At 32.8% G+C, this 62,440-nt stretch overlaps 3 protein-coding genes and 1 long non-coding RNA gene across 5 annotated transcripts; 3 read left to right on the top strand and 1 right to left on the bottom strand.

Annotated features, from left to right (window-relative positions):
- The first annotated feature begins 1,873 nt into the window (after positions 1 to 1,873).
- Positions 1,874 to 16,218, top strand: LOC139490112 (NXPE family member 4-like). 2 transcript variants are annotated; one of them, XM_071276967.1, is made up of 6 exons: positions 1,874 to 1,923; positions 3,116 to 3,211; positions 7,933 to 8,014; positions 10,223 to 10,891; positions 12,285 to 12,334; positions 15,360 to 16,218. In XM_071276967.1, exons 4-6 carry the CDS (start codon positions 10,599 to 10,601, stop codon positions 16,148 to 16,150), a joined length of 1,134 nt encoding a protein of 377 aa, XP_071133068.1. In that variant the 5' UTR covers positions 1,874 to 1,923; positions 3,116 to 3,211; positions 7,933 to 8,014; positions 10,223 to 10,598; the 3' UTR covers positions 16,151 to 16,218. The 2 variants fall into 2 exon arrangements, with proteins under 2 accessions (XP_071133068.1, XP_071133075.1); XM_071276974.1 differs by lacking the exon at positions 7,933 to 8,014.
- Positions 16,219 to 26,012: 9,794 nt separating this feature from the next.
- On the top strand, positions 26,013 to 28,153 carry LOC139520000 (zinc finger MYM-type protein 2-like). Its single transcript, XM_071312342.1, has 2 exons — positions 26,013 to 26,903; positions 27,453 to 28,153. The coding sequence occupies exons 1-2, from the start codon at positions 26,207 to 26,209 to the stop codon at positions 28,121 to 28,123; spliced, it is 1,368 nt and encodes a 455-aa protein (XP_071168443.1). The 5' UTR covers positions 26,013 to 26,206; the 3' UTR covers positions 28,124 to 28,153.
- An 8,573-nt stretch (positions 28,154 to 36,726) lies between these two features.
- On the top strand, positions 36,727 to 44,891 carry LOC139519995 (uncharacterized). Its single transcript, XR_011663785.1, has 3 exons — positions 36,727 to 36,792; positions 41,548 to 41,693; positions 44,350 to 44,891. It is a non-coding gene; the product is annotated as an uncharacterized lncRNA (long non-coding RNA).
- A 6,144-nt stretch (positions 44,892 to 51,035) lies between these two features.
- On the bottom strand, positions 51,036 to 56,615 carry LOC139490529 (NXPE family member 4-like). Its single transcript, XM_071277333.1, has 4 exons — positions 56,524 to 56,615; positions 54,829 to 55,446; positions 53,574 to 53,623; positions 51,036 to 51,843 (listed from the first exon to the last, which is right to left on the bottom strand). The coding sequence occupies exons 2-4, from the start codon at positions 55,365 to 55,367 to the stop codon at positions 51,053 to 51,055; spliced, it is 1,380 nt and encodes a 459-aa protein (XP_071133434.1). The 5' UTR covers positions 55,368 to 55,446; positions 56,524 to 56,615; the 3' UTR covers positions 51,036 to 51,052.
- Positions 56,616 to 62,440: the final 5,825 nt, after the last annotated feature.

Here is a 62,440-nt window from a genome sequence, read left to right as displayed (position 1 = left end):
ATTATATTTTGTTTTCATTTTATTTATTTATTATTATTATTTATTTTTGATTCATATTTTTTTTTAATTTTTAATTAATATTTTTTTAATTATTTTAATTATACGTATATTTTTTTTGACGTTTATTACTTTTAATTTAATTTTGATTCAATTTAATTTAATTTGGTCTGTTCTATAATTATTTGTTTTACTATGTTATTATTTTTTTCTCTCTCATTTATATGTATCGCGTAAGAGTTTCGTATGCACACATGTAATACAGTGATTTTTTTGTAAAGATTTTTTTTACTTATAAATTAGTTATTACATGTAAGTGAAATCAGAAACATGCTATTGCATCTTCTTACAGTACTTTCGTGTATTTGACACATTTTGAAGTCTCGCAGGTTCATACAACACTCGTTAACAGCTATGCATAGACACTTATAACGCATTAACTTGACATATCAACGATATAAGGATAAGGCTTAGAAATGGGGAAATGCGAGGCTCTGCCGAGCTCTTTCCCCGTTTCGGACCGAATCCGTATATCGTTGATATGTCAAGTCAATGCACTATTATTGTCTTTATACTGCAATTTAAAAAAAACATTTTCAATTGTTGTTAAATGTGTTAATTTTATCATTTGATTTAATTATTGGGAAACTTCTCCCTTTTATAAAAAGGCCTCATATCATGCAGGCGGAGAAATAAGCAACACGATGAAATGTACATTACCTGTTGAAATTCGCAATCGATGGTGAACGAAGGAGTATAGGTCCGGTAAGGGCCGATTTTGGCCTCAAATTTCAGGTTCATCTAACGAAAGATTTTGCACACTTTTTAAACACTTAAGTGTCCATTTCAATTGATTCAATTAGTTTATGTAAAAGATTTTAACGGATTTAGTCATTAAAAACGCCCCGATTCAAGCTTAAATATGAAAAATCAATCAAATATGCCAAAAAAACGTCACTTTTCAGATGGTTTTTGTCAAAAATGAAAGTGGCCGTATCCGTGTTCATTCTCAACCTTTATATATGTTATGTATTATCATCAAATACAACTTACATTTCAATATAATGAATGCGGCCACTTTCATTTAAGACGGAAACCGTCTAAAATTTAACTAAATTGCTAAAATTGTGAAGATTTCAGTAATTTAGCATGACTTAATGATGCTAGTACCCGATATATGTGCATTGTATTGTAAAAAAACAACCCATATTTATGTAACCGAAGCATTCTACTTTCCAGTAAATAGCTTAAAGATTACATTTTCACAATTTTGTAAAACTGCTATATTTTGGGGCCTACTCCTTTGTTTGAAAATGAACTAAATTATGAACAATAAGCATAAAACATAATGATTTATAGTTTGCAGACCAAAAATATTAACAAGTGAAATATGTTTTTTTTTTTTAATATAAATTGCAAAAGAAATAAGTTTAAGTCGTTGTATACATTGAAAACAAGAACAGGTTGAATAGGTCGTATGAATAATTAATAATAATGTCGGCAATTTCTACTTAAATATTCATGAGGAAAAGTGATATCATGTCAGTGACTGTATATGACATAGAAATATACGGTCAACGGATTTTGACTACTCAAATAGAACGAGTGCAGTATAAACAAACGTAGTCCGGCACTGGGCGGAGCTTTAAAGCGATATCTGTATAGCATACAGACGTATGGTAACTCAATTGTAGGATACATATAAGTTTTTTGTCTTTTATTTGAAAGAGATGCGGTAATGAATAAGTAATAACATAGCTTACAAGCCGATAACAATTCAGGTGTTCCGTAAAAAATCGGGACTGATATTGGTTTCTCGTGGTGATACAGCTAGCATACGATACGGATTTTGCCATTTGTTATTCTATAAATATATATATTTCATTTTTTTCAGTTTGAAATGCAGATGGAAAAGAACAAAGGGAGGTAAGCTAAACAATATTTCCTAAATAATATTAATACTTGCATGTCACCCATTATGAAGTTCTAGAGGGATCTCTGAATTCTGTCAGACCATTGCCTCTTAAATTAATTTTTGTCCATTATTCTCTTACCTTTGTATTTTAAAGCAACCCATTCGTCTCTTTTCATTATATTTTCCCCATTATTTTTTATCGTGTGAAACTTATCCAAACTTTCATTTATATACTAGCCTCGTTTATATCCAAACAGTCATGCTAATGAACGCAAAAGTAAAGACTAAATGGATTACAACTGAGTCTATAGATATAAGAAGACGTGGTATGAGTGCCAATGACACAACTCACCATCCAAGTCAGTCACAATTTGTAAAAGTAAACCATTATAGCTCAAAGTAGACTCTGGGTCTTAACCCCGGAGTCTTGGTTCATACAGAACAGCAAGCTATAAAGGGCCAATAAGATGTCTCAATTGTTTTTGCGTGATACACGTACAAAGTAAAATTGATTGTCAAAATAATCCTAAACAAGGCACCATGCTTGAATCTTGATCTGATAGGTCTCATATGTTGTCAATGCTCGAATTGTTTCCTTTTGCAAAACATCTGAAATTGGAATAAAAACCGGAAAATGATTTTAATATTAAATGTCAAATAGTTTTTTTAAGTTAATAAAATAGTGACGGCAAAAAAGAATTGAATTGATTTCTTAGACTCAACACAGGATGTTACCGTAGCTGTACGTGTCGTATTGAATGTTTTTACCGAGGAAAAACACATGCATTTGCAGTTCTAACATACCATTTAACCTTATATTTAAAACTGTTTGTTTCCTTACACTTCCACGCGAATGTTCAAAGCGCGATATTGAAAAATTGAGAAATCGGGATATAGGGAAATCGAGAAATCGGGAAATCGAGAAGGCGAAATCGAGAAATCAAGAAAGCATAAATGCGAAAACGCAAAGGCGTAAACGGGAAAGAATTTTTCGATTTCGCTCTCTCGATTTCTTGATTTCCAAATTTTTAGATTTCTCGATTTAGCGTTTGCAAAGTGAAAGGAGAAAATCGCGAAAAGGTGAAATGGCCGCATCCGGTCACCATAAGTTATAATAGATATGCACAATGAACATAATTTTGAGTCTGACTGTCATTTGCGATTTCAAATCGTCTGTGATAAGATCAAGTTAATGTTTTTCAGGTTCAATACGACGTTCAAATTAAATAAGAAACTTGTATTTTGGTCATTGATTTTTGCTGTCCCAATCCTTCAACTTACAACGACAAAATTGTTCGGGTACGTATAATAATATTTGAACTCTAAAATATATTAAATTTCATTTGTCCTGTCAAGTGGCCCTTTGAAGATAATTCGCGACTGCTAGCTATAGTCAAGTAATATCATACAAATACATGTAGATATAATGCTATACATATATTCAAATTCAAAAACATGTATTTTACCTATCTTCCCATAACTTTTTTCGACAATGATATTGCATTTAACCCCACTTAACCTTTACTATATGATCAATATTTTCTTTCACATGAACTTTTCAAAATATGATTTTACTGTGAAATTTGTATACTTTTTCCATATAAAAATGTTCAACTGACCATTGTATACACACTATATCGGTACGGTTACCAAAATCACTGTGTCTAAACCACACCGGCAAAATTTGTTCGGACTCGATGGTATCTAACATCCGGCACAATGACGGAACATTAATAGACAGAAGAAAGCTAGGTTTCTCCTTATTTTCTTATTTTTTTTATGATATCGAAGAATATATATACATATACAACTATTTTCTATTGTGAGATGCAATATTTTCTACAACCGTTCTATATTAACGGAGAAATAAGTCAAAATGCATGTCAAAATGACGAATTGAGTGAACCTTGCCTCGAAATTGTTTAATTTCTCGTTAAATTGTTCACATTGTACGGAAAGAAAGGTACGGGAAGATAGATATTGACACGGAGATTGCAAATTTAGTTATTATGAGCATCTCCATAATTGTATCTCTGTGTATGGAACGAAAGTAATGGGTCATGTCAAAATGGAACTGGCCGGTTTCGTCAATGTATACAACCCGGTTTCGTCATAGATTTCAAAATGCATAACCCGGTTTGGTCAAATAAAAAAAATCATAACCGCATTACATTATAATTGATTATTTAACTTCAGCGTTCAAAAGGAGTTTTGTGGGTCGTTGGAAAACAAGTTCGTTCACCGGACAACGGCTTATTATTTATATCAGTCTCAGATTCAAATAAATAATAAGCAAACACTTGAATTCCTACTCTTATAGAACACAAATATTTTAATTTACTTTGCATTCCGAAATTTTTTAACAGCATATTGAGATTAAAGCTCTCTAAATATGCGTTTTCTATATGAGTTATGGGAAAATATGTTGAACATGTTTAAACTTGAAATTAAAGTTTACGGTCTTAAAAATCGAAACACACAATTGATATGTGATTTTCTCGCACAAAAGGATGGACACCTTTATAAGTAATCTAATCATTCTATGTATGTAATCTTTTCTACAATCGTTAAAAATAAATCTTCTTAAGGATAAACGTTGATGATAAGACAACTGTATATGCATGCATAATCGACATAGAAAATGAATGTAGGATTACAACTACCATGCATTAAAATAATTTTTTTTTTATCCCTTATTGTAACTATACTGCTATGTCCAAATTAGTATCATAGTCTCAGGTCATCGACAAAATTCAATAATAATTATTTTGTTAACATTACTAAAAAAAAAACGAGTCTGTACTGTCGCCGTTGTGTTATGATGATCGTACACTGACGTTGGTCAATATATTTTGACAATATATACGGACAGACGGATTCAGTTTATTTCAAAGTGGACGTAATTCGCACAACTTTTACATACCGCTGAGCGTAGCGAGTCGAACAATATTTTGATTATTTTTTGCTTTACAAAATCGTTAAATACGGGAATCAATATAGTTTTGGCAACCAAAGGTGGGGTCGGGGCGTGCAACCTATACGTCATCTAGATTCGCCACTTATCTTATAAAGTGTATACCGAATTAAAATATTGTAAGAAATGAGAAAACAGGGACACCCGGGAAATCGGATTATGCGAGTTGGTTTATGTTTATTATAATGAATGCCGAATATCAAGTTCTTTTTATCGATTTCTATACATTTTTTTCAAATATGTATAAAAGTTATATAGCAAAAATGATAAGGCAGACAACTATACAAATAAATCGACTTGGCCGATATCCTATTAAAACTTATTGACCTTTAATACGAGTTTTTTTTCATTTCTTTGCGTTTTTACACGCCCGTCCCAATTTTGACAGGACGTATTATTGTATACACCCGTCTGTCCGTCCGTCCTTCCATCCGTTCGTTCCTCCATCTATCAGTCATTCGGTCCGTCCGTCTGTCCGTCTATCTATCCGTCTGTCCAGCATAAACATGTTTTACCGTAACTTCAGGACAGCTTATCTTAATAAAAAAAAAAAACCAGATTATTTAAAAATGTCTATCAACATGAAACGTTCATACAAATTCCAAGCGACAACAACCCGACCATAGAGCAGAAAACAGCCTAAGGCCACAATGGGTCTTCAATGAAGCGAGAAACTCCCGCATCCGATGGCGTCCTTTAGCTGGCCCCTTAATAAATATTTATACTAGTTCAGTGATAGTGGACTTCATAGTAAACTGCGAATACATGTATATTTATTATATTTAAGGGATAATTTTAACTATGATACAAGTTTTGGCACACATCGCGCATTTACTATACAGGCTCTGTCATCGGACGAGTTAAGTTTTTTTCATCATTTTTATTATTTGTACTTTTGTTGTACTGTTTGTGTCAGCGACAACACTTTGACTCAGTCCATTTCCGAATCACACGCTTGTAATTCCATGGTTGTCTTTGGTTGCTTTATACCATATGCGTTTTGAACATAAAATAGGCAGGTAGTTTTCTTGTTTGAATTGTTTTACATTTATAATTTAGGGCCCTGTTATAGCTTGCTTTCATGCAGTTTGTGTGTTTTTCTCATTGTTTAAGGCATACGCTGACCTAAACTTGATTAATTCAACATAGATCTATGTGTTGTGTCTAAAAGAAAGTTGTCTCATTGTCAATGTTTATGGGATAAGTGGTTACCGTCACTTCTTCTTAAGAAGACCTAGATATAAATGACGGTCATGTTTTGCAAACCAACTTTTATTCACATTGAAAATACAAAACTGTCAGATATTGTTTTCGAAAGTTATCTTGAAGTTTCAATTGAATTTGAACTGTACAAACAATGAACTTGAACTGTAAAAATAATGTGAAAAACATGCCTATGAAAATAAATGTGCCTACCAGAAACGGGGAGAAAGTTACAAATCTCACTGCTATGTTATGAATGCTTAAGTGTAAAAACTCTCTTTAGTGCGCAAGTAACACAGTATATAGTAGCAGAAAATCTGGCAGGACTGCATGCATGATTAATTTGTGCAGAACAGTATAGACTATAGTCGGTTTGGGACTGTTCGTCAATGATTGAATGCATACATGTATTAATAATTGATAGTAAATATTGTAAACTAAGTGTATATAATATAGTATAGTAAATTAAAATTATGGCACAATCAAACTGACACATCCTTTTATTTTTCATCTTTACATACTAATATTATAAACAAAGAAAATATAATAATGTTACAAAATAATTAGATACCAGTGTTTGCTATTCAGTATTTATATTCCATTTAAAATTAGTTTGAAGTTAAGTGAAATAAGGGATACGCCTTTCATTAGGAAAATGTGTATTATCATAATTAACTATGTCCAAAAGTGCCCGTTTAAAATAGATTTTAACACGCCAAGTTTACTTTACAATAAGTATATATTTAAATTCTCGAAAGACAATGTTTAGATCCGTGCCAAAGTTTCTTTTCATAAATTGTTTGTTAAAAAAAAAACAAAAAAAACCGGGTGATATATATAGACGAAACCGGGTGATTGTGTAGTAACAACATTGACGAAACCGGTTTATTTTAATTTGACATGACCCTTTTCTTTCGTTCCATACACAGAAATACAATTATTGAGATGCTCATAATAACTAAATTTGCAATCTCCGTGTCAATATCTATCTTCCCGTACCTTTCTTTCCGTACAATGTGAACAATTTAACGAGAAATTAAACAATTTCGAGGCAAGGTTCACTCAATTCGTCATTTTGACATGCATTTTGACTTATTTCTCCGTTAATATAGAACGGTTGTAGAAAATATTGCATCTCACAATAGAAAATAGTTGTATATGTATATATATTCTTCGATATCATAAAAAAAATAAGAAAATAAGGAGAAACCTAGCTTTCTTCTGTCTATTAATGTTCCGTCATTGTGCCGGATGTTAGATACCATCGAGTCCGAACAAATTTTGCCGGTGTGGTTTAGACACAGTGAAAATGTATTAAGTGAAAAAGTGCTAATTTCCTTCCCTATTGTTAATTTTACTTATTTGGGACGATGATGTTCCTTTGTTAATATATCACCTATCTGTGTCTATAATTTACGTTTAAGATTTCAATGAGCGTATTACTAATTTATTAAGTCAGCGATTTTTTTTTAAAAAAACAATTACTTAAAACCTTAACTAATGCCTCGATAGAAACACATATTTCATCAATTGATTTGCAAGTTTGGTTGTATCTATAGGAACTTATTTCAAACGGAATAGCACATTGTAGTTCTAACGGTCTTGGTAAACTTATGAAATACCAATACGACATTGTAACTAGATCGTTGAATACATTGTTTTATTGGTATACATTTTGATTTTGTTATCAGTAAATTAAAACCATACTAAATAGCATTCAATTTGGTATATACAAGTGCACGTTCACGGTACTACCATCTGTCAACATATCTCCGAATATTTACATAACATATCTAAAACGAAGCCGATTTTGTGCCTATTTAGTTTTTTTTTTTAATTTCAGAAGAAACGATTAAAAATGTGAAAAGGGTCAACATTTCCACATGACTGGGAGAAACTATTTGTATATTGAGGACAAACACAAAGTAATATTAAATGCAGATGCTATGTTTTACAAAGCTCCCGGGGGGAAATTGCACACGCAGCATACCCCGTACAGAATCATAAATGGGTTTTTGTCGCATTTTAGCCCGAAGAGCGTGACACTGAAGAGAACGTGTCACGTAGTCTTGTCATTTTAGCGATACCTTTTTTTACATTGTCACAAAACGGGAGTTTTGGTTATCCCTTAAACGAGGTTCAAGCATGTTTTTCTTAAAAATGTCCTGTACCAAGTCGGGAATATGGCAGTTGATACCAAATAGTTCGTTTCTTTTTATTTTGGCGTTTGTTGTTGTTACACTTTAGTGTTCCTGTTGTTCCTTTGCTTCCTTCCTATATAATGTGCTTCCCTCGGTTTTAATTTTTAACCCGATTTTGTTTTTTCCCCAATCGATTTATGACTTTTGAAGACAGGTATACTACTGTTGCCTTTATTTCTTTATCTACCAACGGAAGCCAACTTATTAGATATATGTTCATTTTCCTATTGGACATGCCTGTTTATCTTACCTACTATACATTTCTAGGAATATGATTGGTAAAAAGCGTCCGCGTGGAGACCGTGCATATTCCATATTAGGTTAGTAGGGAGGCGGGGCTTATTTCAATACACGGTTAGTAGTGGAGTTACGAACTTGGCACTATTTGATTATCTAAATGCATTGAAAGTTCTGTTTAATATTGTTATATCAAGGATAAATTGTTATTGTTGACATTCGTTTTTTTTTATTGTGCAGACCAATGGAAGTAGGTTCTTAAAATTGAACACTTTACTATAGAAATAAGATGTGTTATGATTGCAAATGAGACAGCTCTAGACTAAATTCAACAAATAAAGATAGTCGGTAAAATTAATTCGTTACATAGTGTGCTAGTGTTACTGTGACGTAATACGGTATATATGGGATCAGTAAATTCCATATGGGGTGAGAGCGAAATACCGTAATAGGTCACACTATGTTACTAATAGTATTTATTCATCACGAATATGTGCAGCCGAACCGACGATCATTTTTATCATGGGTTTATTGTCGGATGGAATACCTACTGCTACAATTTTTTATAAATAAAGGGTAGCCTAGCGAAATCTGGCAAGATTTGCTGATTGATTAAAAAGTGAGAGAAGAGGTTTGATAACTATTTGACAAATGATACTTTGATCTTTGAAATAGTTAAATGTATTTGTTACTCTCTCTCTCTCTCTCTCTCTCTCTCTATATATATATATATATATAGGGTTGGTCGAAGGTCGACAGAGTCGCTCGGGAAAGATTTTGGATAAGAAAGTTACGGACAGTTTCCCCAGAGGGCATAAATGAAAAAACATAGAACGAGTCCTTCATTTTCCTGTGACCACCTGTTTCAAACAACGCCGGATTTAGTACTGGCTTTACAGTTCGAAATTATTTTTAAAAATAACAGTTTAAATTACAGGTTTCCATTGATTCGGGATGATGTATAAGTACGTTGCCACGTTCAATTATTTTACCTCATTATATAAAACTTATTATTTTTTCAATCATTATTAGACTGCTATTCGTTTGGGAGGCTTAAATATGTAGTTTCTGTTGTAATTGCCCTACCGTTGTCTAATTTATACCATCCTGGATCGGTTAGGACATTTTTGATCTTTTTGTTTGAGGACTGCCCTCAATGCAGTTATAACATCTCAACTGTCACAACCTTTGGAAATCTAGAGTTGTGCCAGTTCACAACGAAAATAACTACTTTCATTTGGCACATCTTAGTAATCTTTGCGCCGTGTTTGGAAAATTTAAAATTGTATCAGCGTCTGTGGTGTTCGCTTGAATTGTATAAATTCAAGATTTAGAAAAAGTATCTCAGTTTGAATATATTGACATGATTCATTTGACATCGTGCTATTATTGAAGAAGGATATCTGTTATCCGAAATATCTAATATTTGTATATTTTATAGTTATTTAATGGTGATGTTGTACCCTTTTTGACTTGTTATATATATATATATATATATTAAGTCTGAAAATTACACCAAACAGTGTTAGAGTTAGATTTTATACTGACAAATTTTTGTCCGTCCCTCAGCGGGATTCGAACTCACACCTTTGATACACTACAGCACCAATCGCTTAGCCTCATGTCCAGCGCTCTAGACCACTCGACCACATCCGCTATATATATATATATATACAATTCGGTTGATTGTTGTAGGTGTCAGATTTTGTGCTTTGGATCCAAAAGAGAAATCTCAACGTTTACAGCAACTGACTTCAAGTATTATAAAAGATACATGAAGTATAAAAGCCTAGATTTCGGAAAATCTCTGGTCTATTTGCCGAAATCTACAGTGGAAATAATATACAATAAATCAGCTTCGTTTACTACTGGTGATATTGTAACACTCAGAATAATCCTCCATAATAAAAATGGTGACGTTTTAACTGATGGCGGTGATTTTATAAATATTTGGATGTCTGAGAAAGGGAAAGGTGCAAGTTCAGCGGGATATGTAGTAGATCATGGTAATGGTACGTACATTGGAGTGATAAAGGCATAATGGAGAGGATCTCCAAACATCAAAATTGCTATGTCATTTCAAAAAGAATCTATTGGACTATTTGTAAACTATCTATACAAGTATGGAATGTTGAGGACGTTAAAAGGAGTTTTTAGGAATGCTCGTGGAGAGACTGGTAAAGGTATCTGCGGGATTCACACATTGACAAAACATGGCATCTGTGACTTTACATCAATTAATTATGGAATGAGATGGTTTTGTTCATTGCCAGATAAACCTGGGTTTACTTGTTCTGACTGGTATGCCCCAATTGGAAATATGACGGTACCTACATTTACAAAATCACAGAAGCAGTTCTTGAGGTAATACATTTTTATATTCAAGGAATTTCGGCATTTGAGGGAATATTTTCATTCAATGGAATATTTTCTTTTATTTTCATTACACTTACATATTGTATCTTTTATGCTTTAACGTTTTTAATTTCACAAGTACCACTTGAAAAAGAACCAGCGAAAGAGTGCTACGACAGTACAGTTATTGAGCAGCGATAGCTTCTATTTGAAGAGGAGAAAAAAAAAATATCTGTTTAAATTATGAACCTATTAGTCAAGATTTCAATAGTTAACCTTAGTAATTATCTAAGAACTTCGTAAAGATATTCTATATGTTTGAAGAGACAAACAGGAAGTTAGCCAACCATGATATAAAAAAATGATTTTCTGCAGATTGCATTGAGTATTTAGCTTAATGTAATATCTTTGGTTAGCTTGCTTGCTAGCTGAACCACGAAGTCATTATTAGGTTATGTAAACTACCCTCCTTTAAGAGTAGACTAGTACGACAGATAACCAATCTATCTGTCTGTAGGGCTAGGCTACTTCGAAAGGAGGGTAGTGTACCTAACCTTATAATGACTTCATCGTTCAGCTGGCAAGCAAGCTAACCAAAGATATTACATTAAGCTACACACTCAATGCAATCGGCTGTAAAAAGTATCTCACATTGCTTCTATTTTATTTGTTCTGCTTGAATGAACGGCATAGGATCTTGAGGGAACGATATAACTTTCTTGTGGGAACGACATAGAATCTTGAGGGAACGCCATAGTATCTTGAGGGACTGACATATTCTTATTCTTTCATGGCCGCAATGGCGCATTCTGCCACCGTAGAATAGGTTTTTCTATAATGAGAAGAAAATAAATGTATGATCCTATACATATAAACCTGTCGATATTCATACTGTGACGTTGCATAGTCTTTCTTAAATAAGTCATGACGTCCTTATGATTGATATTTTAGTCTCAGAAGCATAAAACATTATTACTTTTTTAACTGTTTCATTGGCTCACAAAACAGATTTCAAAGAAAGAATGTCTGTACTAAATTATAATCCTGGTACCTTTGATAACTATTTGCATTTCAATATGTGTGACGTCATGTGAAGTTGTAAGAGCTTGACATACAAAGGGTCTTAAAGAATGCATTTGCAAATTAAGAGGAATAATCTTTGTGCATGTATATGAGCTATGCAAATTCATAAACAATCTGTACAATCTAAACTATTTTTTACCACACATTTCTTGTTCTTTTATTGTAAAATATATTTAAGAGATGCATTATATGTGTGTGATTCGATTGAAAATAAGTATTCATATACGACCTTTGTGATTTGCTTTTAAGTGACGGTTCGACATACATTTTTATATGATCGTTTGTAAACATAGTATAAAAAAAATGTTTATACTTGCAGTTCTACTAGATATAAAATCATAAAGGAAATTAAAGTTGATGTACTTGGTGGTAAGTTATTAAAGTAACCTGGTAACAGGTAATATCTCTTGCACAATTTATTGTTATTTAAGGTAACTGGGGTGTCTTCCTCCATTTTGAATTTTGAAGTAGCATAAAACAATAGGTTTAGATCTTTAATGAAATGTGCAAATTTTAAGAGTAATGTGTAATTCGTGTGTAAGACTTTTCATGTTACAATGTAGTATAGAAAATTTGTGTTTTGTCATATTTATGGCTGTATTTTCTATAAAAAACACATATTTTTGGTTGATTTTTTTTCAACTTTGCCACATACAGGGATATAACTCAGATAGTAGAAGAGATACATGTAACTCGGATAAAGTAATTTTTATAATATAGTGTTGGGAATTTACCAACCTTAATCTCTGGCAAGAAAGCAAATACGGTGACCCAATCTTTTCTTTCTTTCATCTGAAGACGTGTTATATGAGCTATCTTCTCACATTTTGTCTTTAAAGTCTATGGCGTAGTTTTCTTTTTATAAAAAAAAACATTGGATTTTCCATGCGTAATCTATACAAACTATTGCACAACCTGTAGCATGAAAAAAAAACTGTTGACATATACTTTTTATTATATTTTGAAAAAACATGATAAAACTACGCTCTTACAATTTTAAATTATTAAAAACATTCTATATATTTAAATTAAGACCTTAAGTTAATTGTAGATTACAAGTGCTCTAATTATAAGATACTTATGTAGGATTGTCATAGTTGTGTTGTTTATTTTTTATGCCCCTATCTTCAATGTCTATTCATTTGAATTCCCAATCATTTTGTTTCGAGCATATCTAGTGGCAGAAAAGAAGATACCGAAGTGACAATCCCTATTCGTAAGTCGAAAAAAAAAATTATAATACCATAGCAAATATAGACAGGTCATCAGTACAAAACTGAAATCATAATTTCATTCTAACCATTCGTGATCTAACTAATGAACTGAATCAAGTATTTTCTCTGAAATCCGTATCTAACATTTATCAAACACTGAGGTTATAACAGTTCATCCTAGATGTTTTATTACACGAACTGGTACAAATAAAAAAAAATCATATGATTACGACACCGTTATCATGGTTATGCCTAAATACTAGTTATATATATATTTGGACATAAAAAAAAAAGTCGTACAACAAGCTGAGTGTGAAAATTTCCAAAAAGTGTTTCGTATTAGACCTACAAAATATAAGGTACGGAGAAGTTCATTGGCAGTCATCAATAAGCTACCGACCATCCTGGTGGACAGTTCACCTTGCCTCATAGATCCATAAGTAATAAATAAGGTATTATCACATAATTATAAGTGATAATTTATTTTCAGAAGTAAACCTAATAAAATTAGAAGCTGATTTAAATTGAATTCGTTTTTAATCAATTATTATCTTTATGAGAAATATAACAAATTACCGACCCTGTTACTGACACCAATGACAATAAAAAGTAAAATCACAAAAATACTGAACTCCGAGGAAAATTCAATCGGAAAAACCCTAATCACATGTCAAAATCAAATTACAAAACAAATCAAACGAATGGACAACAACAATTCCTTACTTGGTACAGGCATAAATTGCTTATTTACTTAAGGAAATACTTTAGAGCATGTTTGTCAATCTTATCCTTTGAGGGCAGTTTCAATGTTTTCTATTAAGAAGATGTGGTATGAGTGCCAATGAGACAACTTTTGATCCAAGTCACATGTTGTAAAAAAGTAAACCACTTTAGACCAAAGTATTGCTTTCAACACGGAACCCTTGCTCACATAGAACATCAAGCTATAAAGAGCCCCCAAATGACTAGTGTAAAACCCTTCAAACAGGTATAATCTATATAAAAAACGAGAAACGAGAAACACTTGAGCCACATCAACAAACTAAAAGCACTGAACAATAGGTTCCTGACATAGGACAGGTGCAAGGAAATGCAGCGGGTTAAAACGTTTTAACAGGCGCCAACATTCACCCTAACCTTAATGTAACATCGTAACATAGAAAGACGGACTATTAAACATCAAATGAAATGTTTCAACTCAATCAAAAGACATATCAACAAAAACGAGTAAACATACACTGAACAAATAAATTTGATCTATGACACAATAAAAACACAATATTAATAAAAACAAAGGGGGATATAAAACAGTGTTAGAAAGACAACTATAATTACCTTGGTCAACATGACGTTTAATAAAAAAAAAAGTTCACAGGTAAATATAATAATTTTGTTGAAAACAGAACATGGATTACGGAAATATGTTTTTACTAAAATAAATAAATTTTTGTTCATAGTTCGAGAACAGAAGTGTATGTATAATGTTTTGAAATAATCACCATTTCGGTGTAAAATTTATGTCGGATGTATAATTAAATTGACCAATTTGGCTGCCAACACTAGATTCAACCACCAACTATAACTTTTTTTTAAATGAGATTTTCGGAGGAACCTTGACCTTTAATCTGTCGAATTCAAAAGGAATCTTCTACTGCACTATATTTTCAAAAAGGGCATTCGAGTAACCATTTCAAAACTGCTTTCCCCTAAAAAATATTTTCGGAACAGTTTCATGACTTTGACCTTAACATCAATAGAATATTTTACTTTACTAAATATTCAATCTGTATAAGTTTTATTTCAATGAAGTAAATTACACTCAGGTTATCATCCTGATATCTTTTTCCTGTTTCCAGTGACCATGTCCTTCGATCTATTGACCCAAACATTGATTGATTTTTCTTTCGATATCTGTTTAAGTCTCAATACAATCGAACAAGGTAAACTCAAGGTATCAATTAGAAAATAATATTTTGGACACACGGACGATAGTGACGAATAGAAGGACAAACAAGTTTTCATGGCGCTTTAAAAAGAATGTTCATACGCAAAAATTAAATCTAATGTATAATTCTTAAAATAATTTATTATATTCATGTCAAGCTTTTAATATGTCTGTTTAATATGAAGATAGTTGCATGTTTGGGGACACTTGTGTATAATTGTTTTTCTTTTTGCAGATAAAACCATAGGTCATCCAGAGCACTCGTGTAGTCTAATAAATTTTGCAGTCACATGGAACATTTCGTCCCCAGTTGGATATTTTTATAATAAAACGTGGAATAATCTCCTATGTCAAAAAAAAGTTGAACCTAGTTATAACAGGTATTTAGCCTGTCTAAGAAATCGGGAGATTTACATGGTTGGAGATTCTACAGTGAGAGAATGGCTTTTACCAATTGCTGATATTTTAAATCTTGCACTCTCGGTTAAACGGACATCAGATGCTCTAAAAGGTTATCATCAACCAATTAAAGCGTTTAGTAAAAATAAGAGAGACAACATTACTGTTACATGGGCTGCGCATGAGTTCCATTTTTTCACCTATTCACGGAATGCGACAATACATCATTTCAAACCTGCAAGCTATCATCTTAACGTAATACGTTCTAAAAATCCGATCGTAGTGCTGCATTTGTATATACATATAGGTTATGCTCCATTGTCAGTTTATGAAGAACATGTAATGAACGCCAAAGACGCTATAAATAAATTCTTGGATCGTGTGCCTGGCGCAAAAATATTCATTAAAGGTCCACATTACTTCGAACATAATAATGAAGGTGTTCCGTATGATTTTGTGAGATTTTTGCAGGATAAAATGATATTCAAAATTTTCGACAATATCAAACATAAGGTTGTGTATTTAAACGAATGGGATATCACAGTTTCTTCAGAAAATAAAGATATGCATCCATCTTACGATTTAAGAAAACCAATGATACATGAACTACTGTCATATATTTGTTAATATTTTCAACTAACAGACTATCCTCCTATATGTTATTAGATAACTTATTATAATAAAACTGTTTTATTCTATGTATATATACGTCAAATTGTTTATATTCTTTTACTGTGTAGGATAAAGGCTGATTTGACAGCAATTAAATACAGAACGTGTCATAAATTCACTGCACTACTTAATAGAAAGAAAAACAAGTTGCTTTCTTTAAAAAAAGAAATGTAATCATGAACCCAAATGCCTGTTTTATACGAAAGGTCAGATAATGGTTAAATGAAGATCTGTGCTTACAGTACCTTTTTTGTTGATTAAATGAAAGTAACAGTTGTATACCGCTGTTCAATTGCTATATTAATCAATTAATCAAACATTAGACAGTAAAGTACTTATAACAAACTAAAACCAAGTAAATCATTCTATAGGATATAGAAACTGACATGGATTGTCAATGTAACTGCTGTTATATATGGGGCAAAATATTCTTGTTAAAATAATTCCATTTCCATCTCCGTCCCTCTCTTTGGTCCGGAAGATATCATTCTTGATATGAGTCACCTACACAGAAGAGCATTATTTATAGTGGTTTCCTCTTGGCACCTTTCGGCGCAACTATTATCCATGTGCGAAAAAAGAGAGAGGAACGTTCACTGCATATTATATATCCTTCAAAACAACAACTGATAATACTTTTTTCCGGATTTTCTGTTTATAATTGATACATGTACCTTTGTATAAAATGATTGCAAAAATGTATATTGGTCCAGATTATTTATTTTGCTTGTGTGATAAGACTATTATAAAATGGGAGCTGGAATATTTATTTCTAAAAACTCCCAGACACCACCTTAGAAGCAAATGAATGTCCACTAACATATTATGTGATTTTGTTAAAAATATATGATAAACAGATTAATACATAAATTAATCTTATGATGTAACATTTGGTCAAATTATACATCATTATGTTAAAACAGTAATCGAATGTTAGATTATTACAGATCAATACACAGGAGTGGTAACATTAGTCCAGAACATATGTTCAGTATATTTATAATTTTATATGTGATAAGACAAGATTTTTTATATCTAAAATCTGACAGGCTTCCACCTCAGATTCGCATGCTGTATCACTACTAGACCAATACCAACCCTTGGGACCTTTGGTCCTCAGGACTGATATTGGTGTCTCATGGGTGGTGATACAGCATGCGATACCGATTGATATTTGTTTCTCGTGGTGATACAGAATGCGATACGGATTTTGCCATTTATTATTTCAGTTTGAAATGCAGATGGAAAAGAACAAAGGAAGGTAAAGCCCCAGTCCCACCAGACCACGATCGCACCACGCTCACCGCGATCTAAAATAAATTTAGATCGTGGGGAGGTCGTGGTATGAGCGGCATGAAAATGTAAATTTTCGTTGCGTTCACGATGCTACTACGTCCTCTCTACGCTTCTTCAAAGATCCCGCTACGATTCTACCACGTTCTCACCGCGCTTATTCTGCGACCTCACTACGCTTATCAAGATCTTTCTACGCTCTTCACGTTCTCACTACGACCATACCACGAGTTATCCGATTGCAACACGATCTTACTGCGATTATAACACGTTCTTACCACGATTATACTACGTTCATAGCGCGATCTTACTACGTTTTCAGCAATAACGTCAACATCGTGTTCCATATCAATACAGTTCAATTCCTTCTATTTCTGATTAAATCGTAGATTTCTCGGAAACAATACAGTCATGTCACCAAAATCTACCAGGACACGTGGGCATGGTGGTAGGAGTTGATGTAGAGGCAGAGGTAGCAAAGCAGAGATGTCGGACCGACCAATCCAACCTAAATTACAACCTATTGCTGGTCCATAAAGCTCAATGACGATATTTTAGTGAACGATAGCAGAGATGACATAGATGTATCAATATATATAGGAAGATGTGGTATTAGTGCCAATGAGACAACTCTCCATTCAAGTAACAATTTATAAAAGTAAACCATTATAGGCCAATGTACGGCCTTCAACACGGAGCCTTGGCTCACATCAATCAACACGTTATAACGGAGACAAAACATTACTAGTGTTAAACCATTTAAACGGGAAAACCAACGGTCTAATCTATATAAAAACGAGAAGCATGGTTGAGCCGTTAGAGCAAATGGATAATTACATTCAAACAAACAAAATCTAGAGAGCTTTTTTATATATTTTATGTGAAAATGACAATTAGTATGATGGTCGTAGTGTGAACGTAGTCAGGTCGTAAGAAGAGCGTGATGAGGACGGCAAGGGCGTGCTAGAATCGTACTATGGTCGTGAACAGCGTGGTATAGTCGTAGTGGAAGCGTAGTTGGGTCGCAGTGAGTACGTGATGGTCGTAGTGAGGTCGTGATAACGTCGCTGTGCGATCGTAGCGCAGTCTCTCCGAATAGAATCACGCTTTCGCTACGCCCTCGCTACGATTGTACAGCAACCTTCGTGATCTTACTACGATCTTAGTGCACTCTCACTACGCTTCTACTACAACCTGATTTCGCCACGACCGCACCACGATTGTTTTGAACATGTTCAAAGTTGGCCACGCTCTTCACGATCTTGAAGACCTCACCACGACAGTGATACGACCTTACTGCGATCTACACGATCGCACTACGATCATCAAAATTTGCTTTTTTTCACAGATCGTAGTGCGATCGAAGCCTAGTGGGACTGGGGTATAAGTTAAAAAAATCTTTGCTAATACCCTAGTCCCACTAGGCCACGATCGCACTACGATCTGTGAAAAAAATGCAAATTTTGATGATCGCGGTACGATCGTGTAGGTCGCAGTAAGGTCGTACCACGGTCGTGGTGAGGTCTTCAAGATCGTGAAGAGCGTGGCCAACTTTGAACATGTTCAAAACAATCGTGGTGCGGTCGTGGCGAAATTAGGTCGTAGTAAAAGCGTAGTGAGAGCGCACTAAGATCGTAGTAAGATCGCAAAGGTCGCTGTACAATCGTAGCGAGAGCGTAGCGAAAGCGTGATTCTATTCGGAGAGATTGCGCTACGATCTCACAGCGACGTTATCACGACCTTACTACGACCATCACGTCCTCACCGCGACCCAACTACGCTTCCACTACGACTTTACCACGCTGTTCACGACCATAGAACGATTCTAGCACGCCCTTGCCGTCCTCATTACGCTCTTCTCACGACCTGACTACGTTCACACTACGACCATCATTATTATTGTCATTTTCACATAAAATACATGTATATAAAAAAACTCCCTAGATTTTGTTTGTCTAAATGTATTTATCCATTTGCTCTAACGGCTCAACCATGCTTCTCGTTTTTATGTAGATTAGACCGTTGGTTTTTCACGTTTAAATGGTTTAACATTAGTATTTTTTCGGCCATTTATAGCGTGCTGTTCGGTGTGAGCCAAGGCTTCGTATTGAAGGCCGTACCTTGTCCTATAATGGTTTACTTTTATAGATTTTTACGTTGATGGAGATTTGTCTCATTGGCACTCATACCACATCTTCCTATATATATTGACACATCTGTGTCATCTCTGCTATCGTTCACTAAAATATCGTCATTTGAGCTTTATGGATCAGCAATAGGTTGTAATTTAGGTTGATTGGTCGTTCCGACATCTCTTGATGACAAGATTATACTACTTATATGTATAGTATCAGTTTAATTGAAGTCTGGAGCTGGAATGTCAGTTAACTGCTAGTAGTCTGTTGTTATTTATGTATTATTGTCATTTTGTTTATTTTCTTTAGTCACATCTTCTGACATCAGACTCGGACTTCTCTTTAACTGAATTTTAATGTGCGTATTATTATGCGTTTACTTTTCTTCATTGGCTAGAGGTATAGGGGAGGGTTGTGATCTCACAAACATGCTTAACCCCACTATTTTTGCGCCTGTCCCAAGTCAGGAGCCTCTGGCCTTTGTAAGTCTTGTACTATTTTTAATTTTAGTTTCTTGTGTACTATTTGGAGTTTAGTATGGCGTTCATACTTTGCTCCCTCTGCCTCTACATCAACCCCTACCACCACGCCCACGTGTTTTAGTAGATTTTGGTGGCATGACTGTGTTGTTTCCGAGAAATCTTCGTTTTAATCAGAAATAGAAGGAATGGAACTATATTGATATGAAACACGATATTGACGGTATTGCTGAGAACGTAGTAAGATCGCGGTATGAACGTAGTATAATCGTGGTAAGAACGTGCTATAATCGCAGTAAGATCGTGTTGCAATCGGATAACTCGTGGTATGGTCGTGGTGAGAACGTGAAGAGCGTAGAAAGATCTTTATAAACGTAGTGAGGTCGCAGAATAAGCGCGGTGAGAACGTGGTTTAATCGTAGCGGGATCGTTGTAGAAGCGTAATCAGGACGTAGTAGCATTGTGAACGCAACGAAAATTAACATTTCCATGCCGCTCATACCGCGACCTCACCATGATCTAAATTTATTTTAGATCGCGGTGAGCGTGGTGCGATCGTGGTCTAGTGGGATTGGGGCTTACATAATATTAATACTTAGATGTCACATATAATGAAGTTCTAGAGGGCTTTCTTAATTCTGTATGTACAACTTGTTAGGCCATTACCTCTTTAATTAATGTTTGCCCATTATTCTTTTACCTTTATATTCTTAAAACAACCCATTTGTCACTATTCCTCATATTTTTACCATTATTCAAAATTGTGTAAAACTCATCCAAACCTTCATTTATATACTATAGTAGCATTGTTTATCTCCAAACAGTCGTTCTCATGGACGCAAAAGGAAACCCTATTCAAAAGAGAAAAACAACGGTCTAATAAAAAAAAATGAGCAATACTTATGAACCACATCAACAAACGACAACTACTGAACATCATATTCCTGACGTAGTATAGGTGCAAACAAATGCAGCGGATTTAACCGTAATAGGTACCAACCATCACCTTTATCTGAAACAATTGCGTACCATCACAACAGAGAATATTGAAAAATACATGTATTAGTATTTGAATAATATGTATATATATAGCATTGTACATGTAGCTACATATATTCCTATGATAACAATTGACTTGCCGTCGCAAACTAGCACCAAAAGGGAACATGACGGGAAGAATGAATATATTTTAGAATTCAACAATTATTTTACGTACCCGAACAATTTTGTCGTTGTAAGGTGAAGTATTGGGACAGCAAAAATGAGTGACCAAAACACAAGTTTCTTATTTAATTTAAATGTCGCACTGAACCTGCAAAATATTGTTTTCATCTTCATTAACTTTATCTGATCAGAGACGATTTGTAATCGAAAATGACAGTTTCGACTCAAAATGATGATCTCCAAAAGGGGCATAAACCCAAACCCTCCTAGCAAGTTACTTTGCCTCTAAAAAGTTACAAGTTACTTTGTCTGGAAAAAAATTACAAGTCACTTTGGCTCAATCTGAAAACAAGTTTGCCCCCCCCCCCCCCCCCCAAAAAAAAAAAATCCAAGGCCCACGCACCCGAAAATCAATTGCTTGCTGCCCTAACTATTCTAGATATATGTATACAATGATGACGGGTCATAGGAAGGTACATATTTAATCCTACATATAGATCTGGGTCTGAACAAATTATCAAACAAACTCCCTATATACAGTATGCATTGACAGAAAAACAGTATCTCAAGAACGACAAAGTATCTCCCTATATTCAGTATGCATTGACAGAAAAACAGTATCTCAAGAACGACAAAGTATCTCCCTATATACAGTATGCATTGACAGAAAAACAGTATCTCAAGAACGACAAAGTATCTCCCTATATACAGTATGCATTGACAGCAAAACAGTATCTCAAGAACGACAAAGTATCTCCCAATATACAGTATGCATTGACAGAAAAACAGTATCTCAAGAACGACAAAGTATCTTCCTATATACAGTATGCATTGACAGAAAAACAGTATCTCAAGAACGAAAAAGTATCTCCCTATATACAGTATGCATTGACAGAAAAACAGTTTCTCAAGAACGACAAAGTATCTCCCTATATACAGTATGCATTGACAGAAAAACAGTATCTAAAGAACGACAAAGTATCTCCATATATGCAGTATGCATTGACATGGAAACACTCTCTTATAAAAGACAATATGAGGTCCCTGCATACAATATGTATTGACATGGAAACACTCTCTTATAAAAGACAATTGGAAGTCCCTGCATACAATATGTATTGACATGGAAACACTCTTATAAAAGACAATGTGAAGTCCCTGCATACAATATGTATTGACATGAAAACACTCTCTTACAAAAGACAATATGAGGTCCCTGCATACAATATGCATTGCCATGGAAACACTCTTATAAAAGACAAAGTGAAGTCCCTGCATACAATATGTATTGACATGGAAATACTCTCTTATAAAAGACAATGTAAAGTCCCTGCATACAATATGTATTGACATGGAAACACTCTCTTATAAAAGACAATGTGAAGTCCCTGCATACAATATGTATTGACATGGAAACACTCTTATAAAAGACAATGTGAAGTCCCTGCATACAATATGTATTGACATGGAAACACTCTCTTATAAAAGACAATGTGAAGCCCTGCATACAATATGTATTGACATGAAAACACTCTCTTATAAGAGATAATGTAAAGTCCCTGCATACAATATGTATTGACATGGAAACACTCTCTTATAAAAGACAACGTGAGGTCCCTGCATACAATATGCATTGACATCGAAACACTCTCTTATAAAAGACAATGTGAAGTCCCTGCATACAATATGTATTAAAATGGAAACACTCTTTCATAAAAGACAATGTGAAGTCCCTGCATACAATATGTATTGACATGGAAACACTCTCTTATAAAAGACAATGTGAAGTCCCTGCATACAATATGTATTGACATGGAAACACTCTCTTATAAAAGACAATGTAAAGTCCCTGCATACAATATGTATTGACATGAAAACACTCTCTTATAAAGACAATGTGAAGTCCCTGCATACAATATGTATTGACATGGAAACACTCTTATAAAAGACAATGTGAAGTCCCTGCATACAATATGTATTGACATGGAAACACTCTCTTATAAAAGACAATGTGAAGCCCTGCATACAATATGTATTGACATGAAAACACTCTCTTATAAGAGATAATGTAAAGTCCCTGCATACAATATGTATTGACATGGAAATACTCTATTATAAAAGACAATGAGAAGTCCCTGTATTCAATCTGTATTGACATGGAAATACTCTCTTATAAAAGACAATGTGAAGTCCCTGCATACAATATGTATTGACATGGAAACACTCTTATAAAAGACAATGTGAAGTCCCTGCATACAATATGTATTGACATGGAAACACTCTCTTATAAAAGACAATGTGAAGTCCCTGCATACCATATGTATTGACATGAAAACACTCTTATAAAAGACAACGTGAAGTCCCTGCATACAATATGTATTGACATGGAAACACTCTCTTATAAAAGACAATGTGAAGTCCCTGCATACAATATGTATTGACATGGAAACACTCTCTTATAAAAGACAATGTGAAGTCCCTGCATACAATATGTATTGACATGGAAACACTCTCTTATAAAAGACAATGTGAAGTCCCTGCATACAATATGTATTGACATGGAAACACTCTCTTATAAAAGACTATGTGAAGTCCCTGCATACAATATGTATTGACATGAAAACACTCTCTTATAAAAGACAATGTGAGGTCCCTGCATACAATATGTATTGACATGGAAACACTCTCTTATAAAAGACAATGTGAAGTCCCTGCATACAATATGTATTGACATGGAAACACTCTCTTATAAAAGACAATGTGAAGTCCCTGCATACAATATGTATTGACATGGAAACACTCTCTTATAAAAGACAATGTGAGGTCCCTGCATACAATATGTATTGACATGGAAACACTCTCTTATAAAAGACAATGTGAAGTCCCTGCATACAATATGTATTGACATGGAAACTCTCTCTTATAAAAGACAAAGTATTTCCCTATAAATAGTATGCATTAACAGAGAAACAGCTCTCTTACTGCTATTCAACTTCGTACTTTATTTGGCTCTTTTAACTTTTTGGATTCGAGCGTCACTGATGAGTTTTTTGTAGACGAAACGCGCGTCTGGCGTATATACAAAATTTAGTCCTGGTATCTATGATGAGTTTATTTATAAAAGACAATGTGAGCTCTCTGCATACAATATGTATTGACAGGCAAACAGTATATGCTACTTTTCAAAATTTAAGTAAATTGAAGGTGAAAACGGATATTTGTTTTATTCTAAATTTTCGATTTTTTAAGTTTAGCATTAATTTAAAAATTAATAATTGTGTGAAGAAGATACATTTAAAAAACTTCTCCCTCTGATGGTACTTTCTAATTAAAACGTCAAACGATGGGCCCGCCGGAATGTTAATTCTGAGGAATGGTAAGTTGACCATTGTAAAGTTGTTATCGTCACGTTTGTCAGAAATCCGTGTGCTAGTTTGACATAGTCCATCTATGTCTGTATTAAGATAAAGATCCAAATATGAAGCAAGCCTTCTAGTTTTGTTGATTATTTGAATGTTTACTTTAAGCTACCTATAAAACCATTTTTTATCCACCAATTTCTTTGGAACGCCTGTACCAAGTTATGATTATGACAATTGTTTCGTTCTACTAGTTGATATAATAGAGTGTTCGATTCGATCAGGTTTAATGGATTTTCCTTTATTTTTTTTCGGAGTTCGGTATTTTTGTTAATTGTTTTAAAAAAGATTTCGAATTTTATTTTTACTATTTTTAATACCAGATTTTATAAGCGTTTGGTATTGCTTAAAGTTATCACTTCTGTTATCGTACTATGAACAACAAATTTATTTATTTTGTAAATATATTTCCGTTCTCCATTTACACGTTTACCTCACAATAACATTATTTTCATTTACCTGTGTACATTATTCTATTTGGCGGCATTTTGTTCAAGGTTATGGCTGTTTATTCTGAAATTGGTAACCATCTAACCCCTTTAAATGATTGGTTTTGTATTTACATTGTGTCAGAGATCAAATTGTGACTTTCTCTGTTGTGATGGTACGCAATTGTTTCAGATAAAGGTGATGGTTGGTACCTATTACGGTTAAATCCGCTGCATTTGTTTGCACCTGTACTACGTCAGGAATATGATGTTCAGAAGTTGTCGTTTGTTGATGTGGTTCATAAGTATTGCTAGTTTTTTTATGGATTAGACCGTTGGTTTTCTCGTTTGAATGGGTTTTCCTTTTGTGTCCATGAGAACGACTATTTGGAGATAAACAATGCTACTATATCATATAAATGAAGGTTTGGATGAGTTTTAAACAATTTTGAATAATTGTAAAAATATGAGGAATAGAGACAAATGGGTTGGTTTTTTTACATAAATAAAGCCGTTAGTTTTCTCGTTTGAATTGTTTTACATTGTCTTATCGGGGCCTATTATAGCTGACTATGCGGTATGGGCTTTGCTCATTGTTGAAGGCCGTACGGTGACCTATAGTTGTTAATGTCTGTGTCATTTTGGTCTTTTGTGGATAGTTGTCTCATTGGCAATCACACCACATCTTCTTTTTTATATGTTTTAAGAATATAAAGGTAAAAGAATAATGGACATACATTAATTAAAGAGGTAATGGCCTAACAAGTTGTAAATACAGAATTAAGAAAGCCCTCTAGAACCTCATTATATGTGACATCTAAGTATTATTATTATACTTCAAGAGTTTTTTTCCTATATAAAATACATGAAATAGTTGTGCTATTTCCTTCTAAAGACAATTTGCCAGTTAATAGTTTCAAAGACTATTTACCCGGTGAATAGTTTCGTAAGTAGATTTCCCGAACTTTTTTAACTTTCTTTTCATTGGTCAAAAATGACGTCATTTATCATTCGTGATTCTCTGAGTTTTTCCCATAGTCATGTAAAACACTGAAATATCGAAAACAGGAAGACGACATCAGACGATCAAAACATGGCAGAAACAAGCAGATTTGCATCTTTAGAACCTGATGATCTTAGTAAAATATTGAATGACAGAGATTCGAAAAATACTAAAAACGTAATAGGAGTATCAAAAAGGATAATAGGAGATTATTTGCTAGAAAAAGACGGTTTATATAAAACTATACAAGACTTAGACCAGGCCAACACAGAAGACGTCGTCAAAACACTCCGACAATTTTATGTTGAGGTCAGAAAAACAGATGGTACATTATATGCTAAAAAATCTTTGATTACATTAAGATTTGGCTTACAAAAACATTTCGCTGAAACAAGAAAACAAGACATAATCAACAATGAAGAGTATAAAGCTGCAAATGATATGTTCAAAGCTATGATGGTGGCGATGAAAAAAGAAGGGAAGGCCAATGTCAATCACAAAGAGCCTATTTGTCCTGAAGACTTACAGAAATTATATAAACATGAACAATTTTCCCTTAAGACTCCCGAGGCATTACAGAAGAGAGTGTTTTTTGAGTATTTGTATTACTTCTGTAATAGAGGCAGAGAGAATATAAGAGATGTACAAAGGGACGATTTCGAGTTAAAAAGAGATGCAAAAGGGCTGCGGTATGTCAGAGTTAAAGTTGTACGGCAAACCAAAAATCATAGAGGGGATGACTTTACAGATGTTGATGATAAAGACGGCAGGATGTATGAAATTCCAGGTAAATTATTTGTTGTTATAAATGTAATAGATAAATAGGTTAAATACATGATGCTGAAACCATGTTTAAGAAGTTTACGTTGAATACATTCTATAATGAGTCTTGCACATATGAAGTTCACATACGCGTCGCCAGTAAAACTGCATTTGCGACCGTTAAATTGGCAATTGACAGTGACACAACTACAGTACTGTTATTCCTTAATTTTACCATTGTTCACTTGACTCACTGATGAGACACATTATTTACAAGCACATGTACATGTATCTTTTTCAATGAGTTACACCAGTTGACCAGAGGTCAATCAACTTAACTAACATCCTCAAACATTGGTTTTTACTGTGATTAATAATGTAACATCAGCATTGTGAGATAGGAAATTATGGGAAATTGTAAGTTGTTTATTTCTTAAAACTGTAATTAAAAAAAATCAAAACTCTCTCAAAAATTGCAGGAACAATGTATAAAAAATCTTATAAACACACCAAAAAAAGAATTTTTCTGGTAAACTTCAATTATGTATTAAAAGTGTCTATCCTTTTTTTTCAGGAAGTGCTAATTGCCCTGTTATATCTTTCACCAAATATTTTAGTAAGCTGCATCCAGACAGGACAGAGTTTTGGCAGCGTCCAAAGCGTGCATCCAAAACTACAGAATCCGCCGATATATGGTATGACAATAGTCCAGTAGGAAAAAATACTCTTGGAAATCTAATGGCTAAAATAAGTGAAGAGTGTGATTTGTCTCGTAGGTACACAAATCATTGCATACGCAGTACATGCATAACTGTCTTGGACGAAGGGGGTATTGAAACTCGACACATTATGGGACTTAGCGGCCACAAATCGGAATCAGCAGTAAAGTCCTACTGCAAGCGTCTGAGCAGTACTAAAAAACATGAAATGTCAAACATTCTAAGTGAAACTATTCAAAGTGCAACAAGTTTAAATGGTGAATTATCAGAAAAGAGCGTTAAAACTCAGGATACAACAACAGCAATATGTGATAATAGCGTTGACTTACTTTCTAATGATATTGAATTTGATCAAATACTACAGGACATTTCAAGCTATGAGTCAAATCAGACAAACATTCAAAATATTATTCCTCCTTCATGTAGTTCAACAGTAGGTGTCAATAATAACTTCCGTTTCCCATTGTCTGGGTTTTCAATTCAAAACATTAACAATTCCAATATACATTTTCATTTTGAGAAGTGAGTAAATTCAGTTAGTCAGTAACTTTAGTGAGTCAATTAATGTTATTATTCGATATGTTTCTTGTTATATTTTGTTGAAAATACAGTCATTATTAAATCATACAATGCTGTTTACTATTTTATTTAAGATACCATATGAATCAGGAGACTAAATTGGTAAATATTGTCATGAATGGTCCTGGAATACTACTGTGGTTGTACTTGTACAATGTGCAAATAGTATGGTATAGATCTTCTAATTTACATTTGACAGAAGGTGTTTGAAGATTTCTTTGAAAGTTGTGTTGTTCAGTATAATAAAACACCTAATGACTGGGTGTGCGGGTAATAGCAAGTTTGTTGTCCCTTCGCATACCAACTATTGCCCTCGGCTTCGCCTCGAGCAATAGTTGGTATCTCAGGGACAACAAACTTGCTATTACCCTCACACCCAGTCAATAGGTGTATAATATTATTTAGCAAAGATTTTTTTAACTAACCTTCCTTTGTTCTTTTTCATCTGCATTTCAAACTGAAATAATAAATGGCAAAAGCCGTATCGCATGCTGTATCACCACGAGAAACAAATATCAATCGGTATCGCATGCTGTATCACCACCCATGAGACACCAATATCAGCCCTGAGGACCAAAGGTCCCGAGGGTTGGTATTGGTCTAGTGGTGATACAGCATGCGAATCTGAGGTGGAAGCCTGTCAGATTTTAGATATAAAAAATCTTGTCTTATCACATATACAATTATAAATATACTAAACATATGTTCTGGACTAATGTTACCACTCCTGTGTATTGATCTGTAATAATTTAACATTCGATTACTGTTTTAAGTTATGTATTAATCTGTTTATCATATATTTTTAACAAAATCACATAATATGTTAGTGGACATTCATTTGATTCTAAGGTTGTGTCTGGGAGTTTTTAGAAATAAATATTCCAGTTCCCATTTTATAATAGTCTTATCACACAAGCAAAATAAATAATCTGGCCCAATATACATTTTTGTAATCATTTTATACAACGGTACATGTATCAATTATAAACAGAATATCCGGAAAAAAGTATTATCAGTTGTTGTTTTGAGGGATATATAATATGCAGTGAACGTTCCTCTCTCTTTTTTCGCACATGGGTAATAGTTGCGCCGAAAGGTGCCAAGAGGAAACCACTATAAATAATGCTCCTCTGCGTAGGTGACTCTTATCAAGAATGATATCTTTCGGACCAAAGAGAGGGACGGAGATGGAAATGGAATTATTTTAACAAGAATATTTTGCCCCATATTTAACAGCAGTTACATTGACAATCAATGTCAGTTTCTATATCCTATAGAATGATTTACTTGGTTTAAGTTTGTTATAAGTACTTTACTGTCTTATGTTTTCTTAATCGATTAATAGCAATCGAACAGCGGTATACAACTGTTCCTTTCGTTTAATCAACAAAAAAAGGTACTGTAAGCACAGAATTTTATATAACCATTATTTGACATTTCGTATAAAACAGGCATTTGGGTTCACGATTACATTTCTTTTTTTTTAAGAAAGCAACTTAATTGTTTTTCTTTTTATTAAGTAGTGCAGTGAATTTATGAGACGTTCTTTATTTAATTGCTGTCAAATCAGCCTTTATCCTACACAGTAAAAGAATATAAACAATTTGACATAAATACATAAAATAAAACAAACACGAAAAGATGGCGCCCATGAAGGTTTGATGTGAATTTGTTGCACAGAGTTTTGTGTTTTTATGCATTAAGAGATATTCTTTACATCTTTTCAGTTACATCGATGTTACTACTAATTGATTGGAATTAATGTATTAAAAAAAACAGAACAATAATTATAAAGATTGCAGTTAAAATTACGAGTTATAAAATTGACGACCGAGTGAGTAGTAATTAGCCAATGTTTACCTTACATATAGATGTACACATAAGTAAACTTTCAACCGTTTAAATCGCGTAATGAAATATGTCTCAATTCAACAAAACAAATAACCAGTTTCATTTCTACTGTTAAAGTCGATAAACTGTCAGCCAAAAACACAAATAATGTCGAGGAATCAGCATTTTTAGAGAAAACAGGAGATAAACATAATATCACAAATCCAGCCAAGCGTCTCCACTCTTGCCTCTCCAGTTCCTCGGACCATAGAATTCACTGGGGTAAAGCTGATGACCGTAACTGCATTCACGGTCATCCCAAAATGTCGGATGAAACATTAGCTAGGTCAGTATCTGTATTGTCTGTTAAAGTGTTTCTAGATCATTTTCTTTACAAATCATACATTTCAACGATGTAAATGTATAAAAGATTCACACGGAAATCACTAATTACTACCGAGAAATGTGCATGAAACAGGAATTTCGATTTGAAAAAATCGCTCCGATGACCGTAAATCACAATCGAGATGACCGTAACAGAATCAAAGATTCATAACAAGGGTGACCATAATTGGTTTTAAGATGCCCGTAATTTGTAAATGATGACCGTAACTTTTAAAGGATGACCGTCATTTCTAAGAAATATCCGTATTTATATAACTACCTTTTTGTATCCAATGAAGTTAATCGTGGTATAAACGTGTTAATATGAGAGTATTATCCTATAAGTAGAAGAAAATAAGACGTGCTTCAAATGCATAGTTCACCATATGTATCTTTTTTACAGTAGAGGGTTGAATTTTTAAAATGAATTTGCAACAAGACATGCACATGAACAAGTGGGGAAACCATGCAACAAAAGCGCGATAAAATGATACCTTACAAGTATAATAAAAAAAAATGCGGTGCACAGCCTCCAACTACAAGACAAAAGAGTTTTTTTTTTATTTCTGGGATTCCTTTTAATGGCGTTTAATAAATACACATTTTTAAAAATGCCAATGCATGTACACCCATTGATATTATATCGTCTTCCATTTTGTCGTGCAAATAAAATAACAAAAAATATTTTGAAAATATCATACGACTAAACTAGTGATGGTGAGCTCCAGCAAAGTAGATCCTTAAAATAGTCTTGTAGGAATAGCGTATCACAAGGAGGAACGTTGTCAATTTGTATATATATATATACAGAAATGTTATTCATACAGTTAGGATTCTACTTCGTCAAAATTATCTCTCCATTACGCCAGGCAGTTCATTTTCACAATCGTAGAAATAGAAGCCATTGTAGGGATGACGCGCTGCCAATTTTGCTCTTGAAAACCGATACATTTATCCACATAGCACCATTACGATCCTTATATGTCAGTTGTATTTAAAAGACAAATGTATCTACTAGCTAATGAGCATCAATTAATGATCTTGTCTGTATTGATTCAACTTAAAACTATTGTCTAATCGGATGTCAGGTGGAATTTTCAAAATTCTTAAGCATTTAAAAAAAATATGGTAAAAATATTTCGTGGAATATATAAAAAAGAAGATGTGGTATGATTGCCAATGAGACAGCTATCCACAAAAGAAGGAAGGGCAGGCAGACTAACAATTTTCAGTGGTTGAAGATTATAAACCCTAGATATCACACACAAACATTTTTTTCTCTCGAAGATATGCATTTTCATCATCCAAATTAAAAGACTGTCGTCAAGTACTTTTAGAAAAATAAATAGCTATTCGAACACACCTACTCTGTTTTTGTGATTCATTAGATAGATATTTCACTTGACCCATATATTTCATCTTTTCGTACTGTCCTTTTTTTAACGTTATAAAATCAACCTGTAGCTTTGATATATAAAAAAATATAGAATCTGAAGCGAGATGCTATATCAAATACTCTGACTTGCTTTCTACGTTTTAAAGACAAAATATACACCGCCCTAACATAAAAAGGTGCACTCGATTTTCTCTTTTCGATACAATCGTTACCTATTTTTTGGGATTTTTTTCTTGATTCACCTAATGGAAGGGCAGACACGAAAATTTCTGAACTAGTAGATTGATATGTTTTTCGTCCGTGGTAAAACAAAAACAAATCGGAGGTTATGCATTTTCTACATCCAACTTATAGTACCCATGTTGTCGACTTGATATCTTATTGTTCTGCATTACTATGTAATAGATAAATTGAAAACTTATGCAAATGGTGTTTTTAAAATTAAACACTTCGTAATTGAGAAGAAAATTGTCGTTTTATTTGTTTCTAATATCTGTTAAAAATTTTGTTACTATAGTAAACATTACAGTAAACATTTATCGCCTTCTCTAACAAAGAGGTACGATTCTTTTGTTCTATTTCAACTGGGTTTCCGCCTGCATATATTAAGACATATTAAGATTTTAATCTGCTTCCTCTGAAACCATACACAATGGCTCGATTACCGAATATTCATAGGTATTATTAAGGTTTTTATGTTCCATTTATGAACATTATGTTTTTCTGGTCTGTGTGTGCGTTCGTCTGTTCGTTTGTCCGTTTGTCTAGCTTCAGGTTAAATCAACTTAAAACTTAGTACACATTTTTCCTATGGTATGATATTTTTAATTCTAATACCAAATTAAAGTTTTATCCCATTTTCACGGTCCACTAAACATAGAAAATGACAGTGTAGAATAGGCATCCGTGTAATAGGGACAAATTCATGTTTCTTCAAATTTTCGTCGTATTGCTGTCAATTTGTATTAAAATTTTAACGTCGTAATAAATACATATTTCATTGTTTACGAGAAATATGCAATTTACTATCATTGTCATGAACCCAAAATACGGCCAATAGTTTAAAAAAAAGAAATTTATGAAATATATGTATATCCGCTAACCGAGCCCTATTGAGATCGACAAACTCAACAAAAGCTTTGAATACAAGTACGGATATTTCATAGAATTGACGGTCGACTCGTCCTTTATAAATTACAGTCAGCCTTTACAAATTACGGTCATCCTTTACAAGTTACGGTCATCTTTTTACCAATCACGGTCATCCTAGTTATATGTTACGGTCATCTTGAAAATATTTTGATTATGATTTACGGTCATCTTAATAAATTTTTTCAAATTGAATTTCACAATTCATGCACATTTCTCGGTAGTAATTAGTGATTTCCGAGTGATTCTTTTATACATTTACGTCGTCTCAATGTTTGATTTGTAAAGAAAATGATCTAGAAACACTTTAACAGACAATACAGAAACTGACCTAATTTTTCATCCGACATCTTGGGATGACCGTGAATGCAGTTACGGTCATCAGCTTTACCCCAGTGAGTATTTGTATAGAAAACGAACTTGATGAAATCAAGCAGTCCCTGAAAAATGTCCCGATTTTCACAGAGATATTTAAACAATTATCCAAAAACCTGAAAAAACAAATTAAAAAAGAGATAATGACGGAAGTCAAGTCATAAGCCGATAAATTAAAAACCAATTACGATTCCAAAATATCTCATCTATATGATAAATTAAACACTATTGAGTTTGAAAATGGAAATCTGCTGGAAAAAAATGCTAGTCTGCATTCTGATCTTACAAAAATGAGGGATGTCGTTGATGAAAACAAGAGGAAAGCAACTGAAGGTGTTCGGCTTGGTAACTGGAACGAACAATACTCACGTAAGAAAAATGTGAAAATATACCAATTGCCAGAAAATCGAAATGAAGACCTACCACATTCTCTTCTTAACGAACTAAAGAACAAAGTCAAATTAGATATCAACCCGTCAGAAATTGTTGCAATGCATAGAATACCAGGGAAAGAAGGGAGTCCAAGGCCAATTCTCATAAAATTTCTTAGAATGGATACCAAAATTACACTTCAGCGTAAAAACAAGAATATAAACGAAGCACTCAAAGTTAGAATTTGTGATGATATTACAAAACTCAACCAGGGTCTCCTAAATAGACTGTACCAACATGACAATATTATAAGCTCGTGGTATTTTGATGGTCATGTATATGGATCAGACGAGGAAGGAACTAGACATCGGTTCGAAATATTTGACGACATAGCCCAAAAACTGAAAAAATAAAATGTGTGTAAATCACTTTGAACAATAACATGCTTTCAATATTTGTTTCAAATATGTATTTTTATATAATTGCTGTTCATTTATCATTATCTTTTGTTTATAACACAAATGTCAACCTTGGGTTGACATTCTGTCTCTTTGTCTCTCATACCACTCTCAACTATCTTTATTTCTAGTCCGAGATTACTCTGACGTCCAACGGCTGTTTTGCCAGACAAGCTGGGGCCGTGGGACGTCAGAGCTCGTCCCATATCAAAAAGTGGATAATTGCCCTTCCAAAATAGATGCGCTGCTTCGTCGCTTCTTGTGCCGACTAACGGCCTTGGAATTATATAAATCGGGTATCAATTTGTTCATTTTTCATTTATCTCTTCATTCATGTAAGTTTCACCTACCTGCCACCCTTTATTTTCTCATATTTTGACAGTTTTCACAGTGACCCATCGATTCCGACATGGTTTATTTTATTTTCAAATGGACTTCAAGTTACGAGAGATTTCACGACCTCGAGACTCAAATATGCAAATATTTATACTTTTTTTTCACCTCCTTTATAGGAGATCGATAGCTAACATTTAGTAGTCAACCACAATTTTTCACCTCCTTTACAGGAGATCGATATTAAGCATTTTGTGCCTACCGCAAGAACAATCGGAAGCTCTCGGACATTTACACAACTTGCATCGTAAATGCATGAGTATTGAACTGGGGTCATTTGCATACATCATCTCCCATAGTCCATTGTGCCTTGCTTATTTCTCGTGATCACATGACAATCTTTCAAAATGAAAGTTAAAATGCCAGAATCGATGGGTCACTGTGAAAACTGTCTAAATATGAGAAAATAAAGGATGGCTGGTAGGTGAAACTTACATAAATGAAGAGATAAATGAAAAATGAACAAATTGATACCCGATTTATATAATTCCAAGACCGTTAGTCGGCACAAGAAGCGACGAAGCAGCTCATCTATTTTAGACGGGCAAATGGGTCAGGATCCCTAATAGACCTTGCGATGAGGAACTCAGATGACGTAATTAAAAAACAATATTAGTCCGCCATACAATTGTGGATGCTGTGATTTTAAAAATGGACATAAATGAACAATAAGAACTGTTGTATAGAGCTGATGTGATGAGAAAAGAAATATGTAGATTTGACCTGAAATAAATTATTAGAAAGGACAATTTTTTTATTGAGTTATAAATAAATTTGGTGTTTTTACTATCTTCTGATTGGTTAAAATTATTAGTTTTATTTTCAATGTTGTCAATTTTGATGGCGACACGCCCACTCTGACGTTGTGTATTCATACGCCAACATGTGTGTACGTTGTTATTGTTAATATAAATAATATAAAAAGTTCTTTGAGCCTTATTTTTGATAGGAATTTATTTATAATGAATGGCAATAATTTATTTTCATTTTATTGAACCATAAAACTAATTTTTGACTCTTCACATTTTACATAATCAGCTTCGCGGATTATTCAATGTGAAGAGTCAGAAATTAGTTTTATGGTTCAATAAATTCAAAATAGATAATAGTCATTCATTAATTATGATCAAAATTTTGGGATTATTTCATGTGGAGAGTGACATTTTTCACCATCTTCCGGGGTCCAGCAATTTGCGAAAAAGTAATCTCACTTGCCACCCCGAAAATTTAACCAGACATGTATAAATGTATCAGCTTCGATATGAGCCATCACACATGTTCAAGTAAACGATATGGACTGAGCAACGGAGGAAAACGTTACCATTACCGCCTATGTAGAATTAATTAAAAATGTTGACCCAAATTGTGAACTATTATTTCAAAGGTGTTGGAGTGTTTCATGGTTCAATGATCACAATTTCGGATGGGAGCTGCTGAAATCGTGGTCAGTTACACTCTTTTAGTGCTATTTGATTAAAAAGAATACAAAATGGCTTCCAATAATTTTGATTTTTATCAAAAATATACCAATTTTATACTTATAAACAGTAAAGAGGCAGAAAATGGGACATGCATTATTTGGACTGGGGCCACTCAGAGGAGAAATAATTATATTCTAGGGATGATCAATGTTACATACCCAAATGCCAAACGTACTAAAATGAATGTTGCACGTTTAGCAAAAATTTTGCAATTGAAATCTACTGATTTAGCCAAAAATTTAGATGCTTCACACCTTTGTCATAATGCATTGTGTGTGAATACAGACCATATTGTTTTAGAACCTCGGGAGATTAACAATCAAAGAAAAATATGTGTAGCTTCACACCAATGCACCACACATATTGAGCATGGCACAAACTATACTATCTGCATGCTGAATCTGAAATTGTGGTTTGTTATTATTTTGTAGTAAACATGCCTTGCACATTTTACCTCCACATTAATCATTTCTGAAAATACAAGTTTTTAACACAAGTAAAAAACGAAAATGGGAAAAAAGCCCACCCTCATACCCCCAAGACACTGAAACAAACATGGCAAACATGTTTATGCAAGATTATAAGCTCAGTCAAACATTTATGTGGTTTTTTTCGACAGTGTTTACTAATTTTTACAGTGCAAGGGGAGTAACTCTTGATGGTTTCATTACTGTGTCAGAAAACTGGGTCATTCAATCAACAGCTGACCAAAGGAAGTAAACATGCGGTCTGAGAGAACTAAATGAAAGTGAAACATAGAGACAAATCAATGAACAAAGTATGACAGTCATTAATTAAATAAGACAACAAAAAACAAAATAAAGAATAATAGAAAGAAAAAAAAATCCAAATATGACATCGAGTTACAAAGGCAAACTGTGAATGACGTTGTAAGATTAATTTTACATGGTTTTATTTTGTTTATAATTTTATTTCATGTCATTGTATGTACTGTGGTTGGATGCATGCATGCATTGGGAGATATGAAGTGGTCTTTTTGTCTGATACAAAGTTTATTTCAGTGTCTTGGACCATTATCCCATTTTCATAACAAACTTAAAATAAACAAACTTTTTAATTTAAAAAAAACACAACTAACTCATATCATGCTCATATATTCCTGAAAAAGTGTTTGTTTTAATATATTATAAGATGTTTAGTATTCTCTGTAAATAAATTATATATAAATATACTAAATAAATAAATGATTTGGAAAATACGTTGAAGGTATAAAAAGTCATGAGAATTCCGAATGCAATAAGGTTCTATCCGGGCACTCTGGTTCTAAACCTTGGTTCCATCTGGGTTGTTTGGTTCTGAACCTTGGTTCTATCCGGGTTCTTTGGTTCGAAACCATGGTAACTGGTTCAACATCCGGGTTGTTTGGTTATAGCAACCCGACTTCTTGGTTCCATCTGGGTTCTATTCTAGATAATTCTAATGTTCCCGTTGACATTGGAGAAGATAACCACAAGTATCCGAATAAAAAGATAAAGTAGGTCAAAGACGCTAAAATTGTTTTATAACATTAAACATTTCAGGATCGACGGTAAAAGAAGCTGTAAGGTATTTATTTTCTCATTCTAATAATTTTGATTAGGAAACTAGATAAAAATAAGGCATCGTTTAGATTTTAAAAATAAAACGAAATATACAAATATATCAGAGACATGTGTACACATGTGTATATATGTCTCTGATGATATCGAACATTCTTTTATTTAATTCAGTCGTTCTGTTTTTATTTATTTTCCTTTACTCATAATTGACTTATTTCCGTTAATATTTCTAGAAGTTTTAAAACAACAAAATTAGGACCTGTCGTTCAATTGGCCAACGAAATATGTATCTAGCCACTTGACCAGTAGACGACTTGCATATATATTTGATTGCACATTTAAAGTTCTAATGAATTTTATTTAATAGCTGGTTTGTAATAATCATAATGTCAGATTTGATACTACTTGTGAAAGGCATGCATATAATCATTATAAGCCCAAAATAATCAAATCAAAATTATGATTGAATATTTTTATAATAAAATTGTGTGTGTGTTAATGACAGTGCTAGTGGGATGAGTAGCACCAGCACAATAGTCAGAACTTCTGTGTTGGTAACATAGTAAAGGGGCATAAAGAGTAACTCTAGTCCGTTCGTCCCGAACGTCCAAAAAAAGGGTTCCGTCTCTTAACTTTAGTTGCCTCAACCAAATACTACAAAACTTATACACAAAATAAAAAAGAAGCTGTGGCATGAGTGCCAAAAAGAACTCTCCACAAAAGAATAGATGACACAGAAATTAACAGCTATAAGTCACCCTACGACCTTCAACAATGAGCAAAGTCCATACCGCATAGTCAGCTATAAAAGACACCGAAATGACGATGTAAAACAATTCAAACGAGAAAAGAAACGCACAAGTTTATGAACAAAAACAAATATGTAACACATAAACAAACGACAATTCATGAATTTCAGTCTCCTGACTTGGGACAGACACATGCAAAGAGAAGTAGGCGGATTAAACGTGCTATCGGGATCCCCACCCTCCACCTAATGTGGCATGAGTGCCAAAGAAGAACTCTCCACAAGAGACCAGATGACACAGAAATTAACAACTATATGTCCCCATACGGCCTTCAACAATGAGGAAATAGATATAAGAAGATGTGGTATGAGTGCCAATGAGACAACTCTCCATCCAAATAACAATTTATAAAAGTAAACCATTATAGGTTAATGTACGGCTTTCAACACGGAGCCTTGGCTCACGCTGAACCACAAGCTATAAAGGGCCCTAAAACTACTAGTGTAAAACCATTCAAACGGGAAAACCAACGGTCTAATCTATATAAGAAACGAGAAACACATATAAATTACATAAACAAACGACAACTAATGTACATTAGATTCCTGACTTAGGACAGGTGCAAATATTTGCAGCGGGATGAAACAATAGTATAACATCACAACATAAGAAAACACACGATAAAACGAAATTCAAACGAGAAAAGATACGGACAAATGTATAGGCTCCTGACTTGCGACAGGCACATGCATACTGAATAAGGCGGGGTTGAACATGTTAGCGGGGTTTCCACCATCTCCCTAACCTGGGACAATGCTTATTTCCACATAAAAAAAATTAAATTTGAAATTTGGTAGTTATCATGTTCCTTTAAAAACAGAAAATGCTGAATTTGTAACTCAATCAAATGTTATAAACCTATACGTAATGCTTATTAATCAATAACACAGATCTATCAAGTTCGATATTGGGTGGTGTTACTGTTCATGAGTTATTAGATATAAGAAGTTGGTACGAGTACTAATGATACAAATATCAACACGTAGCCTTAAGATAGGAAAAATGCTAAATCTGTTGTTTCTGTTTCTTTAACTTTAGTTTGTCACCACCAAATGTTTTGAAACTGATACAAAATGCTTATGGTTACAAAACAGTCAAAATTACGTGAATCCTGCATCTATATGTGGAAGTTTACTTGTGGGTTTTTTTCACAAGCAGGGGCATCTGTGGCCCATAGACATATTGTACGTTTATTTCAGTAAACAGTTTATTTACTTCCTTTGGATTCTACTTCTATTAGAATTAACTTGCATATTTTTTTTTTCAGGATAGCGGTGCAGTTTAATAACAGACAGTGACCAGCATAAAAAAAAGTGTTTCACTAGATTGAGCTCTATGTCTAAGTGTACTTTAAAGGTTCTTCCCACTGAGTTCAGTTTATTGATATGCGTATACCTTCTGTGTGATTTTTCAAGATACTTAAACAGACTATCTATATCTACATTTCCATGAAATGAAATCCAAGGTAAAATGATTGAAACATTTTGAATTATCTATCACAACTGGCAGCACATGGTGCTACTGAAGCAGTACATGTTCTCTCTAATTTTTCACAGCAATTAAAAGATTTAGTTTTCATTTGATAAAAAAATTCTTCAATTCAAAAATTGAGAATGGAAATGTGGATGGTGTTAAAGGGACAGTAACATGACAAAAGAGAAAAAAAGCAGTCGAAGGTCACCAATGGGTTTTTAACAAAGTGAGAAAATCCCTCGCCCGGAGGCGAACTTTATACCAAGAGACACACCCAATATGCATAGGTCAAGAGTCAAAAAGTCATAGACTGGTCAAGAGTTTCATGACAAAAAAAAACCACAAAGCAAATTTTTAGGAAAGGGTCATCGTGGTACACAAAACTAACAAATATATCTATATATCTAATATAGATATAAGAAGATGTGGTATGAGCGCAATCAGACAATTCTCCATATAATTCAAACAAAATATACAAGTTGTACAATGAGGGTAAAGGTCAAGCTCATATGAAGTTTCTTGTGCCACGAGACTCACCATCTTATGACAATACATCTTCATGCTACATATTCAGAGGCAAGGTCAATTTAGAATTATGCTTTTAGGTTACATATTCAGAAGCAAGGTCAATTTAGAATTATACTTTTATGTCAGGGTAATATACAAAGGAACACACTGTATCATGATGACACACCCAAAGTGCATAGGTCAAGAGTCAAAAAGTCATAGTCTGGTCAAGAGTTCCATGTCAAAAATACACAAAGCAGTCCTGCACGAAAGTTCATCACGGTACACGTAACAATGTTTTATGTCATGATGCACTACACATGCCAAATACAAAAAACATTGGTCAGGGACAGAAACAGAAGACATATAACTAAACTCAACGAGTGCTTGTATTTCAGGTCACTTTATACAAGTGCCTTCAACATAGAACATAAACTCTCGCAACACTTCAAAGTTAAAAGTTTAAACCGTCTTTCACAAAAGTTTGAGCAGGATTTTTTGCAACTATTATCTTACCACTGTTAATTGAAAATCGGGTCGTGCAGTTATGTCAATAGATTTAAACGGTAAGATAAGACATTAAAACACTTAAAACTAGGGTTTACCATTAATTTCTAACCTTATCATGTGATAGCACTATGGTAAACTGATAGAAACACATGATGCAGTCATGAAATTGAATATTTGCAATAGTACGACCAGAACAATACAAGACAGAGTTGGAAACAAATGAAAGTAATTATTATACATGCGAATTTTTAATAACAATGCACAAATAAGGAACCGTAGTTTTCATTCAGTTTATTCATTTAAAATGTACGCTCGCGTTAAACAATGGAAATTAACGCTGTATATTTATATAAACGATCAATCTTGTAAATAAATAACTAAATATGCTTCCTGAAAGGCTGAAAGAAAACCATATTGTGTAACCTTTTAATATAAATGTTAATCTGGCCAAGAACTACAACCTGGTTGTGGAACGAATTCTTTCGGACTTGAATTCTGACATAGCTTTGGTTCTAACTGATGTTTTTTATATCCACTAATCAACCTGTTTCGCACTCTCTTGTTTAACAAGAAATCGATAGCCTGTTTTTTGCGAGCTTTTAACCTGTTTAATTTGACACGTAAACTTTTTTGATATGCACAATCATATATTTCACGTTTACGTATTTTTTTCAGAGCCACTACAGCACGAGACTTTCTACCCAGACCACAACCTACAGGTTTTAGGGTCTTAGCCAATGCAACATCCCGTTTATTATTGACTTTCAAGACTGCTGCAGATGCACGGCCTAAGGCATTGCGAGAAAAATTCTTATTCTTAGGTAGGTAATATGTAGAAATTGTCCTATTGACGGACTCACACTTATTAGTATTGCTGAAAAATTGCATCTGATTTAATGCGGTCTGAGACAGTTTCATTTCTAACAATGATTCTATTAATAATTTGTCAGTCTTATTTGGTTTCAAAGACCCATTTTGTAAACCATGACTGCTAAGGTTAATAGATTTGTACCACCAACTAGTTTTTATACCACCATTACATAGTGTTATGCTCCATCTACACGTATCGCTACAATTACCACTATAACAATTCACGACAGACTTAACAATGCGTGGCAAACATTTTGAAATTTGTTGTCGGTCACCATTATATTTTGCAAATAAACATTTCATTATACCATGCGAACGTAATTTTAAATCATTGGCAAAAGCTATTTTAATATCATTCCTCTGGACCTTTGTAGCTCCAGGGAACATACCGACACTAAATTTTGCTCGCAATACCTCACGGAACTGACTTTGACCCCGTGTATAGTATCTGCCAGTCTATTTACTGACCATAAAGGGTCAAATATTTCTTGCATTGCTTCTTGTAAACCTTGTACACTTTTTGCATCCCCATCAGTAGTACAATAGTCCACAAGTAAATCAAGTTTAGCAATTTTTTTACCTATTTCATACCCAAGATCCTTCTCACTCAAAGGATCATGCCTATTTGTATTTGATGTGCAGTACTCATGATTAGGACATTCAATGTCATAACCCTTACCGCGTAACCATGCACCAACCCAGCAAAGTTTGTTTACAAGGTGAAAACCAATGATATCATGATTGTCAGTTTCATTTTCACAGGCAATACCAATAACTTGTGATGCATTTTGTCCCATTTTATGCCTACTTTTTATATGCACACTCTGATAGGTACCATCCATTTGTAATTTTATAGGACTATTTTTATTTAACCCTAAGGTTTCATTTCTCTTTCTGAAACTCTCAACGACTTGTTCTGTTTCATTTTCAGCAAGTTTTACAACCTTGTCACAAACAGTATTTGTTATTCTCTGCATTGTTCTTTTTGACATAGGAGGAATACATGAACTAGTTAAAAGTAGTCGCGCGCTATCATTACCAATATTACAGTTTATCACGCCAGTCTGAAACCCATAGTTAATTGTAGTACTCTTGCGACCAGCACGTCCTGTGTCAATTTCTCTAAATAGTTTATATTTTTCTGAAATAAATTTACACTTGGTACACTTCATTTTCCAAATCCAACCAAGACCCCATTGAGTCTCTTGTACCAGTTCAAAATGTGGAACAACACACTTTGGACTTTTATTTAAATGACATATTATAAGACTATTGATCATTAAAATATTAAGATCTCTATCTACTGTTCTATTTTCAGTACTTGTCTCCCCTAGATATTCATCTAAATAATCATCTGACAATTTATGCGGTCTTAATAGTTTGACTGTAGTCGCACATTTTTCAGTTTGGGGGGCTACATAAGATTTTTTTATCGTAACTCTCTTTTGAGTACAGCTTGAATTCCTTTTCTGTAAGGCGGGGTAACCAGACAGATTCTGTGGTGTTTTTAGGTGTCAAATCTGTAGTGGAATTAGAAAATTTAAGTTTAGGTGGTGCAGGTGAAACTTGCATAGATAATTTTTTTTAAACCTGTGTAGATGGAGGTGTAGATGGAGCTGTAGATGGAGCAACACCATTATTAACACCACAACCTTGATCTGTTGTTAGGGATACAAAACGCAATAGATGGGCTTGGTTACCAACCTTGTATTGGTTTCTTTTCCTTTTCCCTTTCATTATTGAATAAATACACACTCTGTTAGGCAGCAACCATTTGATTTTCTGGGGGGGGGCTATGGTTTTTTTTTCTGTGCAAACTTTTTTTTTCGCCTTCGGCGAAGAACAATCTATTTTTTTAGCGACAAACCGAAGACAATTTTTTTCTTTCAATTTTAGCATTACATATAGTGGCAGCTGAGGGTGAAACAAACAATTTTTTTTACTCAGGGTCCAAAACAAATTATTTTTTTCATCAAAACCTGGAAACAAACTTTTTTTTCCAAAAAAAACCATAGCCCCCCCCCCCCCCCCCCCCCCCCCCCCGCCCCAGAAAATCAAATGGTTGCTGCCTTATGTTTGTACAATTCTAAATTATGACATCATAAAGTCATGACGTCACAAAAACGATGACGTCACAATGTTATCTTAACCAAAGAAAAGCACCATTTTTCCCTATTTGAACACTCACACAAAAAGAACTCTAAAATGGTTATTACTTGATGGATTTTAAAACTAAAACCGGTTTTAGAATTGTCTGTGAATGATCTTAACAGTTATAAAAAAATAAAAATGTTCTATTCCTTCTATGAAAGAAAGAAATATCAAAAACATTATTTTCTGAGTGAAAAAATCCTTAAATCTACCTTATTTACAGTAAAAAACACAATATTTTCATGATTCATCATCTAAACATGATGATTTTTATAAAGTCAGTTAGGTAATGAAGGTTTGTTGAATGGCACTTTAAGCTATGAAGAGTCTTAATCAATGTCTAAATTGTGAATTGATAACATATGGATTTTGTGCTTTTTTTCTACTAAAAGATATAAGGAACAGTAATAAGCATGCTTACTTATAAATACTAAAAATTAACTTATTTTATTTCAGATGCGGAAAAAAACTTCACAGAATTGTTCGAAAAGGTGTACCGAAGGAATTCATACTGCAATACAAGTGGAATCTGACATTTGCTGATCTAATATGGGTCAGGATCCCTAATAGACCTTGCGATGAGGAACTCAGATGACGTAATTAAAAAACAATATTAGTCCGCCATACAATTGTGGATGCTGTGATTTTAAAAATGGACATAAATGAACAATAAGAACTGTTTTATAGAGCTGAAGTGATGAGAAAAGAAATATGTAGATTTGACCTGAAATAAATTATTAGAAAGGACAATTTTTTTATTGAGTTTTATGATCAAAATTTTGGGATTATTTCATGTGGAGAGTGACATTTTTCACCATCTTCCGGGGTCCAGCAATTTGCGAAAAAAGTAATCTCACTTACCACCCCGAAAATTTAACCAGACATGTATAAATGTATCAGCTTCGATATGAGCCATCACACATGTTCAAGTAAACGATATGGACTGAGCAACGGAGGAAAACGTTACCATTACCGCCTATGTAGAATTAATTAAAAATGTTGACCCAAATATCCACTTTTTGATATGGGACGAGCTTTGACGTCCCACGGCCCCAGCTTGTCTGGCAAAACAGCCGTTGGACGTCAGAGTAATCTCGGACTACTTTATTTCATACTTATTTTCCGGAAAATATACGTTTCCTACGTATTTGGTTTAAATTTTAAAAACTCATTTTTCCGGTTTGCTTGCAGATTTGTAAACATAAAATTTCTATTATTTATATCCTTTAGGTAACTAGTTTTACACATGAGATTTACACAAAAACAACTGACAAATGGTTGCAATAGTAAAGGGTGTCCCATACATTTATTTTCATAACTATATTATTACCAGAATCTTAAACATAGAGAATATAAATATGTTTCTCACTTCTACACTGGTGTCGTGAATTGAAATTTAAGTCGAGTTTACAAATTTCTGTCTAGCATATTCTATAGATTAGTTTAGTCAATATCACTGCGCATTATTCAATTTTTGTCTGAAATGCAAGCTTAATATTATCCTACTTTTACTTATTTATTTTGCTTTTGTTTTGTTTTCTACATTTCACAGTCTCACAATTTACAATTACTGCCCACATCTTTGAAACTCTAAAACAAAGATTATTGCATGAACACAGACCTTGCTAATTTTTTTTTCCAATAGTATTACAGTATCACAATATAAGTGATAATTGATATCGTTAACATTTGTTATTTATCAATGTTTTCCTTTTGCATGTTTTGTATATGTTCCAGACCGTATGAGTATTTGGACCGTACGCGTACGGTCTGGACCGTATGCGTACTTTTTCAAAATACGCATACGGTCGGACCGTACGCGTACGGTTCAACTAATAATAAGAAGATGGTCAAGTTTATCAGATACAAATGTAAATAACAGATAAAAAAATCTTATATCTCAAATTAATATAAAAAGTTCAATTGATATTGAAATAAAAACTTAATATTCTAACTTTTTAAAAAGGTCACGCTAGTTTAATCTGTTAATCTCCTGTAATTAGCATGTCAGTAATTAATTAAAGGCCAGTATGCTCATCGAAATTGAGGTTAACGGATGTAAACAAAACGTACAAGGACAAATGTTTTATAATATTTGTGAACTTTAAAAAGAAATGCATATGTAAAGGAACATGAATGGACCGCAAACATGTTAATGTAAATTAATAAAAAAAAACATAACATTCCTTGTGGTAGTTTGTGTCAACTGCAGCGAGAGTACAAAAATGGGATTCAGATATAGAATTAAACAAACATTGAATTTCAATTGTACGCTTATTCACTTACCCATCTGATGTAAAAAATAGCATCTTGGAGAACTAAAGCTACACATTTTTGGTTATTGTTTATTTTTTTTAATTTAGCCCATATGATACCAAAACATGTATGGTCAGCTGGACCGTACGAGTATACTCATACGGTCCGACCGTACGCGTATGGTCGGACCGTACGAGTATACGTATACGGTCCGGACCGTACGCGTACGGTCCAAATACTCGTATGGTCTGGAACATATATATGTTATGTACATGTATGTTTTGTTTTGTACTTTATCTCGTCTAGTTTTGAGTGTCCTGTTAATCAATGCATAGTCCAGCTTTTGGTTTCGAAGGTCTGTCCAAAGTGTACATCATGTGCTTATGTTTCACTATATATTCATTATAAGTTTTGATCAGTCTATATATTCATTATAAGTTTTGATAGTTTTGACTGATCAATGTTTTAAACATTAATAACTATAATATTAATCACAACATAATCCTCCCTATAATCATACAAAATGTTTTTTTCCTCAGTAGTATTATACAGTTTTTGTTACTGGTTGCTGGAATTGCGCAAAATCCAGGTCCAGATCAAAGTAACAAAAATAATTTGAAAATAGTACACAATAATATGTGTAGTTAACTTCCTAAGTTAGATCTCATTAACAATGAACTACATGAGTATGACATTATTTGTATATCAGAATCTCATCTTGACAAGTCAATTACCGATGACCAAATTAAATTAAATGGGTTTCTTAAGCCTATTAGGTTAGATAGAAATAGACATGGTGGAGGTGTGACCATTTATGTGAAAAATAGTCTACATTTTATCATACAGAACGACATATCTGTAAGCAATCTTGAGTTGCTTTGGGTTGAAGTGAGGAATTATAGTAATGAAAAATTTTTAGTTGGTGTTTTATACCGGCCTCCAAACTCAAATTCTAATATATGGGACTTATTTGATGAGTCAGTAGATAAAGCACTTGATTGTAATTTGCCAATTTTCCTTTGTGGTGATTTCAATTGCGATATGATGTCAAACACAAGTAACTCTTTTTAAAAGTTACTTAACCGTTTAAACTCAGAAAATATTGTTTGGGAGCCTACCAACTTCACAACCCAAACTGGAACTTGTATTGATTTGTGTGTGACTAATCGCAAGAACTTAATTAAATCAGTAACTGTTCTTACACCGATATGCAGTTCTCATTCTCCTGTTTCAGTCGAAATTTCATTTAAATTTTAAACAACACTCGTTTAAAAGACAAATTCGTGGTTTTAAGCGTGCAGATTATGAAGGACTGGGATGATGTTGTTTTTAATTCAAATAATATAAATGATGTTTATATGAACTTTGTCAGAACATTCGAAAGTACTGTAAATAGAGATATACCGACTAAAACTATTACAGTAAGACCAAATGATAAACCTTTTATGAACAACTTAATAAGAAACAAGAAAAGACATCGTATTAAAATTCACCACAAAGCGAAAACTTCAAATAATCCAGATCACTGGAAAAAAATTATTAATGAAATTATCAGCTTAGTTAGAAAGGCAAAAGAAGATTATAAGTGCAAACTGACATCTCAACTTATTGACAAAAATATTCCTTCTAGTAAATGGTGGCGCATTGCCAAGTCTGTATCAAATTTTACTAAAAATAGAGATCCCCCCCCTTTTTTTGGAACATGATGGCCAAAGTTGTATTCATCCATTGGACAAATCAGAGATCCTGAACAATCATTTTGCTAATATAGCTTATATTGACACAGAACCAGAAATTCCTGATAATAATAAACCTCCTCCATGTCATCACTGAGAAAGGAATTTTAGATCAGTTAAAAATCTTGAATGTTAACAAACCAGCTGGACCTGACGGTATCAGTCCTAGAATTTTAAAAGAGGTTGCTAGCTTTATTTCTAAACCATTAACTAAGTTATTTAATATGTTTCTATCAGTTAAACAGGTACCACTGTTATGGAAAATTGCACATGTTAATCCTATTTTTAAAGGAAAAGGTAGTCCACATTCAGCTCTAAACTATCGTCCAATATCTGTTAATAGTATTGTTTGTAAGATTATGGAAAAAGTTCTATTTAAACATTTGTATAATTATATGAGATGTAATAACCTGTTGTCAAAGTTTCGATTTGGATTCCAGCCAGGTGACTCTACTGTTAATCAGTTAATTGAAATATATCATAAAATTATTAGTAATATGGATAGTGGGAGGGATGTAAGGTTTGTATTTTGTGATGTATCTAGAGCTTTCGATAAAGTTTGGCATAAAGGACTTTTATTTAAACTTAAACAATCTGGCATAAATGATCAGCTCTTATCTTGGGTAGCAATTTATCTTTCAGATCGTCAACAAAAGGTCGTTTCAGAAGGTTTTTCGTCAACTCTAAGAAGTATACATGCAGGTGTCCCCCAGGGATCAGTTTTAGGACCCTTTCTGTTTCTTATTTATATAAATGATATAGTTAATGACATTTCTAATGACTTTTTGCAGATGACACCTCGTTATTTGTTATAGTAAATGGTGATCCTGCTGTAGCAGCTGCTTCTTTGACTGATGACTTGGGTGTTATCTCAAATTGGGCAAAATCGTGGGCTGTTCAATTTAACTCTTAAGAAAACTAAAAATATTGTATTTACTAGAAGGGAAAGGGAATACCCACCTTAATTTTTTTGGGATAAATGGGGAAGAGGTTGAGAAAATAAATATTCACTGTCATCTTGGGATGACATTTCAGTCATCAGCTTCATGGAACTCACATATTGATATTACTTATAAAAAAGTATGCTCTCGTCTATCTGTGCTTCGTCAAGTTAAACATTTATTAGATAGGAGTTCACTTATACGTATTTATTATGCTTTTATTAGACCTATATAATTATTAGAGTATGGTGATGTTGTATGGGGCAATTGCTCCCAGCTAGAGTCTGAGTTTCTTAAAAATATTCAGATAGAAGTCGCTAGAATTATTACAGGTTTACGACGTAATTCCTCCAGACAAAAACTTTATTTTGAATTAGGTTTAGAAACTCTGAAGAATAGACGTAATAAAACATAAGCTTATACTATTCTATAAAATATTAAAAAGGATGACACCTGCATACTTATATGAGTTAGTCCAGCCATATCTTCCCAGACAAACCCCTTATACTTTGAGGAATGAAAATAACACTTTTCATTCGCCTCTTGCTAGAACTAGCTCTTATTTTAATAGTTTCATTCCTTCCACTATAAGACTTTGGAATAGTCTTCCTTTGAGTTTACGAAAATCCCCAAGTTTGGGTATATTTAGAAGTGGACTGGAAAATGTTTTTTAGGACTGATGATATAATTAAACCTTTCGACTATGGGATAAGGAAACTTAATATAAGTCATTGTCAACTCTCAAACTGTAATCACCCTGTTGAGGATAACAAACATTTCTTTTTCATTTGCCCTAAGTACAATGATGTAAGACAGATCCTTCTTGATTCCATTAACTCCATTGTTGATAATATAGATATAAATATTGAATTATTGCTTTTTGGAAACAGATTATTTTCATATGATATGAATATTGCTATTTTTAAATCTGTTCATAAATATATCAGTGACACTCAACGTTTTGTTTGAAACTTACTTATTTTTTGTTTCATTTAGTTTTATTTTTTATTTTTTTCTCCTCCACTTAAACATTAATTCATCTTTTCCACTAAGCAAGCTTAGTGTCTCTTTCAAGCCATATATATATATATATATATATATATATATATATATATATAACAAGTCAAAAAGGGTACAACATCACCATTAAATAACTATAAAATATACAAATATTAGATATTTCGGATAACAGATATCCTTTTTCAATAATAGCACGATGTCAAATGAATCATGTCAATATGTTCAAACTGAGATACTTTTTCTAAATCTTGAATTTATACAATTTAAGCGAACACCACAGACGCTGATACAATTTTTAAATTTCCAAACACGGCGCAAAGATTACTAAGATATGCCAAATGAAAGTAGTTATTTTCTGTTATCCGAAATATCTAATATTTGTATATTTTATAGTTATTTAATGGTGATGTTGTACCCTTTTTGACTTGTTATAACGAAAATAACTACTTTCATTTGGCATATCTTAGTAATCTTTGCGCCGTGTTTGGAAATTTAAAAATTGTATCAGCGTCTGTGGTGTTCGCTTAAATTGTATAAATTCAAGATTTAGAAAAAGTATCTCAGTTTGAATATATTGACATGATTCATTTGACATCGTGCTATTATTGAAAAAGGATATCTGTTATCCGAAATATCTAATATTTGTATATTTTATAGTTATTTAATGGTGATGTTGTACCCTTTTTGACTTGTTATATATTATATTTTGTAGTGTACATAATCATATTACATGATCCATCGCCTTGTAAGATTGATCGTTGACTATTTATTCAGTCATTATATATATATATATATATATATATATATATATATATATATATATATATATATATATATATTTCTAATGACTTATAAAGGATATTTGCATGTTTCAAGGTTCTTGAATACATGATGAGTAATTGCTTATATACTTAAATATACTTTGCATTTAGTAAGTAACACTGTAAACATATTTTGCTCGTGTGTGCTCATAAGGAGCATGCATGTTCCACTATATTGCATTATTTTAATTACAGTTGTTATAATTGAATTATACCTTGAACGTGTAATATGGAGAGAGCTTTTATAGACTGTGCCTGTTGCTCAATCCTTTTAATATCTTAATGAATATAATATGTTTAAAATCAAATCAAAGTAAAACAGTTTTATTATAATAAGTTATATAATAACATATAGGAGGATAGACTAGTCTGTTAGTTGAAAATATTAACAAATATATGACAGTAGTTCATGTATCATTGGTTTTCTTAAATCGTAAGATGGATGCATATATTTATTTTCTGAAGAAACTGTGATATCCCATTCGTTTAAATACACAACCTTATGTTTGATATTGTCGAAAATTTTGAATATCGTTTTATCCTGCAAAAATCTCACAAAATCATACGGAACACCTTCATTATCATGTTCGAAGTAATGTGGACCTTTAATGAATATTTTTGCGCCAGGCACTCGATCCAAGAATTTATTTATAGCGTCTTTGGCGTTCATAACATGTTCTTCATAAACTGACAATGGAGCATAACCTATGTGTACATACAAATGCAGCACTACGATCGGATTTTTAGAACGTATTACGTTAAGATGATAGCTTGCAGGTTTGAAATGATGTATTGTCGCATTCCGTGAATAGGTGAAAAATGGGAACTCATGCGCAGCCCATGTAACAGTAATGTTGTCTCTCTTATTTTTACTAAACGCTTTAATTGGTTGATGATAACCTTTTAGAGCATCTGATGTCCGTTTAACCGAGAGTGCAAGATTTAAAATATCAACAATTGATAAAAGCCATTCTCGCACTGTAGAATCTCCAACCATGTAAATCTCCCGGTTTCTTAGACAGGCTAAATACCTGTTAAAACTTGGTTCAACTTTTTTTTGACATAAGAGATTATGCCAAGTTTTATTATAAAAATATCCAACTGGGGACGAAATGTTCCATGTGACTGAAGGATTTATTAGACTACACGAGTGCTCTGGATGACCTATGGTTTTATCTGCAAAAAGAAAAACAATACACAAGTGTCCCAAAAATGCAACTATCATCATATTAAACATTCATGTAATAAGCTTGACATGAATATAATAAATTCTTTTAAGGATTATACATTAGATTTAATTTTGGTGTATGAACATTCTATTTAAAGCGCCATGAAAACTTGTTTGTCCTTCTGTTCGTTACTATCGTTCGTGTGTCCAAAATATTATTTTCTAATTGATACCTTGAGTTTAACTTGTACGATTGTATTGAGACTTAAACAGATGGGAGCTATATCGAAAGAAAAATCAATCAATGTTTGGGTCAATAGATCGAAGGAAAAATATATCAAAATCTCATTTTTTTTTAAAGTTATAGTTGGTGGTTGAGTCTAGTGTTGGCAGCCAAATTGGTCAATTTTCTTACACATTCGACATGAGTTTAACACCGAAATGGTGATTATTACAAAACATTATACATACACTTTTGTTCTCGAACTATGAACAACACATTTATTTATTTTAGTGAAAACATATTTCCGTAATCTATGTTCTGTTTTCAACAGAATTATTATATTTACCTGTGAACTTTTTTTTTATTTTTTATTTAACGTCATGTTGACCACCTTGGTAGTTGTCTTTCTACTACTGTTTTATATCCTCCATTGTTTTTATTAATATTGTGTTTTTATTGTGTCATAGATCAAATTTATTTGTTCAGTGTATGTTTACTCGTTTTTGTTGATATGTCTTTTGATAGAGTTAAACCATTTCAGTTGATATTTAAAAGTCCGTCTTTCTATGTTAGATGAAGGTTGGCGACTGTTAAAACGTTTTAACCCGCTGCATTTCCTTGCACCTGTCCTATGTCAGGAACCTATTGTTCAGTGCTTTTAGCTTGTTGATGTGGCTTAAGTGTTTCTCGTTTCTCGTTTTTTATATAGATTATACCTGTTTGAAGGTTTTACACTAGTCAATTGGGGGCTCTTTATAGTTTGCTGTTCTATGTGAGCAAGGGTTCCGTGTTTAAAGCAATACTTTGATCTAAAATGGTTTACTTTTTTACAACATGTGACTTGGATCAAAAGTTGTCTCATTGACACTCATACCACATCTTCTTATATATATTTAGGAAACTTTGAAACTGTCCTCAAAGGATAAGATTGACAAACATGCTCTAAAGTATTCCTTAAGTAAATGCTAAAGGTTGTGAAATAGTTTGTATAGATTACGCATGGAAAATCCAATGTTTTTTTTTTAAAGAAAACTACGCCATAGACCTTAAAGACAAAATGTGAGAAGATAGCTCATAGAACACGTCTTCAGATGAAAGAAAGAAAAAATTGGGTCACCGTATTTGCTTTATTGCTAGAGATTAAGGTTGGTAAATTCCCAACACTATATTACAAAATTTACTTTAACCGAGTTACATGTATCTCTTTTACTATCTGCATTATATCCCCGTTTGTGGCAAAGTTGAACAAAAAATCAACCATAAATATGTGGTTTTTATAGAAAATACAGCCGTAAATATGACAAAACACAAATTTTCTACACTACATTTTAACACGAAAAGTCTTACACACGAATTACACATCACTCTTAAAATTTGCACATTTCATTAAAGATCTAAACCTATTGTTTTATGCTATTTTAAAATTCAAAATGGAGGAAGACACCCCAGTTACCTTAAATAACAATAAATTGTGCAAGAGATATTACCTTTTACCAGGTTACTTTAATAACTTACCACCAAGTACATCAACTTTAATTTCCTTTATGATTTTATATCTAGTAGAACTGCAAGTATAAACATTTTTTTTTATATTATGTTTACAAACGATCATATAAAAATGTATGTCAAACAGTCACTAAGAGCAAATAACAAAGGTCATATATGAATACATCTTTTCAATCGAATCACACATATATAATGCATCTCTTAAATATATTTTACAATAAAAGAACAAGAAATGTGTGGTAAAAAAAATAGTTTAGATTATACAGATTGTTAATGCATATGCATTTGCATAGCTCATATACATGCACACAGATTATTCCTCTTAATTTGCAAATGCATTCTTTAAGACCCTTTGTATGTCAAGTTCTTACAACTTCACATGACGTCACACATATTGAAATGCAAATAGTTATCAAAGGTACCAGGATTATAATTTAGTACAGACATTCTTTCTTTGAAATCTGTTTTGTGAGCTATTATAGAAAAAACTATTCTACGGTGGCAGAATGCGGCCATGAAAGAATAAGAATAAGTCAGCCCCTCAAGATACAATGGCGTTCCCTCAAGATTCTATGTCGTTCCCACAAGAAAGTTATCACGTTCCCTCAAGATGCTATGCCGTTCATTCAAGCAAAACAAATAAAATAGAAGCAATGTGATATACTTTTTACAGCCGATTGCATTGAGTGTGTAGCTTAATGTAATATCATTGGTTCGCTTGCTTGCTAGCTGAACGATGAAGTCATTATTAGGTTAGTTACACTACCCTCATTTCGAAGTAGCCTAGTCCTACAGACAGATAGATTGGTTATCTGTCGGACTAGTATACTCTTAAAGGAGGATAGTTTACATAACCTAATAATGACTTCGTGGTTAAGCTAGCAAGCAAGCTAACTAAAGATATTACATTGAGCTACACACTCAATGCAATCTGCAGAAAATCATTTTTTTATATCATGGTTGGCTAACTTCAAGTTTGTCCCTTCAAACATATAAAATATCTTCACGAAGTTCTCAGATAATTACTAAGATTAACTTTTGAAATATTGACTATAAGGTTCATAATATAAACTGATTTTTAAAAAAATTTCTCCTCTTCAAATAGAAGCTATCGCTGGTTCTTTTTCAAGTGGTACTTGTGAAATTGAAAGCGTCAAAGTATAAAAGATACAATATGTATGTGTAATGAAAATAAAGAAAATTATCCATTGAATGAAAATATTCCCTCAAATGCCGAAATTCCTTGAATATAAAAATGTATTACCTCAAGAACTGCTTCTGTGATTTTGTAAATGTAGGTACCGTCATATCTCCAATTGGGGCATACCAGTCAGAACAAGTAAACCCAGGTTTATCTGGCAATGAACAAAACCATCTCATTCCATAATTCATTGATGTAAAGTCACAGATGCCGTGTTTTGTCAGTGTGTGAATCCCGCAGATACCTTTACCAGTCTCTCCACGAGCATTCTTAAAAATAGAAATAGATTCTTTTTGAAATGACATAGCAATTTTGATGTTTGGAGATCCTCTCCATAGTGCCTTTATCACTCCAATGTACGTACCATTACCATGATCTACTACATACCCCGCTGAACTTGCACCTTTCCCTTTCTCAGACATCCAAATATTTATAAAATCACCGCCATCAGTAAAAACGTCACCATTTTTATTATGGAGGATTATTCTGAGTGTTATAATATCACCAGTAGTAAACGTAGCTGATTTATTGTATATTATTTCCACTGTAGATTTCGGCAAATAGACAAGAGATTTTCCGAAATCTAGGCTTTTATACTTCATGTATCTTTTATAATACTTGAAGTCAGTTGCTGTAAACGTTGAGATCTCTCTTTTGGATCCAAAGCACAAAATCTGACACCTACAACAATCAACCGAATTATAAATATATATATATATATGTATCTAGAGAGTAACAAATACATTTAACTATTTCAAAGATCAAAGTATCATTTGTCCAACCTCTTCTCTCACTTTTGAATCAATCAGCAAATCTTGCCAGATTCCGCTAGGCTACCCTTTATTTATCAAAAATTGTAGCAGTAGGTATTCCATCCGACAATAAACCCATGATAAAAATGATCGTCGGTTCGGCTGCACATATTCGTGATGAATAAATACTATTAGTAACATAGTGTGACCTATTACGGTATTTCGCGCATTTGTATATACCAAATTGAATGCTATTTAGTATGGTTTTAATTTACTGATAACAAAATCAAAATGTTTTCTAATAAAACAATGTATTCAACGATCTAGTTACAATGTCGTATTGGTATTTCATAAGTTTACCAAGACCGTTAGAACTACAATGTGCTATTCCGTTTGAAATAAGTTCCTACAGATACAACCAAACTTGCAAATCAATTGATGAAATGTGTGTATCTATCGAGGCATAAGTTAAGGTTTTAAGTAATTGTTTTAAAAAAAATCCCTGACTTAATAAATGAGTAATACGCTCATTGAAATCTTAAACGTAAATTATAGACACAGATAGGTGATATATTAACAAAGGAACATCATCGTCCAAATAAGTAAAATTAACCATATGGAAGGAAATTAGCCCTTTTTCACTTAATACATTTTGGTAACCGTACCGATATAGTGTGTATACAATGGTCAGTTGAACATTTTTATATGGAAAAAGTATACAAATTTCACAGTAAAATCATATTTTGAGAAGTTCACATGAAAGAAAATACTGATCATATAGTAAAGGTAAAGTGGGGTTAAATGCAATATCATTGTCGAAAACAGTTATGGGAAGATAGGTAAAATACATGTATTTGAATTTAAATATATGTATAGCATTATAGCTACATGTATGTGTATGATATTACTTGACTATAGTTAGCAGTCGCGAATTATCTTCAAAGGGCCACTTGACTGGACAAATGAAATTCAATATATTTTAGAGTTCAAATATTATTATACGTACCCGAACAATTTTGTCGTTGTAAGTTGAAGGATTGGGACAGCAAAAATCAATGACCAAAATACAAGTTTCTTATTTAATTTGAACGTCGTATTGAACCTAAAAAACATTAACTTGATCTTATTACAGACGATTTGAAATCGAAAATGACAGTCAGACTCAAAATTATGTTCATTGTGCATATCTATTATAACTTATGGTGACCGGATGGGGCCATTTCACCTTTTCGCGTTTTCTCCTTTCACTTTGCAAACGCGAAATCGAGAAATCTTGAAATCGAGAAATCGAGAAATCGAAAGAGCGAAATCGAAAAATTCTTTACCGTTTACGCCTTTGCGTTTTCGCATTTATGCTTTCTTGATTTCCCTATATCCCTATTTCTCGATTTCCCTATTTCCCGATTTCTCAAGTTCTCGATTTCGCGGTTTCGCGTGGAAGTGTAAGGACACAAACAGTTTAAAATATAAGGTTAAATGGTATGTTAGAACTGCAAATGCATGTGTTTTACTCGGTAAAAACATTCAATACGAAACGTACAGCTACAGTAACATCCTGTATTGAGTCTAAGAAATCAATTTAAACAGTTTTAAATATAAAGTTAAATGGTATGTTAGTACTGCAACTGCATGTGTTTTTACTCGGTACAGCTACAGTTGTGACAGAATATAAGTTCCTCCATAATATTTGTTCCAAAGGACTTTTAGCATATAACAAAAGTTCCATTGGGAACTTTCCTTATATAATATTTTATCCAATGCTATAAGAAAATTTCTTCCAAAAAGGATAAAATATTGCATAAGGAAAGTTCCCAATGGAACTTTTGTTATATACTAAAAGTTCTTTGGAATAAATATCATGGACCAATGTTTTATATAATAAAAGTTCCAGGAATATTTGTTATATCATAAAAGTTGCAGGGACCTCATATTGTCTTTTATAAGAGAGTGTTTTCATGTCAATACATATTGTATGCAGGGACTTCACATTGTATTTTATAAGAAGATACATTTAAAAAACTTCTTCCTCTGATGGTACTAAATTAAAACGTCAAACGGCCCGCCGGAATGTTAATTCTGAGGAATGGTAAGTTGACCATTGTAAAGTTGTTATCGTCACGTTTGTCAGAATTCCGTGTGCTAGTTTGACATAGTCCATCTATGTCTGTATTACGATAAAGATCCAAATATGAAGCAAGCCTTCTATTTTTGTTGATTATTTGAATGTTTACTTTTAGCTACCTATAGACCATTTTTTATCCACCAATTTCTTAAGAACGCCTGTACCAAGTTATGATTATGACAATTGTTTCGTTCTACTAGTTGATATAATAGAGAGTGTTCGATTCTATCAGGTTTAATGGATTTTCCTTTATTTTTTATCGGAGTTCGGTATTTTTGTTAATTGTTTTAAAAAAGTTTCGATTTTTATTTTTACTATTTTTAATACCACATTTTATAAGCGTTTTGGTATTACTATAAGTTATCACTTCTGTTATCGTACTATGAACAACAAATTTATTTATTTTGTAAAATATATTTCCGTTCTTCATTTATACGTTTACCTCACAATAAAATTATTTTTATTTACCTGTGGACATTATTCTATTTAGCGGCATTTTGTTCAAGGTTATGGCTGTTTATTCTGAAATTGGTAACCATCTAACCCCTTTAAATGATTGGTTTTGTATTTACATTGTTTCAGAGATCAAATATATTGGTTCAGTGTACGTTCTCTTGTGTTAATATGTCTTTTTATTGATATTCTGTAATGTGACTTTCTCTGTTGTGATGGTACACAATTGTTTCAGATAAAGGTGATGGTTGGTACCTATTACGGTTAAATCTGCTGCATTTGTTTGTACCTGTACTACGTCAGGAATCTGATGTTCAGTACTTGTCGTTTGTTGATGTGGTTCATAAGTATTGCTCGTTTTTTTATGGATTAGACCGTTGGTTTTCTCGTTTGAATGGGTTTTCCTTTTGCGTCCATGAGAACGACTGTTTTGAGATAAACATTGCTACTATAGTATATAAATGAAGGTTTGGATGAGTTTTAAACAATTTTGAATAATGGTAAAAATATGAGGAATAGAGACAAATGGGTTGTTTTAAGAATATAAAGGTAAAAGAATAATGGACAAACATTAATGAAAGAGGTAATGGCTTAACAAGTTGTAAATACAGAATTAGGAGATCCCTCTACAACTTCGTTATAGGTGACATCTACGTATTAATATTATTTAGCAAAGATTTTTTTAACTTACCTTCCTTTGTTCTTTTCCATCTGCATTTCAAACTGAAATAATAAGCCTGTCAGATTTTAGAAATAAAAAATCTTGTCTTATCACATATAAAATTATAAAAATACTGAACATATGTTCTGGACTAATGTTACCACTCCTGTGTATTGATCTGTAATAATCTAACATTCGATTACTTTTTTAACATAAAGATGTACCACTTAATGTTAATTTATGTATTAATCTGTTTATCATATATTTTTAACAAAATCACATAATATGTTAGTGGACATTTATTTGATTCTAAGGTTGTGTCTGGGAGTTTTTAGAAATAAATATTCCAGCTCCCATTTTATTATAGTCTTATCACACAAGCAAAATAAATAATCTGGCCCAATATACATTTTTGTAATCATTTTATACAAAGGAACATGTATCAATTATAAACAGAAAATCCGGAAAAAAGTATTATCAGTTGTTGTTTTTGAGGGATATATAATATGCAGTGAACGTTCCTCTCTCTTTTTTAGCACATGGATAATAGTTGCGCCGAAAGGTGCCAAGAGGAAACCACTATAAATAATGCTCCTCTGCGTAGGTGACTTTTATCAAGAATGTAATCTTTCGGACCAAAGAGAGGGACGGAGATGGAAATGGAATTTTTTTAACAAGAATATTGTGCCCCATATTTAGCAGCAGTTACATTGACAATCCATGTCAGTTTCTATATCCTATAGAATGATTTACTTGGTTTTAGTTTGTTATAAGTACTTTACTGTCTTATGTTTTCTTAATCGATTAATAGCAATTGAACAGCGGTATACAACTGTTCCTTACATTTAATCATCAAAACAAGGTACTGTAAGCACAGATCTTTATATAACCATTATTTGACATTTCGTATAAAACAGGCATTTGGGTTCACGATTACATTTCTTTTTTTTAAAGAAAGCAACTTGTTTTTCTTTTTATTAAGTAGTGCAGTGAATTTTTGAGACATTCTGTATTTAATTGCTGTCAAATCAGCCTTTATCCTACACAGTAAAAGAATATAAATAATTTGACGTATATACATAAAATAAAACAAACACAAAAAGATGGCGACCATGAAGATTTGATGTGAATTTGTTGCACAGAGTTTTGTGCTTTTATGCATTAAGAGATATTCTTTACGTCTTTTCTGTTACATCGATGTTACTACTAATTGATTGGAATTAAGGTATTAAAAAAACAGAACAATAATTATAAAGATTGCAGTTTAAATTACGAGTTATAAAATTGACGACCGAGTGAGTAGTAATTAGCCAATGTTTACCTAACATATAGATGTACACATAAGAGAACTTTCAATCGTTTGAATCGCGTAATGAAATATGTCTCAACAACAAAACAAATAACCAGTTTCATTTCTACTGTTAAAGTCGATAAACTGTCAGCCAAAAACACAAATAATGCCGAGGAATCAGCATTTTTAGAGAAAACAGGAGATAAACAAAATATCACAAATCCAGCCAAGAGTCTCCACTCTTGCCTCTCCAGTTCCTCGGACCATAGTATTTGTATAGAAAACGAACTTTATGAAATCAAGCAGTCCCTGAAAAATGTCCCGATTTTCACAGAGATATTTAAACAATTGTCCGAAAACCTGAAAAAAAAAAAAAAATTAAAAAAGAGATAGTGACGGAAGTCAAGTCAGAAGTCGATAAATTAAAAGCCAATTACGATTCCAAAATATCTCATCTATATGACAAATTAAACACTATTGAGTTTGAAAATGGAAATCTGCTGGAAAAAAATGCTAGTCTGCCAGAGATGGGTCCGATTACTTTCAACGTAATTGATTAAATTACAATTACTTTGTCATTTGTACGATTAAATTAAATTAATGATTACATCATTTCTGAAAGTATCTGATTAAATTAATGATTACATTGGCAAAGTAATCATGATTACATCTGATTACAATGAATTTAAAAACAAAACATTTTGAATGATGTGGATGAATAAACGTTTAATATAACTATAGCATTTTTGAGAACATATTTTATTTGGTTCAATTATAAAATGATAACTTCAAATTAAACGTCATCTATTTAAATAAACACCAAATTTCACTACATATATATATACATTACACTTTATCACCAATGATCTCTAAATTATTTTGAATTAAATTTTATAAAGATATATCATAATCAAGAGTTTTTTGTTTGTCTTTTGACCTCTTTCATAATTTATATGTATTCCAAGTTGCAGTTTATGGAAGTTTAAATATGGATGAAATAAAGTTACCAGTTAAAACTATGTTAAATTTTAATAGAAATGTTTAATCAAATTGTAAACAATATGCATTAAAGTATTTATTAAAAAACATTGCATTTTACACGTCCAGTCCAAATACAAAAAAAGTTTAAACAACATATTTGTCCAACTTTTTATTTAGTTTGTGCTAATTAGATAAATTTTCATGTCTGATTTATCTTTTATCATATATATTTCCCTACAGCTATACTCAATTGGTAATTGCAATAAAAACAAACCTTAATTAGTCTCCTACCTGTCAATTTAAAGTTGACAAAAATCAAAAAAAATTAACAAAAGATTATAATTCAGGGTTAAAGAAAAGTATTACTTGAATATATATATATATAACAGTTATAATCAAATATTAATATGAAGATCATTATAAAATGATAAATATACATGTATGTACAATATCTTTTACCAAGATAAAAGGTATATAATTGTATTATATGTCTCTGCTTAGGCTAGTGATGACTTTTCAATACTGTAACAGTTTATTCTTTACTGAAGTAGACAAGCTTAAAGTAACCAAACCATTTTAGTATGTTAAAAATTTATCAAATATGAACAAAGAGGTTCATTTAATGACCAAAAACACAATTTTAGATTTTTTTCATTGTAATCAGAATGTAATCAAAAAGTAATCATGATTACAGGGTATTTTGAAAAGTAATTGATTAAATTAAATTACATGTAATCAGATTTTTGGCTGATTAATGATTACACTGATTACTTGAAAAATTGTAATCAATTACAGCTGATTAACGATTACAATTACAATTACCCCAAGTCTGTAGTCTGCATTCTGATCTTAGAAAAATGAGGGATGTCGTTGATGAAAACAACAGGAAAGCAACTGAAAGTGTTCGGCTTGGTAACTGGAACGAACAATACTCACGTAAGAATAATGTGAAAACATACCAATTGCCAGAAAATCGAAATGAAGACCTACCACATTCTCTTCTTAACGAACTAAAGAACAAAGTCAAATAAGATATCAACCCTTCAGAAATTGTTGCAATGCATAGAATACCAGGGAAAGAAGGGAGTCCAAGACCAATTCTCATAAAATTTCTTCGAATGGATACCAAAATTACACTTCTGCGTAAAAAAAAAGAGTATAAACGAAGCACTCAAAGTTAGAATTTGTGATGATATTACAAAACTCAACCAGGGTCTCCTAAATAGACTGTACCAACATGACAATATTATAAGCTCGTGGTATTTTAATGGTCATGTATATGGATCAGACGAGGAAGGAACTAGACATCAGTTCGAAATAATGAAAGTTAAAATGCCAGAATCGATGGGTCACTGTGAAAACTGTCTAAATATGAGAAAATAAAGGATGGCTGGTAGGTGAAACTTACATAAATG

This window comes from Mytilus edulis, chromosome 1 (genome assembly GCF_963676685.1).
Source record: "Mytilus edulis chromosome 1, xbMytEdul2.2, whole genome shotgun sequence".
NCBI lineage: Eukaryota > Metazoa > Mollusca > Bivalvia > Mytilida > Mytilidae > Mytilus > Mytilus edulis.
Note: the sequence above shows the minus strand (reverse complement) of the source record. Positions and strands in the feature narration are given on the sequence as shown.

What these genes read in the sequence shown, in the direction of transcription:
- LOC139520000 (XM_071312342.1), top strand. Translation starts at nt 26,207, where the DNA reads ATGGCAGAAACAAGCAGATTTGCATCTTTAGAACCTGATGATCTTAGT. An exon ending in CAGGATGTATGAAATTCCAG is followed by an intron (nt 26,904 to 27,452) that starts GTAAATTATTTG and finishes CTTTTTTTTCAG; the next exon opens with GAAGTGCTAATTGCCCTGTT.
- LOC139490529 (XM_071277333.1), bottom strand. Translation starts at nt 55,367, where the DNA reads ATGAAGTATAAAAGCCTAGATTTCGGAAAATCTCTTGTCTATTTGCCG. An exon ending in TCACAGAAGCAGTTCTTGAG is followed by an intron (nt 53,624 to 54,828) that starts GTAATACATTTT and finishes TTATACTTGCAG; the next exon opens with TTCTACTAGATATAAAATCA. An exon ending in TAAAGTTGATGTACTTGGTG is followed by an intron (nt 51,844 to 53,573) that starts GTAAGTTATTAA and finishes TTCTTTTTGCAG; the next exon opens with ATAAAACCATAGGTCATCCA.
- LOC139490112 (XM_071276974.1), top strand. Translation starts at nt 10,599, where the DNA reads ATGTCATTTCAAAAAGAATCTATTGGACTATTTGTAAACTATCTATAC. An exon ending in TCACAGAAGCAGTTCTTGAG is followed by an intron (nt 10,892 to 12,284) that starts GTAATACATTTT and finishes TTATACTTGCAG; the next exon opens with TTCTACTAGATATAAAATCA. An exon ending in TAAAGTTGATGTACTTGGTG is followed by an intron (nt 12,335 to 15,359) that starts GTAAGTTATTAA and finishes TTCTTTTTGCAG; the next exon opens with ATAAAACCATAGGTCATCCA.